This window comes from Diachasmimorpha longicaudata, chromosome 19 (genome assembly GCF_034640455.1).
Source record: "Diachasmimorpha longicaudata isolate KC_UGA_2023 chromosome 19, iyDiaLong2, whole genome shotgun sequence".
Lineage (NCBI taxonomy): Eukaryota > Metazoa > Arthropoda > Insecta > Hymenoptera > Braconidae > Diachasmimorpha > Diachasmimorpha longicaudata.
In genome coordinates this window covers 220,506-292,594 of record NC_087243.1, presented here as the reverse complement: position 1 = coordinate 292,594, position 72,089 = coordinate 220,506, and the positions used below count along the sequence as shown (strand labels likewise).

General features: G+C 42.9%; 3 protein-coding genes across 4 annotated transcripts; 2 read left to right on the top strand and 1 right to left on the bottom strand.

The window, feature by feature from the left end:
- Positions 1-12,604: 12,604 nt before the first annotated feature.
- LOC135171415 (uncharacterized) lies at positions 12,605-36,137 on the bottom strand. Its single transcript, XM_064137946.1, has 3 exons — positions 32,559-36,137; positions 13,085-13,252; positions 12,605-12,906 (listed from the first exon to the last, which is right to left on the bottom strand). Exons 2-3 carry the CDS (start codon positions 13,250-13,252, stop codon positions 12,688-12,690), a joined length of 387 nt encoding a protein of 128 aa, XP_063994016.1. The 5' UTR covers positions 32,559-36,137; the 3' UTR covers positions 12,605-12,687.
- On the top strand, positions 31,159-64,945 carry LOC135171413 (chymotrypsin-C-like). 2 transcript variants are annotated; one of them, XM_064137944.1, is made up of 4 exons: positions 31,159-31,311; positions 56,339-56,703; positions 57,274-57,492; positions 64,576-64,945. In XM_064137944.1, exons 1-4 carry the CDS (start codon positions 31,236-31,238, stop codon positions 64,741-64,743), a joined length of 828 nt encoding a protein of 275 aa, XP_063994014.1. In that variant the 5' UTR covers positions 31,159-31,235; the 3' UTR covers positions 64,744-64,945. The 2 variants fall into 2 exon arrangements, with proteins under 2 accessions (XP_063994014.1, XP_063994015.1); XM_064137945.1 differs by lacking the exon at positions 64,576-64,945 and adding an exon at positions 63,382-64,564.
- LOC135171192 (uncharacterized) lies at positions 49,314-52,439 on the top strand. Its single transcript, XM_064137575.1, has 2 exons — positions 49,314-52,042; positions 52,151-52,439. Exon 1 carries the CDS (start codon positions 49,326-49,328, stop codon positions 50,541-50,543), a length of 1,218 nt encoding a protein of 405 aa, XP_063993645.1. The 5' UTR covers positions 49,314-49,325; the 3' UTR covers positions 50,544-52,042; positions 52,151-52,439.
- Positions 64,946-72,089: the final 7,144 nt, after the last annotated feature.

Genomic DNA, 72,089 nt, shown 5'->3' with positions numbered 1-72,089 from the left:
ACGTGAAAAATCGTTATAATTGCTTCACAATCACTGTTTTTCGCGATTCCCTTGTCAGTGGATTTCGCGTTGAAAGGGTGCATTGATCATATTTAAATTAGGTTCCAGGTACTCCTTCGCATAAATGTCCTCCATTTCGGTAATGGACTATTCCTATTAAATCTGCAATTGATTGCAGGTTATGCACGTATCAGTTATCGGTTCCTTTAATGGTAACGTAAGCAGCTTGGTCTCTTGTTCTTATGACCATCTCAAAATGGGTTGATCAGGCTAAGTTTCCTCATGCATTTTAAACATCTGAGACCAAGCCAAGTTGGAAGGGAGAAATTTCTTGGAAGTTATGTGACTTCCAATAGTGTCACGCTTTGTATCAGATAATTTCCGAGTTGATGGATGATGTCCTTTTTTAATTTCTGCAAGAATTCTGAGTAGTAAGTGGGCACGATTGGCGAATTTATTCCAGGAATCGTCCCCCTTCACCCCTTTTTCCAGACGTGTCCGAACACGTTTTCCCCATTGTCCTTTGAGGAGGACGTCGCCGCTCTGGGGCCCCCTGGGATGAGGGTCCCCCAAAAATGTCTTTGTTCCACAGGAAGTGGGTGGCGTGGGTAATGTGGGTATATATGTGGAAATGAAATAAATATATAATATATAATTTATTGAGTATATAAATCATTTATTCAGAAATTATACTTGTATGAGGGGTGGTACATAATATTAGGTATTTAAAAATAGTAGTAATCGAAATTATTATTATTATTATTATTATTAAATTAATGCAAACTACCTTTACCAGACAAGTTCTGAAAAGGCTTACTGAAATTTCTACGATTACAATTGTGTTTTTGAATAATTTTATTGAACATTTTCATAACAATGCGATCGTTACGTTTTGTGTCTGAAGTAAATAGTTTACGAAAGGACTATAAAGAACGATCATTGAACAACCAGTGAAGCACAACAATGCAGTACTGCCCACAAACATCAGACGATATATCTTGGAGTCTTCTCTGGCTCCATTCATAAACATTGCAATTTCGCTTAAGGCGCTGAGAGATTCTTGTATCGAAATAGATTCCTCGCCTATTTGAACCGAGGTAAACGGCAACCCAGTGGCTTCCTGCCTGATTGTGGTTGTCGGTGTTGATGATGATAGCACAGGGTCGGGGCCATGTCCAGGGGACACGGTCGGCAGGGTACACACCTCCAATACATGCATCTGTATGCGGTAATACTTCCAGGAGCTCAAACGTATTCATAGAACGACGGGAAGCCGGGAAATTAGCGGGGATCTCGTTCAGCAGGCTGGATGCAACTAATGCAATCTTATGCTGCGCGTCCATTAAGTAGGCTTCCATCTTCATCCACTGTGGTCGACAATAACCTGTCTTGTGGAATCAATTTCTAGCAAATTGTCATATTCGGCGTACAACAAACAATTTACATTCTGCTCTGTTGCTTTATTGAAGCGAACTACAATGCGAATACTTCCACTTTTCACCAGATTCCAATGGCCAGCGGAACTTGCAGATAAATCAGGGGTCAGATCGAACGCGAACAAGCAAAATCCATCGGAATAGGACGCACGAGATATGCTATTTCCATGGTCACTGAAATGTGTTCCAGTACCAGCAAATAGTGTGTTGAATGCTTCCACATCTAGGCAGACGCCAGAGGTGAAACTTGGCTGCAGAGGTTTTGTAGGTACTTGACGTCCATCGACATTCAGACATAAAAAGTTTATCCCAAAATTTTGGAAGTTGAAGGGATTCTTCTTCCTCGAGCCGTTGAAACTGGCATTTTCAACAAATCCCGGTATGATTCTTTTAGGCAGCTGTCCCAAAATCGCATTGTCTATTGTCTCTTCCATAATCCCATTATGGAGAACAAAAGATTTGACCTCAACCCGTGTCAAAGGATATTTCGCAGTTGTCTTTGCAAGCGCTTTAGCATGAGCTATCAAAATTCCAGGGCTGAGTTTGACACGACGAACAATCAAGGAGGCTTCTACTATACGCAGCTTATAATTCAGAGCACTATCGTCCATAAGGGAAAAGTCGTCCTTTGCACGGATAAGACGAACGCGAAGCTCTACACCATTCATCAAAAACTTATCTTGATTGACCACGTCACAATGTAAATGTCCCAGTAGATCAAATACTTTTCCACCTTTAGTAAAGGCCTGACGTGAGACTAGGCCATTGTTGTTTCTCGCATCACCCGCCGCTACAGCAGTAGAATCCATTGCACCATAACTATCCGTAGCCCAAAGAGACATTCCAAGATGGGAGGACTTGGCATCTGTTCCATAGTTTAGCAATGTTTCAATGTATGCTGTATATGCGTACAGATTATTTGGAGGCGTAACAACCTTTTGGTTGAAATACACATCCACTTGGTTAAACATTGAATGTAAAAAATTATTCACAGGACCAACAGAGTCCTCGAGTACAGCAGAGCCATCGGGTTTCAGGATTCTGGCGCGAACTTTGATCATGGTATGTGCCAAATCAATATATTCTTCTCCATGGCCTGGTACGATGAATTCAATTGAGGCATCGTCCGACAGCGTAGATACAGGATTGTTATAAAGAAATTGAGAATTTTCAATACTTGTTTGGGTAGGTGGTATGGTAAATAGGTCCAGCTCCGACTTCACACACTCAGAAGAGTGCGAATGTAGAAACGACATGATAATTAGTTGAAAATATCGTACAAATCACGAGTCTTCCGCTTTGATTTATGTCTCGTTACTTTTTTCACTTTCTTGCTTTTTTTGTTTGCAAAGGGTCTCTTCTTTTTATTCTTCCGAGTTTTGGATGTGTTGGCAGATCCGCGGCCAGTGAGCTTATGAAAGGCGAGGCGTTTACGCTTCCTCTTATATCCTGAACCACGCATCATGGTCCCCATTTTGTCCTGGGCCCTCCTTTTCAATTTCAATCCAGACTCGGCTAATCGGTCTTCCAGCGCCACCTTTAAAGGCTTGCTATTTGTCACTACATCCCCAACAACGTTAATACCCGCATTGAGAGCTTCTTTACCGACAGCTCTGGCTGCGCTTCCCAGATAGGGCAGAATGCGCCGAAAAAGACCCCCAAGGAAAGCACCAATTCCATGACCTCTTTGATAAGGACATCCAACGAATACCCTTCCAAAATCACTATATCGATCCACTGTTCCTCCACCAGCTTGGTTTGCGTAAAATGTAATGTAGGAACTCATTTTTTAGTCAATCAATCCTCTTGAAATGAAGTGTCACGTTCAAAGGACCCTACTCGAATGGAATCATATCACACTAATTGCATCTTATATCTATTTCAATTGTGCGAAATGAATACCTCATCAATGGAATATAATGAGGAGTGGAAAACGTAGTACAGTGTATGGACCCATAGGTATACGTAGAAACGCTGAATGGTACCACTCGTAACAGAGAGGACTGCACGTCACCTATTACGGAGGGTACACAAATATCGCTGTAGATGAACAAATTCGCAGGCAAGCCTCTGGCCAAACTTGCTGGTAAAGATCCTTCACAATGGGGCCTGGCGCTTGTGAGGTTGTGTACACGTCTCTCAAACCCCAACATATCGGCTACTTTATCGGAAAAGTCTATTGCATGAACTGTACTAGTGCAGTTTCTGGTGTTGCAGTGTTTGACAATTTTCGCAAAACCTTGTTGAGTCAAATATTCAAATCGAATATGAGCACTCAAAGGCGGAAAAGTATTCATGAACCCCACTAAATCTGTTATATCTTTGAAAACTGCAGTAGGTAGAAAAAATGTTTGTAGTGCGTTTACCTTACTCTTATTGGAGATAGCATTACTAACGAAATTGATTGAACCATCTTTTCGATCACGTATATGTAAAAAATTGCAAGGAAATTGTATTTCACTCAGACCCACTACCCATTCTCCTTCCAGTTCAACTTGTTTTGGAAGCAAGGTTGTGAATTTCGAGGCTGTATTATCAGGATGATAGCTCATGCTGCTGTTGCTGGGGAGCACCATATAAAATTCGTTTCTCTTCATTTTTTCCCAATTGCGTGCAGTTCTGCAGCAGGTATCTAAGAATCAAACTTATCAGGATATCCCTCCCAATGAACAAGAATCTGCTTATTTTTTCCTTTTCCCTTAGAGCGTATGACACGTTCGACGATGAACTCGTCCTTGTCCGTTGGTTTATTGACAAGCACCAATTCTGGTTCGTAGAAAAATCCCTCAATTGGTTCGTCAGCGAAAGCCATCAACTCGTATATCGGCAATGATTGCTTGAAAACAGCTTTCGTTATTTTGAATATTTCTTTACTCCAATTAGTTTCATATCCTTTCTCAAAGATGCCTTTCGTTCGACTGATGCGTACATAGTCGCCGACTTTATATTTAAAGGATTCTTTACGTGGTTTCTCCGTCTTGAATCGACTTGGTATATTACGCCATACGTATGGTGCATTATCCATCGTCACAGCCGCAGGCGCCATCTTTATTGAAGAATGTCGCGCGTTGTTGTAAGACTCGACAATTTGTTTCAAAACATCTGTATACTTATATGTTCGGCTATGTGTAAAGTAGCGCCACATACGTTCCTGCAATGTCCGATTGAAGCGCTCCACAAGTGCAGCTTTTATGTCGGAATTACGTGCAACACGAAATTTTATTTTCTTATCAGACGGAAATTTTTGGACACTGCTGGCCATCAATTCTTTTCCCTTGTCCGTTTGTATAGAAACAGGAACGCGACCTCCATTCGTATCCATTATACGCTTGAAAGCCTCAAGAACCTGTGATGCTGATTTGTCTTTCAATGGTTCTACCCAGGCAAACTTACTCAAGACATCAATAACTACAAGCAAATATGAAATCCCATCATTATATGTTTTTAATGATCTCAATTCAACTAGGTCTGCCTCCCACACATCATCAATGTTGGTTACTGTATAATGAAGACGTGGAAATTTACGCTTAATGGGTTTATGAAGAGTATAAGTGTTCTGAGCGATAAACCAACTATTTATTTCACTTTCAGGTATTTCTTTCTTATGTTTTGACAAAATATTTCGAGCCCCTGTGTATGCCTCAGGCTCTGGAAGGTTAAAATATGTCCTCGAGAGTTTTTGATTGTTCAAAACGGAAGCCATGATGTAACTTTGTCGGTTTTCGCAGTGTAGGGAGAACTAAGCCGTGGTTTTTTCGAGTTTTTACGGGGGCGATGCACAGGAGGAGTGCGTGATCGATAGCTTTTCCTTCTTCTACCTTCGTCTATAGAACTCTCGTCCTCTGAAATTTCAGGTTCTCTTCGGTTCCTAATGTCTGGCAATGCTGGTGGAGGCTGATGCAACTTGGGATTACCCAGAAACTCCCGAGGGGTGTTCAGGCTTTGGAGATAAACGGCAAAATGTTCCCATCCTTTAGCTGAATATGTTTTCCGTGCTCTGACAATAGCTTGTATGAGATCCACAATATTAACACCAGGAAATGTCTGTCCATCCAAAGTCACTTGTCCTTGTGAATTCCATTTGAGTCTGTTAGCAGTATCAATGGCGTTAATGTATTCTAGTATACCAGCGGCTTTTCGCTGATATACTTTAGGTACAGTAGCAACAATAACTTTTAGATCATATCGTTCAGTGGTTTCAGTTTCGACGGGGGTCTCCGTTTCTAACACCGGCGTTTTACTCTGTTATGTATAAAACAAATATCGCCTCAGAACGTCGTTATACAGCTTCCATTTTTCATGATCGTCTCTAGGGCTTTTCGAATTTACAATTTCCAATAGCTGGGTATCTAATCTACTTGTAACAGTGCCTGGAGTTTGGGCTGATGGCTGAATTTCTTTAGCCAATTGAGTTAAAACATGGTGAGCATCAACATGTGAGGAATTTTTTTTTTAGACGCTCCTCACTGTCCTCTGGTACAAGAATCATTTTACGTGCATGTTCCATCCTTATACAATGGCTGAGATAAGTGCGCTTATCAGAGGACCGAATAGCATCGGTAAAATTGAACCACCTTTCTGATTAATGATTTTTTTCTTGCTACATAAACTTTGTTTTTTATCGGCGAGTTTTCTCAGTAGTTTTTTATGTTTGCACAGTTTTGATTTCTCGCAATTTTTCAAAGGAATATTTCCGTGTAACAAATTTAGAGCACACTCGCAAATGCAGCGAATTAAATCTTTATTAGCGTGTTGTATTATTACTCGTCGTAGCCTGGGTGGTGCGTAGATGAGAGCGTGTAATAAGGCTGTATTCCTTTCTCCCAGCGACTTCCGAACAGAGCCGCTTTCAGAACGAGTTCTCGTTGCCATCACACATGAACGACTGGTACACTCCGTGATGCCCCTCCTCCTTTTATATTGCGATCCTTCTGCGGAATATAAACATAATGATGGGGATCACTGGGGAATACATTGGTACCAAACCTACAGTTTTCAGGAGTCGATTGTTTCAAATCTAACAACAAGTAGCCATGAGCTGCCGAAGATGCATCAAAATAAGCTTCTTGCAGAAAGTTTGGATCTTCTGGATATATTTGGCGAGCCAAATGGGCAATTTGTGCACGATTTCTGGGATTTTTAAATACGACGATGTAATTTGTATTCAATGAAATATCTCTCTGTCCTTTTCCTTGGTGGAAGAAATTTTGAGATATAAACATTACACTGAGATTTTTATGATGACTTCCTTTTGTAAATAAATCAACTATTGCACCATTCGAGGATTCCCTCATCAAATCGTCCACGACAACCAATTTTGGCTTATTATCATCAAAATCTCCAGATCTTGGTAGGCCTTCACGAAATTCGGCAAAAGTATTATCATAATCCGAATATCCGTTCTGCCACTCAGCGTAATAAACGATCACTTTTTCAATTTGTGTATCGCACATTTGCTTAATTTCCTTCAAAAACCTTTTAACAAAAAATGTTTTTCCACAACCCGTGAGACCACAAATCATTGCAGTAAAGGGATGTTTCCACCTCGTGTCCATATTGCCTTCTGATTAATTATGCCTAAAATCTCATCATTTTATACAATTTTACGATATCTGAAAATAGGGATTTGAAAAAGCTAGAGGGGGCGTGACGTAATGCACCTGTATTGGGGTCAAGTGGGCTGGCCTATGGCTAGGGCAAGGACAAGGCGCGTAGGCGGGGGCAGGTAAAAAAGGTGAAGAAGTGCAGTAGCCCCCCTGTGGCGCCAATAGTAAAATCCCTGACTTTTCCCAATATAGACCGAATTTTCTCGCACTAGCTGCAGTCGTCTAATGGACATTCACGGTGTCGGACCCAAACGATTTAGCGGGGCCCAGTGATCCTTCCGAAGAAAATACTGCACCTCCACAGGGAGATTTTGATTGGATAAATAATTTTGATCTTGAGTTATTCGGTGATTTTGAGATTGAAAATAATTTTGATGGAGATTTATTCGAAAATTTTAATTCTCAGCTCTTTGATATTCAATGTGGTGGTGGTGAAAATGTAGTGAGTGACCCTAAGGCTTTGGAAGCTGTTGAAGAGTTTAATCTAGATTTACTAGATCAACAGAATGGTAAGTATCTGGCTTCATACCGTTTATAATACCGAGAAACAATTTTAGGCATATTTTTTTATTGAAAAATACTAAACTCAATTTCAGATGAACAAAATGACCGCGAAGAAGAGAGTGAAAATCTATTACCGGCCTTAAGGACAATACGACGATCGCGCCAGAGACTTCCACGTTTCAAACTCGACACACATGTGATGGAGTTTGCAATCAACCCTTTACCTGAAAGTCGTGACCCTGCCGACTGGGTTGAAGAAGCTTTTCGTGATGTCTATAATAAAATTATTGAGGCTGGAGGACGTGGTATGAATCGAATGTGCCTTACATTCAATTTTGCAAATATGCAAAGAGACAATGCCTGGATAAGTCCACGTGCGATCAAAGGATATGAGTTTCAAGATCTATGGAATCGTGTCAGCTCTATCGCGCAGAGCGCAAACGGTTTCAGATGTGCCGATACGTTTTGGATCAAACTTCACGTGGCTGAAGCCCCGGTAGGTCAAGGTCTTCTGGAAAACGACATGAAAAGAGGGCTTAGTAGAAAATGTATCCTTCATATTTCGAATGAAGATGGCTTGTGTCTAGCCTGATCCCTTGTTGTGGCCAAAGCACATGCAGAAAAATTGAAAACCAGAGCGGATAAGGGCAAGATCCATGAGGTATGGCAGGCCATCCGGCAATGCAAGGGAAGAATGCAACGTGAGGAGGCCAAAAGACTAACTCAAAGGGCAGGAGTCATTGCTCCTGACGAGGGCTGTGGTCTACAGGAATTTGCTCAATATCAGCGATACTTGGCTGAAGAAGGATGCCTTATCAAGGTTTATTCCCTCATGAGAAACGGAAAAGATCGCCCAGTACTCTACGATGGTACACCTGAATTGATTAGCAGAAAAATGGCCGTCCGATATACCTTACCGATTGTGTATTATCCAGAGAACCACTATGAGCCAATCCAAAATTTACCTTCATTCTTTGGCGTGAAGTATTATTGCGAACATTGTAACAAACCTTACACTACGCAAGGGCATGTTTGTGATAAGACTTGTGATAGGTGTTTGAAGAATCCTCCGTGTGACTCTACGATTGTTGATAAAATAGTGTGTGACGATTGTAATCGAGAATTTCACGGCCAATTGTGCTTCGATCAACATAAGAAGCCAGGATCTTTCAGCGGAAATAACCCCACCGTCTGTGGCGACATAAAATTGTGTGGACAATGTAATACGAAAATTGATCATCGCAAAACTCAGAATCATGTGTGTCATAAATATTATTGCAACGTATGTCAAAAGGACGAAGATATTTCCCATCTCTGCTATATGCCCACCTTAAAGAGCAAGAAAAAATTGACTTTGAAACGCGTGGCGTTTGTTTTCTACGGCTTTGAAACCAGACAGGATGAGCTTCTACAAGGAACTACTGACGTCAACGTACACGTTCCTAATCTTTGTGTTGCACAAACTGTGTGTGATCGTTGTGCAGATATGAACGACGATGACATTGTGAACGCCAACGATAATCATGGAAATCCATGTGGCGTTTGTAAACATCGGGAAAATGTTTTCGATGGTGCGGATCCTGTGCGAGGATTTGTTGATTACATCACGTCGATGGGTAAGACGTATAAAAAAGTAGTTTGTATTGCACATAACGCGAAAGGCTATGATTCACAATTAGTTTTGAGAGACGTCATGAAACGCATTAACAGCCAAATTAAAGCAATAATTAACGGAACAAACATTATCTTGATGGATTTTGGGGATAATAAATTTATCGATAGTTTAAACTATTTTCACCTGGCTCTTGCAAGTTTACCGAAAGCTTTTGGATTGGGGAATATAGCGAAAGGCTATTTTCCACATTTTTTCAATACAAAAGACAATCAAAACTACGTAGGGCCTATACCTGATAGAAAATATTGCGGTGCTGACACTATGGGTGTACAAGATCGTGAAAAATTCTTATCGTGGTATAATGACCGCGTCGAAGAAAATTATGAATTTGTTTTTCGTAAAGAAATTCTTCATTATTGCAGGCTTGATGTTACAATTTTGAGACGAGCTTGTGTTGAATTTCGAAAACTGATTATGAATGCTGGAAATGTCTGTCCTTTTACAGAGTGTGTAACGATTGCTTCTACATGTATGCGTATTTTTCAAACAAATTTGTTAAAAGACAAGCAGATAGGCATTATACCTCAGGGAGGATATCGGTTAGGGAAAGCGCAGTCGAAAATCGCAATTGAATGGCTCTTGTGGCGCGAACATTGCGAGAATCATCGAATAATACATGCCGGACGAACTCGTGAGCACAGAACAACTTCAGGCCTGCGTCTAGATGGTTTTTGGGAGGATACCGCGAATAATAATAAGAAATATGCATATCAGTTCCACGGATGTTATTGGCACGGATGCCCACGGTGTTTCAAATTCAATAGAGATAAAGAGTTAAGTCACAAGGATACACTAGAGAGTCGATATGAGAGAACAGGGGCGATTACACGGGAATTGCGACACTCGGGTTATGAAGTCGTTGAAATGTGGGAATGCGATTTTATTCGTCAAAAAAAGACAGATCGTGCGTTGGCGAATTTTGTAGAAAACGTTGATCAGCAGATGTTTATAGCCCTGGATCCACGCGATGCATTTTTCGGGGGATGAACAGGAAATACCGTAACACATTATGATGTAAAAGATAATGAAAAAATTCGCTATGTTGACGTTTGTTCGTTATACCCATACGTTTTAAAGACAGGGATTTTCCCGATTGGACATCCCACTGTCCATGTGGGGCGTGATTGCCAGCATATATGCCCTAATAACAATATTTCGCGGATAGAAGGTCTTGTAAAATGTCGCGTTTTACCCCCTCGTCAATTATTTCACCCTGTTTTACCAGTAAAAGCCCATGGAAAGTTACTGTTCCCTCTCTGTCGATCATGCTGCGATGATCTTGTACAAGACAATTGCCCCCATGATGTTCCCGCTGATCGCGAATTTTTGGGAACTTGGGTCGTTCCAGAACTTCGTAAAGCCGTAGAAATGGGGTATAAAATATTAGAAATCAGTGAGCTTTGGGAGTATAAGAGAACTACGCGTTATAATCCTGTGACGCGAACAGGCGGATTATTTGCCGAATACATTAACACTTTTTTGAAAATAAAACAAGAGGCTTCGGATTGGCCTGCTGAGTGTGTAGATGATGAATCAAAGAATAGATATATTGCTGAATATGAGGCGCGAGAAGGTATAAAACTTGACAAAAATAAAATTCAAAAGAATGCCGGATTGAGAGCAGTAGCAAAACTTTGTTTAAACTGTCTCTGGGGTAAATTTGGGGAGAGGGAGAACTTGACAAAAAAAGCTATTATTCGAACACATGAGGAATTTGCAAATATAATGTTTCATCCTGAAATTGAAGTAACAGGACTTGTTCCTGTCGATAACGACACTCTCTTCATGTCCTGGAAACATTTAAACGAAGCCGCGGAAATGTCCACTAAGGCTAATGTCGTTATTGCGGCTTATACAACCGCTCACGTGCGTCTAAAGTTATATTCTTATCTAGAAAAACAACAAGAACGTGTTTTATATTATGATACAGATTCGGTCATTTACGTTAGCGATGGATCAAATGAATTACCGCTAGGGAATTTTCTAGGGGATTTGACCGACGAAGTAGAGGGCTACGGAGAAGGAAGTTTCATTACTTCTTTTGTCTCTGGGGGGCCTAAATTTTACACTTATCGCGTAAAAAAACCGGACGGCAGTATCGCGGAAGTTAGTAAAATAAAAGGGGTTAGACTGAATTATGAATCGCGTAAACGAATTCATTACGACTCGATTCGCGCGCTCGTTGTCGATAAAGCAGATCCCTACCAGATCGACTATCATGGTATTCGGCGGACAGTGTATCATGACGTCATCACGAAACCTGAGAGTAAGATCGTACGTGCGACAGGCCCAAAACGGCGGCTTGATGGTTTTGCGACTCTGCCCTATGGTTTTAAAAAACCGCGATTTAACCGCTGCTAGTTGGCGCGCACTGTTTATTTGAAAATTAAGTATTTTATCAATTTAGATTGATTATAGTAGTTTTGTATAATATTGTTATGCACTAAAAACGTTTGTAGGCCTTCATTATTTAATAATTAATTAAACAATTTAATGAGTATGGGCTATCCCGCCACTCGATTAATATTTTATTGTAGCCTCGAATAATTATTATCATTGGATAGGGAATCGTTTGTTGATAATTAATATCCAACTTCCATATTTTTAAGTTTATTTGTTCACTAGATATTCATTATTTTTAAAATGGGCCCTACAGTGTTTACATTTGCGCAGAGCCTCCTGAGGCTCCTGAGCCTCCTGAGGCTGGTGTCAGGAGGCGGCCCTACGTTTTTACCGACACTGTGGAATTCTGGGAATCTCCGTTTCTGGGAGGGGTTACCGATTCTCAGGGGGCGCCACCGTCAGCGTTGGCTGGCGGGTTTTTAGCCGTTCGTATGTCGAATTGAACTACGAAGTTTCAAAAACCCGCGGCCCGCGAAAATGAAAATGAGCTGTAAGAAAAATGTATGTTATAGGAAGAAAAATAAATAAATAAATAAATAAAAACTAGAAAAAAAAAGTCTCCCGTTAAATTTTTCCCCATCCAATTCCTATTTAATTATAATTTAAAAATAAAAGAACTAAACATTAAAAAAAAGAAAGACAACAAATGTTTATTTAAAAAAAAAAATTTTTTATTAAAAAAAAACTTAAATCTAAACTACATTTTTTTGTTTTCGTCTTAATAATAATGATCTTAAGGCTAAAATACTTTTTTTTCTTAATATTTAAACTTAAAACTAAGGGAAATAAATTGAGGGGAATAAATAAAAATAGAAAAAAGAAAATATTTATTAAAAAAAAGTTTTATTTAAAAAAAAACTTAAAACTAAAATACAAATTTTTTTTTTTCTTTGTTTTCCTAAGCCTCTGTTGTAATTTAAAACTAAAGGAAATAAGTTAAGGGATTTGAATAAATAAATAGAAAAGAAAATATTTGTTTAAAAATTTTATTTTAAAAAACTTAAAATAAAAAATACAAAATTTATTTAAAAATTCAATTTGATTAAGGGGGTGGAGGGGGGTCTCAGTCCCACTGCTCCAGGGACCAGTCCTCCTTCGTCAGGTCGGACTGGGTGGGCTCCTCCCCGAAGAGGATCCTCAGGGCCCAGGCATCCTCGACGTCGTATAGGGCGAGCACCTGCTCGCCCTCGGCCGCAAACTGCCGCGCCTCGCGCCTCACAGCGCGGACCCACCGCAATCTCGGGGTGTCCGGCCTAACACCTCCCTCCCAACGGGCTCCGGCCTGAAACAAAAGGAAAATAAAAATACATTAATATGAAATAATTATAGGAAAATCAGGAGGGGAAGGGATGTATTTTAGGAGAGGACTGATGGGAATGGCAGGAAGGGGTTAAAGGGAATAAAGGGGGTTGAAGAGAGAGAGGGAGAGAGAGAGAGCGAGACAGAGAGACAAAACTCACCATGAAGGCCTCGTCCTCGGAATCCGCCAACCATTTGGCGGCCCTGTCATGGAGATCCTGGATGGCGAAAATGTTCTCGCCATCCAGGATTTCACCCTCCGCATCCTCCCACCGCAGCCACTCGTTGGCCTCCCGTAGGTAGGCCCTCTTCCTCCTGGTGGCCTGCATCTGAAAAATAAAAAACACAATGAATTGAAAATTAAAAAAAAGACAAATAAAATGAATTTAAAAACTAAAACAAAGGAAAATCAAAATAACTAAAACAAAAACACGAAAACGAAAAAAAAAATCAAAAAACTAAAATAAACAAAATGAATTTAAAAACTAAAAAACCTAATACGAACGAAAAATCAAAAACTAAAACAACAAAAATTGAAATGAAAAAAATACGCGAATTTGAAATTTTAAAACGCGAAACGTATACCCCCACGACGGGTCGACATTTAAACAATATAAAAATACGCGATATAAAAACATCAAGAACCCGTGGAAGTTAAATTTTAAAAAACCCCAAAATGAACCCGCGGACGCGAAAACACGGAAAATTGAAAACCGCGAAACACATATCAAAAACCGCGAGAAAAACGTCACACAACGAAAAACATGCAAAAAAATAAATATTTAAAAACTTACCTCGCGGGCGTATTCTTCCTGGCACGCTCCTTGAGTGGTGACTTTCACCATTTTACACAAGTTTTTAAAATAAACACAAAACACAAAAAAACTGAAGCTGGACACTACTCGTCGGGGATGGTGATGGTGAAAGAGGACGAATAGTAGGACCTCACGGTTTATATAACTTTCGCCCCACTATTCGCCCTCAACCCTCTAAACCGTAAGTTAGAGGGAGATGACAAAGGATAAATGGAGGAAAGACGAGGAAAAAGTCAAAATTGTTCTCTAAACCTTCTAAACAACTAGAAGGAAAGAGACAATAAACGAAAGGATTCAGGGGTCCGACGAAGAAGAAGAAGAAGCGAGGGAAATTTCCCCTAGCTTCTACGAGAAAAAAAAAGGGCTGGGGACAGGAGAGGGAATATTTGGTCTTGCCTAGCAATAAAAAAAGTCAAGACATCGCTCTTGCAATAAAATTTATGACTTTTATTTCAGCTATCCAAAAAAATACAAAAATGTTTAATGAATTTTTAGCCCGAACGGTTACTGGGTGATAACGGGGTGAAATCCAGACTCTGGATGGCCAATCCTTCATCATCATCATCACTGCTTTGATCCAATTGCATCGCAATTTGATCAAACTCTTTTTGACGCTGCGTTGGAGTGCATCGCACTTCGTGATCATCCTCGCGATTCCTTTGTTCTAGATTCGCGCCCAACGCGACTAGAACGGCCTCGATTTCCTCGATAGTTTTTTGCGGTTCTGAAACAAAAAAATAATACAAGATTAGCTTTAATCAATCTAATCTAAAAATTCCTATGAATGATTGATTCAATATTTACTTGTAGGGGTTGAGGCCGCGAAATTCAATGATCCATGCTGAAAATCTTCACCCTCGCGTTCCAGGATTAACTTGATGACTGATGGAGTGATGGGAATGATCTCGATCGATGAATCCAATTCCATCATGGTCTCAGGGATGATATCCTTCGATGTGTGGTCCATGGATCGATTTTTTTCTGATTCGCGAGGTCTAAATTGTCTTTGTTTTTCCTTAGCTAGTTCGCGACGTTTTTCGCGGGCGATAAAGTCGGCCTTCTTTTTTTCCGCGAGTTTTAAACGTTTTTCGTGAGCCTGTATTTTTTTCAGATCCTTTTTCTTATCAATATAGTTCACTTGATTCAACACGTCAAGATCTTTTTCTAGCATATTAATCCACAACTTTTTTTCCTCTGTACTCACTTGCACGATTTCACTTGTTTTTTTATTATTGTGTTATGCCCCAAAATGCCATAACATTTCAGTTTCGTAATCCGGAGAATACGAGGACACGAAAGTGGCACGTATTATTCGGAATGCAAAACATATGAAGAAAGGAAAATAAAAGGTAATGAATATATGTGGATAAATCCACGTATATTCAACTTATGTAGATAACTGGGGCGCAGCGTCAGCGCTTTACGCCTCGAACGGGCCTCTAGCGCGTCCCCGTGCGATGTAATACGAATCCACGAGACAATAAATACTCGAGGACTCGTATTCTCTGGGCCAGTTATCCGACTACCATTCATAAGGAGTTACTTCTTTTGTACTTATACTCGCCTGATACTCTGTGTCTCAGAGCGAGTCTTTAATTGTTAATAAATTTGGGAAACAACCAATAAAGATAGTTAATCAATTGAAGATATCTGCTCCTATCCTCTATCCGCGAGTGTGAACCCCGAAACCCGAACCCAACCGCTCGGGTCCATTACATTTTTGGTGGCAGCGTATCTTTTGGGGGAGACGGAGGCTTGATCAACCACTGTCTCATCACACAGTGATAGAAGAGGAACCGAATATTGGAGTTTGGACTACCTAGGGGTAGACTGGCCAGCAGCTGCAGCAGACCTTCACATCGAAGGAGGGAGAAGATTGCCGTTAAGGTAAATCAGACGAAGATTTTTTGGGAACCTGTTATCAGGAATCATAGTGGTTACCATTGGGGTGAACCAGGAAAACCTACCTTAGTACTTTATCGTACCAGAGACTAGTGGAATCAGGAAACTACCCTGTCAAGAAGGGCTAGTATCGTGATAAGTAGCTACGCAAGTGGAATTATTTCATTTTTGGCCAAGAAATAAATAATTAATTATGTCAACTACTGGAGCAAATGGTAGTCGACGATCGGAATCGGATTTCGAGTCTTACTCCATTTCAGGGCAAGGGGTAAGAAGACATCTGTTTAATTCTGATGGGAATATTAACGGGAATGTTAATGTGCAACGGAGATATAGCCGATCTTTGCATCAGAGCTTGTTGGCTAGTGGTAATGCACAACAGGTCAGGGTTGACGTCCATCGGGAAGAGGACGATCTACCCGAGGAATTACCCGGGGAGCAGCTGGCTAATAGCACACGAGGGGTTGGAGGAGGAAACCAGCGATCCTCTCTCCAAAATCCTCCGAATGTACCTGGAAATCCGTTTGAGGATTTGGATGAGATCCAGGAAGACGGGGCAAGGGATGTGACGCCCAGACACGAGTACTCCACACCCAGTAACGTGTTTTACCGTACAGGAACATTAGCGGCGGGGTGTTTCGTTCCTAGGGGCGAACGCCATGGGGCGGACCAACCTCCCGAGGGGGTACGACCACTTCGGCGAACTGACGAGCTACGGGACTCAGTAGCAGAGTTGCGCGAAAGAATGGCCGAAATGGAGATAGAGAGGGAAGCACAACAAGGGGAAATGCAATGCCTTCTGGATTCTGAGCGGCAGCGTCGAGAGGAAGCTGAAAAGGAGAAAAATGAAGTTAGAGATCTTTTGGCGGAGGCCTGGGCAGACCAAAACATGCAGAATAACCGAGCACCAGGGAGTGCATACCTTGATCTGAAGGGGGCACTTCAAATGGTACGTTGTTTTGCTGGGCAAGATTCGGATAAACTAGATGGGTTTCTGAAATCAGTGACTTCCGCTAGGGAATTGATATATCCGGAATATCAGGATTCGCTCCTAAAAGGTATTCTGGGAAGTAAACTTGAAGGTACTGCTTTGAAGCAATTGAAGTATCGAACGATCACCTCATTTCAACAACTGGAGGAAGAATTGCAATCACTTTTCGGAAAAGCGAAAAGTCTCGTCGGACTTCAAGCAGAGTTTAGCAGAATACAGCAAAAGGAGAATGAAAGTGTTTCTAAATATGTCGCACGCACGGAGGAAGCCACCCTTGATTTATTGAATGGCTTACTGAGTCTACACGTTGGTTTCACGGAGGTAGAAAAGGTAGCCGCTAAAACCATTCTAATGTCTCTGGCTAAACTTATGTTCGAACAGGCATTGCGAGGGCAGTTGCAGATTTTGGTGCGAGCCCATAATTTCAAGACACTCCACGAGTCCTGTGCAGGAGCCGTAGAATTGGAGAAAACCATCTCTGGCCCTCAGAAAGGGAGGCATTTTGAGATGCCTCAAAGGAACTCCAGTGGCGGGAATAGAGTTTCTATGGCCCGGCAATCCACTGGGAATTGCTTCAACTGCGGACAATCAGGTCATATTGCAAAAGATTGTCGCAATCCGCAGGCAGGTCAACGCAAATCGTTGCCGGTTGCGTCAGAGCGACGCAGCGTCAACGCATTCGGCGCTGTGTGTAAACATTGCCGGTATGCAGGTCATGAGGCCGCTGATTGCCGTAAGTTAAAGAAGAAATTGGGAATTTCTGACTCGCAGAGAATTCCTGCGGAGCTCGTGAAGTCTCATTTTGCAGGTAAGCAAAATAATAATTCGGGTACCGACAGCAGTAACCTAGATCCAAAAAGGAGGGTTGATAAGTCTGATGAGGGGAAAATTATGCCTGTCGGAGCCTATCAAGTTATGATGGTAAAACCTACACGGCAAGGGGGGAGTTTCCAGGGAAACAAAACAACGATGATAAAGCCAGCACTGCAGGGGGAAATAAAATCACAGATTTTACTCACTGCGCTGGAGCTGGAGCTGCCAACCATGTTCTTGGCAGATTCCGGAGCGAAGATTTCCTTAGTGAGGGTGGACAAGCTGACGGAAGGGGTTGAAATTTCCCCGAGAAGCCGAATCTTGAGGGGGATTTCAAATCGTGACGTCGCCACCCTGGGTGAGGTTATTCTTCGGTTGGAAATTGGTAATAGATGTCTGGGACATACGTTTCAGGTCGTTCCTGCGAATTTTCCTTGCCTTGGGGGGATTTTAGGCGAAGATTTTCTGTCTTCACCTACGTTGAAGGTGGAAACAGTCCATGGGAAGGCGTTGGTGATCAATGGACATCCGTTCGAGCTGTTCCAGGATCAAACACCCACGAAAATCGGGGCTAGAAGTGAGGTATTGCTAACGGTACCCACACGAAGCAGCGGAACTGGTATCGTCCGGAAAAACCAACTGGCGAAGGGCGTCTTCATGGGGGAGTGTCTCACGAAGGCAGTAAAGGTTCAAGTGCTCGTTTGTGTGGTAAATACGAACGACAACGATGTGTTCATCAATCCACCGACGGTTAAACTGGAATCGCTGCCGTCGGGGGAAATAATTATGATGCTGAGGGATGCCGAGAGGGCCGAGGTGAAAGACCGCATCAAATTATTGCGAGAGAATCTGAGGATTGAGCACCTAAATCAGGAGGAGAAATATTCCCTTCTGGAAATCTTGGAGGAATACAACTCCATCGTACAGCTACCAGGAGATCCTCCTGGAGCGACAGATCATCTGAAGCATGAGATCCCATTGAAACCGGGGACAGCGCCTATTAATGTCAGGCCTCATCGGTTACCAGAATCACAGATGGAGGAGGTGGATCACCAGGTCAAGGAGATGTTGCAGAATGGAATCGTGCGTCCAAGCAAAAGCCAGTGGAATGCGCCTTTGCTTGTGGTTCCTAAAAAAATGGATGCGTCAGGGAAGGTCAAATTCCGCGTTGTGGTAGATTTCCGACGCTTGAATGAAGTCACGGTTGGTAATTCATTTCCATTGCCCAATATATCCGACATACTGGATCGATTGGGAAATGCCAAATATTTCTCAACTCTGGATTTGGCCTCGGGATTTCATCAGATTCCTGTAAGGGAAGAGGACAGGTGTAAAACTGCCTTTTCCACACCATATGGGCACTACGAGTTCTGTAGATTGCCTTTCGGGGTTAAGGGCGGGCCTGCAACTTTCCAAAGGCTCATGAATTCTGTCCTGGCTGGAGTACAGGGAATTCGGTGTTTCGTCTATCTGGATGACATCGTGATTTTTGGACCGGATCTACAGGAGCATAATAAAAGGCTGAGGGAGGTACTGCAGTGCTTGAAGGAAGCGAACCTGAGACTTCAACCTGATAAGTGCAATTTCTTGAGGACGGAGGTTGTGTATCTAGGACACATCATTACCAAGAATGGAATCAAAGCGGATCCTAGTAAAATAGAGGCAGTAGTGAAATTTCCGGTACCACAGCACGAGAAGGAAATTATGTCCTTCCTAGGATTAGCGGGGTATTATCGGAAGTTCATCAGAGACTTCTCAAAAATTGCTAAACCCTTGTCTGAATTGTTGAAAAAGGACATAACTTGGACTTGGGGGGAGAGAGAGCAGAGCGCCTTTGACACCCTAAAAAGGGCTCTGACAACAGCTCCGGTGTTGCAGTATCCCGATTTCGGGAATCCGTTTCTGCTCATCACCGATGCGTCAAACAAGGCCATAGGTGCTGTGTTATCGCCAGGAGAAATTGGCAAGGATTTACCAATCGCCTATGCCAGCAGGACCTTAAATAAGGCAGAGCAGAACTACAGTACCATAGAGAAGGAACTCTTGGCTATTGTATGGGGAGCTCGTCACTTCCGTCCTTATCTATATGGGCGTAAGTTCACCATAGTGACCGACCATAGGCTCTTGAAGTGGATATTTAACGTAAAGGACCCGGGGTCAAGACTCGTACATTGGCGGATTAAATTAGAGGAGTATGAATACGAGGTGGTACACAAGCCTGGTAAATTAAATACCAACGCTGACGCGTTAAGTCGGATAAACGTGGTAACCCGAGCGCATATAAGAGCGAACACAGGTGCGATGGACTCGAACGCTGACGGCGGGGTCATTACACCTGCTGACGATGACATTCCGGAAATACTACGAGAGTATCATAATACGCCGATTGCTGGTCATCCGGGTGTAAAACGTATGTGCGCCAAATTCAAGCAAAAATATTACTGGAGGGGGATTAAGTCGGATGTTCAAAACCATGTGGGGAATTGTGAGGAATGCCAACTCAGCAAGTTGGGAAAAGCCACAGAGGTCCCCATGATTATCGGGGAGAGCCCTGAAACAGCATTCGAACAATGTGCAATGGACATAGTTGGTCCATTACCTATTACGGATGCTGGGAATAAGTATATCTTGACGTTTCAGGATGGACTAACTAAATTCAGCAAGGCCATACCCATCCCGGACCAAGAGGCCAATACGATCGGGCGTGCGTTCGCCGAAAAAATCATCTGTGAATATGGTACACCACAGAGATTGCTCACGGATCAAGGACCAAATTTTGTAGGGGAGATATTTAGGAATGTTTGTAAGCTTCTAAGAATTAAGAAGATCCAAACCACGGCGTATCATCCGCAGACTAATGGTATTGTCGAGAGGTCACACCGCACTCTGGCAGAATACCTGGGGAGCTTCATCCTAGAGGATCAAACGGATTGGGATACGTGGCTGCCATACGCAATGTTTGCGTATAACACCACTCCCCACACGGCTATGAAAATGACGCCATTTGAGCTGATTTTTGGGAGACGCGCCGAGTTACCGACGGCCGTCAAACAGCCACCCCGTTTGACGTATTGCTATGATGATTTTGCCCAGGAGCTTCGTGAACGATTGCGCGCGGCGCATCAGGAGGCAAGGGAGGCCCTCGATGAAGGGAAAATCAGGAGCAAAGTCCAATACGACAAGGACGCTGTACCTATAGATTTGAAAATCGGAGATAAGGTACTACTGGAAAATGATGTCCTACGACGTGGAAGGTCAAAGAAGTTAACTCAGCCCTGGATAGGCCCATACGAGATTATCGAGAGGAATGGTGAGGTAAACTACACCATCAGGTCGGGAACCAAACAAAAAACGCAGAGGGTCCACGTAAATCGGTTTCGACCCTTTATAGAAGCATGACTGTATGGACCCCTGCCTCGGATTAATCTACCCTGTGAATTTCTGGAATTTTCTTGCCCGGGTGATAAGGAGATTTTCAGGAAAGGACTAGAACTGCAGATACATATAGTTTGTTTAATTAAACCATTTATTGTTAAAAGCGGTTCCAGATACGTTGGAGGGACGCTCTATCACAGTATCATTAATATAATAGTAGCCTGGATAATCCCACAGATAGGAGGCACAGATGTCACACGTCCTTTCGCTATCGTCCAGGAACTGGGCACGTGGCACGGTTGTGGAGCTGGAGTTTCGCCGAAGAGTCTTCGGAGGTTGAAAACGTCCTCTACGCCAGCCTCGATGTCGGAACGTACGGAGAGATCCCAAAGGGCATTGACATCTTTCTTACTACGAACCCTCCAGTCCCTCATCTTCACCTTGAATTCCAAATTCAAGTACCCGGGATGGTAGGGGTATCGATGGCGCTAAAACATTCCAAAAATAGCAAGGAATTAGGGAAAGTAGAGACTTCGAATGGCAGTAAGAAACAGGGTGGTAAGAAAGTAAAGGAGGTATTCGTACTCACCAGATATTCGAATACGAAGTCGTCCATGGAGTGCCGCAGGTATGGATGGTTCCTCGAGGAACGATTCGCGCACCGACCCCGAGTACAGGATTGTGAAGATCTTATCCGGTCCACATGGATGGAGAGATGCTGGAAGCAGTCGGAGACAGTGTGTCCAAATCGACCGCACTTAAAACACTTTCCGGCGTTCATGTTGTTGGTTCTTGGAATGTTAACTTCTTCACTGTTAACTTTTTCACTCGTACTTGGAGGCATCAAATGCGCTTCTGGTCGTACATGGCGCAACACATCAGTACGTGCCAATGACCGAGGGGCAATTGAATTGCTGCAAGAGAGTTCGGGGACAATACTTATGCACCGACTCTTTGCCGATTCAAAAAATGAGAGTCACTAGCCCTTGTGAGGTGCGAATGTACCTGAGCCCAGATAAGATACCGGAAACGTGTAGCACGAGACATCTGCGGCTACAAGGTCTCACGCTCATCAAAATGCGGAAGACTAATGCATGGTTCTACGTGGCACCGGAACCTGAAGCAATTGCCATAGCTTGCGGAGGGCGGAAACTTCGAGACACCCTTCAAGGTTCTGGAATAATGCGGATAGAAGATTTCTGTCAGGTTATCGCTCCTGATTTCACTATCCGGGGCCGAAAGTCAAAGGAAACAACCTGGGAGAATCATATTCAGCCTAGACTGAACTTGACACTAAGTAATGACACCATTACGCAACTACAGCAGCAGGACCATAACGTGAGCGACATTCGACTCACAAACGTCATAGGGAACCTGAAGGAATTGGAGGACCTTCATGTGCAGCTAGAGACCGAAAAGGAAGATCTAGGGAAGCTTCAAAAGAAATTCGACTATCAGGAATTTCTACTCCACCCATCGTCAATATTTTCAGTGGTCATGGTGGTTCTTGCCCTTCTACTAGGAGTATCTCTGTACTGCTGGTGCCGGAAACCCTAGCCTGCGTGTGTTAGAGAAGCGAAGGAAGTTGAAAGATTTACTTGTAAATACGTATTGACATTAATTCTCAGGTTTAGCCATGTTTCCTTCTTTTTAAATGCGGTTTCACCTTCTTGAAGGGGCGGTGAAGTTTTGGACGAATTTTGATCGTCCCAGACTTTTGATTGGCTATAACTTCATTAATATTGATTTTATCGAGGAAAAATAAATATAGAATAGGTTTCTGGGCTCTTTTCCGCGAAATTGTTCATAGATAAGGCTGTACAGTCTTGTTCAACTGTCTAACCTTTCACTATTTCATGCCCCCAGAAGTGATGATCGTGGATATTCTTAGGATTTCTACTTTTCCAGAGAACATCTCTTTACCTCCACGGAGGAAAAAGGAATGTTTTTATAATTATTGATGAGATAGGGTTAGAGAAGAAAATTATCATCAGTAATAATTTTCTTCCCCGGCGGGGAGGGATGTTATGCCCCAAAATGCCATAACATTTCAGTTTCGTAATCCGGAGAATACGAGGACACGAAAGTGGCACGTATTATTCGGAATGCAAAACATATGAAGAAAGGAAAATAAAAGGTAATGAATATATGTGGATAAATCCACGTACATTCAACTTATGTAGATAAATGGGGCGCAGCGTCAGCGCTTTACGCCTCGAACGGGCCTCTAGCGCGTCCCCGTGCGATGTAATACGAATCCACGAGACAATAAATACTCGAGGACTCCTATTCTCTGGGCCAGTTATCCGAATACCATTCATAAGGAGTTACTTCTTTTGTACTTATACTCGCCTGATACTCTGTGTCTCAGAGCGAGTCTTTAATTGTTAATAAATTTGGGAAATAACCAATAAAGATAGTTAATCAATTGAAGATATCTGCTCCTATCCTCTAACCGCGAGTGTGAACCCCGAAACCCGAACCCAACCGCTCGGGTCCATTACAATTGACTTTCAGGATTTTAGAATCACTTTAAGTGCTACCGGGTGATTTATGGCCCAATCGTCTGGTTGAGTTTTTCGTCTTCTTTTCAACCATTTGAAGGTCAGAGTCAATATTTATGACAGGACCTGTCTGGGAAATCTAATGTCGTTGGAGTTTCACTTTTTTCACTATTTTTTCAATTGATTTCTTCTCATCACTGTTATATTTCACTACACGATCACCAATTATCTTAATTCCATTTTTATTCGCGTTGATTCCACAATATTTAGATTTTTTAGGCGTAAAAGTTCCAGGCTGATAACCTGATTGACAACTGGATTTTGGAGATGAGTTCATTTGACTTGATGTCATATTGACGTAAAAAACGCAAATGCAGTAAATGATCTCACTGGGTTCCTTGATGCATCCCTAGTTTAGAGGAGGGGCTAAGTTTTCCACACTTTTTTTGAAAATTTGGCCTTGGTGGGGGGGGGGGGGTGCTTTGAATTGCTGATGAGGAAGGATGCTCGAGTTTTCCTTTTTTTCGCCCCCCACTTGTTTTGCATTTGGTGGCTATTGAAAGGAAAGGTCAATGATTGGTCCATTTCCTTTCTTGTAGACCAATGTCTCCTCCCCCGCAGGGAGATAATATTCTTCCTCACACACCCTAAAAAAGTGGTACCAATAGAGTTTTTCCCCCACGCCTGCTTTGCATAATCTTGTGTGTTCTATGCAGTCGAAAAAACCATTTGACTTCGACATTTTATATAATAAAACATCACTATTATGCACAATTGCTTTAGTAACCACAGCCAAAGTTTTTGCATTTTTCGCATATTTCCTTTCATTTAATAAATTCGCGATTGCAATGCTTCTCAGTGATGGAGGATTATATCTTATTTGAAAATTTGATTCGATTTTTCTACTAGATTCTGCAGGTTCTTCATTGTAACATACTTTAAATGTCGTACACATGTCTATGCTCTCATCTTGAGAGTGTAATTTCTCCCTGCGATATCTGATATGGATTGTATTCCATGTCTCACCAAGGAATTTGTATTTACATACGCAAGGAGGATCCACAAGGAAATCTTCCACTTCGCATTCCAATCCTGACCCTATCGCGATTTTCCGCGCTTTTGCTGGAATACACATGTCATCACTATCTTCACTCTCTAGGTAATCATCATCTGTATAATTATCAACACATACGCGTACTCTTTTCTGGCGAAATTGAGGCTTTGGTCGTCCCTCATTCGATTTGCGATCCGCGAGATATTTTTTAAGGGACTCTAAAGCGTAAGTTTCAAAGTTTTTAGACATTTTTACTATTGCAATGCCTTCTAACGAATGACAACAAACGCATCACTCGATTTAACAAAAAAAAATCGGTATAGGAAGGTTCCATGGTAAGAGTGGGGGTACCGCGCAACATACCAAAACCGCGAAAGTGGGGCGCATGTGTGGCGCCGCCGCCGCAGAACTCCCTGCGGTGGGGGATAATGTTTGACGGTTATAGGTCTGTCATGTGCTTAGTGGGGATTCTGTCCCCTCCACTCTCATACGTAGCGCTATAAAACGCGGGTGCTCGCGGTGGATTTTATTCAGTCGTCCCGATTTCATCCATTCATTTTTTCAACATGGAAAGTACCAAACAAAAGGGATTCAGTGATGCTGAACAGCATGTGGTATTGTCTCAAGTTATATCTTTGAATAGATCAGAGACACAACAAATTCGTGTCGGCTTAAAAGTTACGTGTTTCGGTCAATTCGTCCCGGTCGTGCAATTTATGGGCGTACGCCTGAAACGCGCCATATTGTCAATTACACGAGAAGAATGGACCCTTTTTTTCAACGATTTGGATGCCGTAACCGACTACTTTGACCCTGAGAAGTTTCACCCAAATATCAACCACAATGTACCTGCAAAGGAATTTGGGGCCATAAACGTGAAATTCCACCGTAGTTTTGGAAATCCCTGCGTGACCTTTGTTCGCAATGATGATGTCAATCAGACTCCCATAATGATGATGGGACAGAGCATCATTACATTGAAAAACAAGGCTGCATGGATTAATCAGTGGCTGGATTTCTTGGAGACATTGCCTCTCAAGGAATATAAGGAATCGATAGTACGATCAATTGCAGGCGTTGCTATGAATTATATGGAATATAATCGAATGCCTGCCACGGAGGATCTTTATCATCGCATACGCAAAAATTTCGAGGAAATGTATCTCATGGCTCGCGATGATCTCCGACGTACAATACCCCACGAAAATCTCGGATATTTGTACCAATTATTTGGATTATTTTTCCCATCCAAATCTTGGCCAATAGGATTGCACCATTCGACGTTATTTTGTATAGCCAACACGGTATTTCAGCGGAAATTCTTGGAAATTTCACTGGAAATTTTGCATGTTGCCTATATAAAAAAAAACAAATGATGAAGTAACCCTCAATTGTATCTGACAGATTAAATGGCAATTCGTTGAAAATTATGTCTCATGGTGCAATTCTATCGGCCAAGATTTGGATGAAAAAAATAATCCCCCGAATACCACTCGAACTTCGAAATTATCTGATATTTCCCTCAAGGTTCCCTACAAACAAATAAGCTTGTCAAGTTTTCCAGAAAAATTTTTAGACTGGAAAACTTGACACGTTCATTTGTTTGCAACGAACCTATCGGGAAATATCCGATAATTTCGGAGCTCTTGTGGTATTATATGCGAGAATTATTCCATAATTGTTTTAATTATTTAGATAAATTCGCGGGAGGGGCTTACAGAATGCTCTCATATTGAAAAAACCATACACATATGATTTTATATAAATGATTTGTAAAATGTATCCTACAATTTTTATGAAATATAAAAAGAAAGATAAAATGTAAACCCTATGTTTAATTATTTATTACAAAAACCCTCAACATCTTTTCAGGTATAAAAAAAGACGGAAGGCAAAACACATTTTTGATCTTTAAATAAAATAAAAAAACTTTTGAAAGGAAAAACATGCAATAAAAGAAAGAGAGATGAACTTAGTCGAAAAAAAAGGGGACATCGTTGAGAATTTTCCCAACGGTCTTCCATAGAAAGGGAAAATTTATTGCCCTAAAAACCTGTAAAAAAAAAAGCATCCATTTACTGCGCCATTCCTGCCAGAGCATTGCGCAATCCTCCATTTAAAAAAAAATAATGGGCCAGTTTCCCTTAACACGTGAAGGACATTCCATTGCATAACAATGGGATGGTTTTAAGTGTTTTGGGACCTGCTCGCATTCCTTCGCCACCCGCCCACCACCCACTTTCTGTCGAACAATGACATTTTTTGGGGACCCTCACCCCAGGGGGCCCTAGAGCGGCGACGTCCTCCTCAAAGGACAATGGGGAAAACGTGTTCGGACACGTCTGGAAAAAGCGGGGAAGGGGGACGATTCCTGGAATAAATTCGCCAATCGTGCCCACTTACTACTATTCTGTTTTAAGTTTGCAGTTTCTTGGAGACGATCGTAGCAATGACTGTGTTTCCAATATGAAAATTTGTTTGGAAACAACCTTTACAAATTGAAACTATCCAACTTGTCCCTTCTCGAACACTCAATATTTCAAAGTGATATTCTGATTGCGTCTCTTTAATGAACTGCTCTTAGACTAACTTGCATGTTTCATCGGGTCATCCTTGAGCACACTTGTACATTCGTTGGGCGAAGTCGTTGAGCACTTCATTGTGTAATTCTCGAGTGGTCTACGCTTATATACTCTTATATGACATTACCATCGGCAGTTTCATAGGATTCGCCTGCAGTTTTAACAATGGCTTTGATGAAATCTGCTTTCCCACTAACTCAACCTCCCAGGATATATCAACTTATTTTCGTTTGTACTGTAATAATTTCACTTATCTTCCTCATATTGTTCGATACTGGCACCACATATTAATTTCCAGCTAAATCCCTTCGTGACGTAAATCATAAGAAAATTCTATAATTTATCTCGAAAAATTCTGGTCTGATCAATTTTATCTAAACACGGTGACAGTTGTGTAACGAGATTTTTCCTCGGGGTTGAGAAAAACCCGTTAACTGCCCTTTCCCCTGGATTCGCAAGCAACATTTGTTGGGCGCCAGCCGTCCTTTTTACCGGGGGACGACAAACCGGAGTCTCAATAAACCAATTCTTAACATAAACCAAAATTCACAAAACTAAAAACACATAGCTTTGCTTAGGAATCCATGAGAAGACCTTGAATACCCGCGCTGCTCAGGAGGTAGGTTGTGGAGAGAGGGCGTAGTCCGGATGGAGGTGGTTCGTCGGACTTTCATCCGCAAAAGAAAATAACAAAACCCCTAAAACTATGAATAAATAAATTTAATTATTACCTTTGATAGTATTTCAATTAGTTCTAATACATTATTTTAATAAATAACCACAACCAGAAACAAAAGAAACTATTATGTTGTAAAGAATCTTAAATAACCATAAGTGATACATCACAATCTCTTTTAGATACATATGAGTCCGCCGAGAGAGATAACGCAAAAGACGAGGCTCGAAATTTCTAATTTTTGGCTTAATTAACCCTTTGAATCGTTTTCTCTCTGAATCACTCAGAGCAAATCCCTACTTCGAATTAAATAATTATCGAATCCCTATAAACGAAACGGATCTCGCGGAAATCTCCTCCACCAATGGGGAGGCATCATAATTCCCTAAATCTCTCTAAATTATCTCAGAGGATTAAAAATTCTCGTGGTGGTGCCTTATGGGTACCACTCACGCATCGCGATCGCCCTTCCTGGCTAAACGCCCCGCACTCGATCAGCACCGATCACTCGCACCACGATAGGTACCCTTCGGTGGTCTAACCGACACTTCTCTATCAAAACCCTACCGCAAGTTTCGGAGTCCAAAATCGAACTGTTTCTTCCTCTCTATCAAAAACTCTACCGTGAGTTTCGGAGTCCAAAATCGAAGTGAAATTATTTCTAAAAACCTGTGTCGTCCGGCACCATTGTTTTTGGGCGATTCCCTCTCCGCCTCCCCTCGCCCAAGGGAGACGGCAAGATGTCTCTCTTCGCTACCCCTCGCCAGGGCAGTGGCATATTTCTATATACACAAGATCTTATCCTCTAAAAAAATAATATGAATTAATTTTAACGGCATCGAGATGAGGAGTTGATTAAAATAAAATCGCAAATACTGTCTTTACTTCTATCCTAGCTATTAATGATGCAATCTCACCTGTGGCTCGTTACCCACGTGTTCTATTGTCGACCGGCGACGACCGGCAAAAATCCAACGGATGACCTCCCTGACCTTATTTCTCGAACAAAACTCGTTGCTTTCGGCCTCCAGGGTGTCTCCTTAAATTGATGTCGCGTCGACGAGAAGTTTCACTATTTTATTGCACTCGAATTTTATTTATAATTGCACGTCAATATTTAGCGTCCGTCACACGTGTTTTCCGACAATGGAATAATCACAATAGGCGAGTTGTGGTCGTACTCGGTATTAATGGTGCTGGCGTGTCTGTGTCAACCAGAGGCACGCGCGCCAACCGCATTCAAAATTCAAATGAGGTTTCTCTACCCTCCTAGCATCTCTGGATCGGGAGATGATTTTTCATTGTTATTTTTCTTTTTATGCCTAAACGTCGTAGATCCTTCTGGTTGTTTTCTCGAGGATCAGAGGAAAGTGGGAACCCTAATCTTTATTCTAAATTCTAAATCCTTACGATTTATTTAAAATTCAGCCTTTTGGCTATCCTAGGGGTTACTAGGGCTGCTCTAGGCCCCTAGGTCTGCCACCCTAAACCCAAAACGTATCTCCCCCTCCCTCTTGATCCCTAAATCGAGCGGTATTTTTACGTACTCCTACACAGATCCAAAAAAATCTAAACGGGGGGAATGATCCTCAGGGAATTCCTCGGAGCTCGGTAAATTTGGCTCATAACCGGGAATTCCCTTCGGTCCCCGCATCCCTAACGTTTCCGATCCTACAAACTCCTAATACCCCTTTCTATATACTTCTTGGACTCCTATCCGCATGACCTGGGGAGTTGTCCCTCCCGCTCACCCTAATGCCCTATTTCTTAACCCTAATGCATCCCTAAGCCTCTCTCGCACTCTCTCTCTCTTGGTGCACTCACCCCTTTCTGGATATCCCCTTCGGATCCAGGACGTTTGAAGGAATTCTTGAGAATTCCTTACAGTTGTTACGTACCCCGTACGTCTTCATTCAAATGATGAGACAGGAGTTTTATAAACGACAGATGAATTCGTTATCATTGATGTCGTAAAACTTCTCACTGGCCTCTTGGAGTCCAGTCCGTATGGTTCCAGTAGGAAAACCCCTTTTCTAGTAATTAAGAACCACCCGAAAAACCTCAACGCGGTCAATTGGCGTCATCGCGGAGGGTGAGTGATCATTGGGACATTAGACAATTTATAGACACATATTGCTTAGATTGGCATCGGAAAAAGCGGGGGCTAACCCACCACCGTGACTGGCGGAAACGAAAGGGGTGGAAACTCGCCCATCGTCGTCAAATCGGACGCCAATATTTCCTAATCCGGAAATTATCCCTGACCAGCCTAAAAGGAAGAAAGGGGAAGATTCTAGACACTACATCATCAATTGGCGAGCTTTTCTCACTATAGAAAAGAGCTCGTGCCGCGGAAAAGACAGTTTGAGAATCATCACCGGAAGGAATAGTCCCAATCTACCTGCGGCTGGCGAAGATAATTGCCGTTAATAGAACCGCATTTATAAGTTAATTGCAGGTAGAAGGATTGCCGAACAGAGTATCTTCGGCAGCCCGTCGCAGGTAGAAAGAATAGAACCTAATAGAACCAGCCCCGCATCAGTCAGAGGACCCCTGGCATGCGCATCAATTTCCCATTTTCAACATTTTCCCCCGATCGCTGTAAGTTTTAATTACAATAATCCCTATTCTTCCATCTCTCTTATCCTCCTGTTTTCCCTCCGATGGTTTTCCCCTGAGTCTTTGCGAAATCGAGATATGTTTGAGCAATAATAAACTGTTTGGTCTATCCTACATTTTGGTCTCTGTTTTTACGTTCCTACGTCGTTCATTATCGGCGTATTTCAATACCTCATCCTGAACATCACGATCCCTAATAATAACAACCGAACAAATCATTTAAAACTGGTTTTCTATCCTTACGTGGTGGCACTCTGTCGCGGTTAGTGACGGGCAGGTAAGGGTTTGGAGATAGAGATCGGTTCCGCTCTCTTACTAGACACAGTGGTCCAAAACACTCTGCTCATGAAATCTTGGCTGTGGAGAATATATCGAAGTGCTCTTGGCATAAGATATTAAAGGAAAAAAATGATCAGAGTGAAAGACTTCGTTGTCATCTGACTGTCCCATACAAATTTTTAAAAATTAAAAAAAATATATATATATCTATATCCGTCGTTCGTTTCGGCCCCTTCTCCGTCAATAAAAGAATTGACAACGTAAATCTACTGCATTTCATATTCAATTCAATCCCATTGCCAATGATAAGTTTATCTCAAGCGTTGATCTCAAGCGTAATCATCGCACACAAAATTTGATCTGAAAGCGCTTTCGTGTCATGTCGTCCCACATTTCTCCCCCTGATAGTTTAATTTGTATCCAAATTTCGTTTCATGAAATGATGACTCATGACTATGAAAACTTAGTCGTTTACGCGCTCATAGAGAAATAAAACTCCAAATCTGTTACAAAAAATGTTAGTACCCATGGCCATCGGTCTAGTGATTTCCGCTTCTGTATATGACGCCGATGATTCACCCACCGATATAACTCGGCTCCTATTTTTTACAACATGAAACTGCGCAATATTGCGTACCCGTGTTGTGATTCATAAAACTGGATTTGAGTTAGTCACTCTTCAGTTTGCTGCCTATCACGACTATGAAAATGTGTGTCATACAATTCTATACGATTTCTGTTCTCTCCATGAGCTTTATATTTTACAATGCTGTTGAAGGTAAATCTACAAAATGATTAGTCTCATATTTGTTTTTTAAAAGTTCGAATGGGTTTCTCGCGGTCATTAATTAAAATAAGAAATATACAGTAGAATATAGCAGGTCAGGAAATGGGTTGAAGTTTATTAGCTTCTGCAATGAAAGTTGTTTGCATAAAACTGAGAAATGTTGAAAAAAATCATGAGATATATTTTGTAACGTGGTAGATTTTTACTTATATAAAAATGGACCAGTTAACCCGCTTTTGTCCATTGACAGTCCGAAAACGGAACGAATGCTCTGAAGGGCGCGAGGTTGGTCTTTGTCTCGACGGAGACAACCAACCGAAAAACGTAATCGAAGTGGATAACTGACGACAACGAACCAAAAATTCTAACTAAAACGTAAACGTAGGAAAGCTTAAACTAAAGGGTCAAGGAAAAGGTGGTAAATGCTCACGCTGCTCAAAATATAGGTTGTGGAGAGAGGGGTAGTTTGGGTGGTTGCTGGTCACTGGGCTATTAATTCAATAAATAAACTCAAATCAAACACATATTTGATCTTCCTTTACGGAACTAGATTAACTTGAACTCTTGATAATAACCCTTAATACAATAATTTCTCGAATATTCCAAATATTGTAATAAAGAACTACAATATAACCCCAATAATTTTCGTGAAAGCCAGATAGATCTCACACAATTATTCATCATTCCATTTATTTCAAGGAATGCGGCGTAGCGTACGCAGGGAGAGACCCAAACTGATTTTATCCGTCTAATCTAATCCATTAAATTCATCAAAACCACATAAAACAAAAGAAAATATGATGACCCTTGTGACCTTTGTCTTAAATATTTATTAATAATTAAGGGGCGGGTCAGAAATAATAGAAAAAGGGGGCAAATTCATTTATATTAAATTAGTTTATTAACAACGATAATTAATAGTATTTTACAATGATCGGTCAAAATTATGATTACGAGAAATAATGCCTGTTTTCCAGAATTCTCAGGGGTGAGGGACAGGCAGGTCACTTGTCGGACCACTTTTATATAATACAAAAAAGGGGGGTGGCTCTACATTTATTAGAAAAAAGGGGAAGAATTTAGGGAACCGATATTTGTGAATAGACTAATAGAAATACTAGTAATAATGATAATATAAATAAAAGAACTAAGTCTATAATCACCATTGGAGGGGTTCTGGGAAATATCGCTGGGAGAAATGATGCCGCTGGGTGAAGGGGGAAAGAAAGGGTACTCACTCGGCTGGCGATGATTTCCTGATTTTTCCGGGTTTTGTCTCCTCTCTGGGTTTTTTGGGGGTGTCCACCCTTTTTCTGGGGTCCAACAAGGTTGACTCTGGTCCGGATGAGCCTCTCTTCGAACTCTGGTGATCCTGGGCCACTTTATTGAACACTATCTTCCGATCGATTTTAATAGTAATTATTCAATGCCGCACTGATTCTCAATGCAGCTGAACGACGAGTGGCGATCGATAGGCCACTTGAGGATCTCCTCGATGTATTCGGGAGTCCTCGGCCTAGATTCATCCCTTTTCGGTGACGCAACATTCGCATCCCCCTGATCCACCGATCGATGCTTGTGGGTATCTTCGGGGGCCGAGGAGTAACAGGGAGACGCACTACGCAACGTGCGTGGGCGCCCATTGGCTGAATCCGATCGCCGAGTAGGGGACTGCGGCGGGGGGGATGACCTACGTCATCCACTCCTTCGTTGGTGGCTGAGCGCGGCGAGTAGCGGACTGCGGGAAGGAGGAGGATGACTACGTCATCTTATCCTCCAGTGGTGATTTCTCCGATGGTTGTCGCGCTATCCGAGCGCGGCGAGTAGGTAAAGGGGGGAAGGGGAAGGACTTATATATACGGGGTTTCTCCAACGGTGAGTGAGCGATAAATGAACGTGATGGAGATAGAGGGGGCGTGGGGGGGATGAAAATAACCTTAGAGGTTATGTGGCCTCGTCACACCCTACTGTCGGGCTAAATACGATTAATTTACCCGAAAATAACCTAACGATCTATGATTTCGACTCATTTCTGATCGGTACTCTAAATAAATCCGAACGACAAATTCCGAGGCGTTATAAACGCAATTAATGACAAATAATCCGAGCGCAACCTAATTTACAAAAACATACGGGCTCCGAGAGCATAATCGAATACATAGCAGCTAGAACGACGGACGCGGGAAATACAATATACGGACGCGCGACCTTGGCAAGAGAAAATATGCGGGAGATTCTCGGCGGAGGCGCGTAACGTAGACAGAACTTAAATTCACAAAACAACGAATCGGTTGACACTTTTCGGTAGCGAAGTGTAGTCGCAATGGCCTAAGGCACAAAAATGGAATAAATCCACAGGCGATAAACGCAGACACAATATTCCATAGGAATACCGGTAAAAGGTATTGAAAAGAGCAAAAACAATATGATTATATTAGAGGCATATATAAGTTTACACCAGTACTGTTAGGTCATTGTTTCCTGGAGAGACCGTCTGCATGGTCTTGCGCCGAAACCTCCAGTTTATATTTATAGAATGAAAGAAAGAAATCATTGTTCATTGGAAGAAAGAAACCATGATGACGATGCTTTGGTTTTTAAGATTTTCCAATTCGTTTGTTAGTTCGTCGACTGCTCTCGAAGTGTGAACATATATTCCTCTAGAAATAAAAACTGCTCTTACTTATATCGTGCATTTTTGTTAATTAACCTGGTTTCCAATTTATTAAAATCTAAAAAAGGCAAAGATTTGCAGATAGTTCCAATTAATTTGGAATACACGGATAATCCGCATCAAAACTCATTTTTGGATTATAAATTGTAACGTGGTAGATTTTTCTTGACTAAAAACTTACCAGTTAACCCGCCTTTTTCGCTTGATGCTCTGAAGGGCGCAAGTTGTTGTTTTGTCTCGACGGAAAACGACAAACCGAATACCTAACCGAAGCGGATACCTCACGACGACGGTCTAAAAACTCTAACTAAAACGTAAACGAACTAAACTTAAACTAAAGGGTCAAGGGAAAGGTGGTAATTGCTCACGCTGCACAGGATGTAGGTTGCGGAGAGAGGGGGGGTTCAGGGTATGCTGGTCACAGGGCATTTAATTGAATAAACTCCAATCAAACACATTTTCAATATTTTCGAATGTAACTATATTCTTTAGCTTCCGATAATAATAATCCAAAATATAAGACTTTATCGAATATTCCCGATTTTAATAAGAAACACAAAAATAATCCAACAATTTTGTTGAGAGAGAGATAGATCTTACAAATTATTCCTCATCCTAGTTATTTTAAAGTACGTTAGCGTATCGTACGCAGAGAGAGACCCAAACTGTTTTATCCGTCTAACTTAATCTACTAAATTCACCAAAAACCAAATAGAACAAAAGAAAATATAACGATCCTAATTTTGGGCTAAACACTATTAGTTGACCCGAAATAACCTAACATCTATAATTTCGAACTCATAACTAATACTCGATACAATAAATAAATTCGAATTACTAGTTTCAAGGCGTCATAACGCAATTAGTAACGAAAAATCCTAACGCCACATAATTTATAAAATGTACGGGCTCTGAGAGCATAACAACATCGAGTCGCTAGAACTACGGACGCGGGATATACACTATACGGAGGCGCGACCTTGGCAAGAAAAAATACGTGGGATGTCGACCATATGACAAATAGAATGAGTCTTCTACTCGTTACGTACACAAGGAAACACACCTAACCGCGTATCAAATGTATCATGAATACAGTTTAGTCGAAATATCAAAGCCAAGCTGAGCAGACGTGCTGTTTACGTATATAGCAGTCTTATTATTTCCCGGCATTCGATATAATTCAATCATATAGTTTAATTCAGCAACCTAACTAGTTCCACTAACTCTGTTCACGTAATAATTCTCAACACGGGAGATTCTCGCGGAGGCGCGTAACATAGACCAACTTAAATTCGTACACAAAACGACGAATCGGTAGACACTTTTTGTTAGCGAAGTGTAATCGCAATGGCCTAAGGCACAAAATAGAATTTATCGATAGGCGATGACGCCAACACAATATTCCAGAAGAATATCGGTAAAAGGCAATAATTTGCAGGTAATTCCAAATTAATTTGGAATATACGGATAATCCGTCATAAACGTATTTTTGGAATATAAATAGACCAAAAGGCACAAAGGTACAAATACTTGAGAATTCGAGAAGGCAGTAAACGCAAAACCAAATATATAGGCGACTAGCGCAAAATATTTCATCAATACGTGAATACTCAAACCAAATTCACAAAACATACGTAACATCCTCAAGGTCACGAGTATTACGTAACCCTGGCATGGCATGGGGGTTTAATAATTCCCAGGCAATAAGAAAAGCATAGAAACGCAAAAGGCGTAAATGCATGATCTTGGCGTTATTTAGGCTCTACCGCACACAACAAAATCTCAATAAATTAAACGAAACGCTAAATATTACCCTGAGATAAGAATCCAGGATGAATTATTCAAAATTACAATAATGATTATTAAACAATGGCGAAAACACAGTTGTGGCATACGCGCACTCGGAGACAGTATTAACTGTATTTCGACACGAGGGTAGATTCGGCCTTGATGGGTCCTCGATGGATTGTCCTGGTGATCGGATGTGCTCCTGATGATGGTTCGATTGCAACTCTTCGACTAATTATCACTAATTTTACACTCAACTTAATTTGCACAGAAGCAACACGTGGTTATCCTGTCGATGCCTGCGCAGAGACTTGCCAGGCGAGGGTTCGGCCCATGGCGACAGCCGGGAGCGTAGCGCTCCGTGCGCTATGATAACGCAGATTTGGCCTACGGCCGGTAATAACAGATTTCGGCGCGAACGTTTGAAGTTCCGCAAGACTCACTTTTCATCTCCGCGACCGTATTCTCGGGATCTCCGGGGTTAGGAGAAACGTAACTAAATAACCAGAAACAAAAATAATATTTTCGCGATTCATATAGTACTTCGATCGCCCTAATATTCACTACAACTTCAACGTAAACCGACCTTTGGCAATTCACGCGAGAGCAACGGTCGTAATTGTACGCGTGACCTTCCACCCTAAAACGTAAAAGACAAAAAAAACGATTTCGAATACAATAAATCACGTAGCTCGGTAATATTTTGGCCTAAAACGCAATAATTTTCCCCGAACACAATAACCTAATTAAGCCAAAATTGTAAAACCGCGAGGGGCGTCAAATATCCGCAAAACCTAATAAACATAAATTCCCATTCCATCGAATCTTCTAATTCTCGAAAAAACGCAAAACTTAATTCCAACGTAAACTAATCGAGATACACGGTAGCGTATCGGCCACGAACACGTTTCATACGCGAAACATTGCCGAACGCTACCAAGTATCTATACACCTCACAACTTCCCCATCCACTACCTCCAGTCCCTTTTTCTTACTTAATAAACTTAAGCGCTAATTTAGGGGAAAACTGCCTTTAGTTACGCGCCAAGTACGGTGGTCGCGGTGTTTTTTTTGTACATTTTTTTTTCGACCAAATATCAGGCGTTTTTGGCATATACGTTGGATTCAGAGTGGTGGCTTTGTAAATAAGGCAGTGTGTTTATACAAGCTTGGCTTTTTTTTTTATTTTTAGAATTTATTGAAACGAGTGAAATTAACAAAACTGTAAAAAACACAATGCATTGAAACGTGGATTTGGCCATTTTTTTCAAAAATTATTTTTGATTTTTATGAGATAATTCGATTAGTTTCGAAACTTAATAAACTCAAAGCGCGAAAACATCGATAACCTCTATTAAAATCGGATCCCCCAAAAATAATTAATCAGATCTTTTTCTCTAATTTTTCCTAACTCTGACTGGGTCGGTCTCTCTGCTTACTCCCCCAAATACAGGATTTCTCTGGATTTCAAAGGGATTCCTTCAGAATTCCTTACAAAATAAAAACAAAAGGCCAAAGGCTCAAAAATGGAATAAATCCATAGGCAATAAACGCAAAACCAAATAGGTAGGCGACTAGCGCAAAACATCTTTTTAATCTGTGAATTCTTAACCCAAATTCACAAAATATCCGTAATATCTCCAAGGTCACGAGTATTACGTAACCCGGGCAGGACATGGGAATGTTAATGATCCCCAGACCAAAAAAGGCGGAAAACAGCAGAAGGCAAAAATTGCCTAATTTTGGCATTATTTAGGCTCTACCGCACAGAGCATAATCTCAATAAATTATACAAAACAATAACTATTATCCTCAGATAACAGTTCAGGACTAGTTATTCTAATCTTTAATAACCATTATTAACAATGAGAAAACGCACGATTACGGGGTACACACACCCTCAAACAGTATCAACTGTAATCCGAGAACAGTCGGAATTCGTCCTCGGTGGGTCCTCAACGGAGTGTCCTGATGATCAGTTGTTCCCTCGGTGACTTCTCGATTTCGACTCCCTCGATAGACTACAACTATTCAATATTCCAACAATTAATCTAATTCACACTGAATCAACACGTGTTTGTCCTGTCCAAGCCTGCGCAGATACTATTGCTAAGTGACGGTTTGGCGCACGGCGACGGACGGGAATGTAGCGCCCCATGCGCTATGATAACGCGGTTTTAACCTACGGCCGATAATGTCGGATTTCGGCGCGAACAGTTCAAATCGTCGCATGACTCAATTTTTCATCTACGCGACCGTTCTCTCGGGACCCCCGGGGTTAGGAGAAACGGAAACGAATAGTTAAAAACAAAATAATATTCTCGCGATTATATATAATATGTTTATCGCCCTAATATTAAAGATACCTTACACGTAATTCGACCTTAGTGCAACTCTCTTTACCGTTAAACAATCGTGGTTAATTTCCACAAATATTGAGGTCAGTGACGGGTCAATTTGATTTTTTTGATTATGATTTGTGATTTGTTATGATTTTTTTCCCTTCATTTCTACTAATTCGATTGGTAGTATGCTGTCAATTGGATCAGCACCAATTCCCTTTTAGAAGTGAAATAGTATATTTCAATACAAGGGCGACGGTGTCGTAGCGAGTATGAAGTTACACCCGTTAAAACACCCCGTCGCATGTGTATGCGAACTATACTATTCGTTAGTGATGTTACATTCAGCGAGTGGCAAAGTCTGCTATTTTTCGTTTACAATTTTCGACTTTTCGTTAAGGACAGTAGTAAGTGGGCACGATTGGCGAATTTATTCCGAAAATTTCTCCCCTTCCCGCCTTTTTTCCAGAGGCGTCCTTACAAGTTTTCACTTTGTCCTTTGAAGCAGACGTCGCCGCCCTGGGGGGCCCCCTGGGATGAGGGTCCCCAAAAAATGTGTTTGTTCTACAGGAAGTGGGTGGTGGGCGGGTGATACTGGTAACGTGGTTCAAAAGGGGGTGGCGTGGGAAATGTGGGCACATGTGTGGAAAATGAAATAAATATGTGACACATAATTTATTGAGTATATAAATCATTTATTCCGAATTTATACTTGTATAGGGGGTCGTACATAATATTAGGAATGTAAAAAATAGTAGTAATCAAAATTATTATTATTATTATTATTATTATTATTATTATTATTATTATTATTATTATTATTATTATTATTATTATTATTATCAAATTAATGCAAACGGAATATATTTTTTGAAAACCGTTGGTTGCAATGCAAACTACCATTACCAGACAAGTTCTGGAAAGGTTTACTTAAATTTTTACGATTACAATTGTGTTTAAAATCTCGCTGTCAAAATACGAATGACCACAACCAATCACCTTTGACCATCGTAACGAGAGGTCACGATCGGTTTCGGGATCGCTACGGTGGTCAGCACATCATCGCAGATCAACAGGTTCAGACGCGTCACTCAACTTTACGGAAATTCAACCGGAAATTAATCGGAATCTCAACATATTGAATCAGGATAATTGTCGGGCAATGCAGGATACAGTCCTGTTATGCCCCAAAATGCCATAACATTTCAGTTTCATAATCCGGAGAATACGAGGACACGAAAGTGGCACGTATTATTCGGAATGCAAAACATATGAAGAAAGGAAAATAAAAGGTAATGAATATATGTGGATCAATCCACGTATATTCAACTTATGTAGATAACTGGGGCGCAGCGTCAGCGCTTTACGCCTCGAACTGGCCTCTAGCGCGTCACCGTGCGATGTAATACGAATCCACGAGACAATAAATACTCGGGGACTCGTATTCTCTGGGCCAGTTATCCAAATACCATTCATAAGGAGTTACTTCTTCTGTAATTATACTCGCCTGATACTCTGTGTCTCAGAGCGAGTCTTTAATTGTTAATAAACTTGTGGAATAACCAATAAAGATAGTGAATCAATTGAAGATATCTGCTCCTATCCTCTATCCGCGAGTGTGAACCCCGAAACCCGAACCCAACCGCTCGGGACCATTACATTTTTGGTGGCAGCGTATCTTTTGGGGAAGATGGAGGCCTGATCAACCACTGTCTTGTCACACAGTGATAGAAGAGGAACCGAACATTGGAGTTTGGACTACCTAGGGGTAGACTGGCCAGCAGCTGCAGCAGACCTTCACATCGAAGGACGGAGAAGATTGCCGTTAAGGTAAATCAGACGAAGATTTTTTGGGAACCTGTTATCAGGAATCATAGTGGTTACCATTGGGGTGAACCAGGAAAGCCTACCTTAGTACTTTATCGTACCAGAGGCTAGTGGAAACTACCCTGTCAAGAGGGGCTAGTATCGTGATAAGTAGCTACGCAAGTGGGATTATTTCATTTTTGGCCAAGAAATAAATAATCAATTATGTCAACTACTGGAGCAAATGGTAGTCGACGATCGGAATCGGATTTCGAGTCTTACTCCATTTCAGGGCAAGGGGTAAGAAGACATCTGTTTAATTCTGATGGGAATATTAACGGGAATGTTAATGTGCAACGGAGATATAGCCGATCTTTGCATCAGAGCTTGTTGGCTAGTGGTAATGCACAACAGGTCAGGGTTGACGTCCATCGGGAAGAAGACGATCTACCCGAGGAGTTACCCGGGGAGCAGCTGGCTAATAGCACACGAGGGGTTGGAGGAGGAAACCAGCGATCCTCTCTCCAAAATCCTCCGAATGTACCTGGAAATCCGTTTGAGGATTTGGATGAGATCCAGGAAGACGGGGCAAGGGATGTGACGCCCAGACACGAGTACTCCACACCCAGTAACGTGTTTTACCGTACAGGAACATTAGCGGCGGGGGGTTTCGTTCCTAGGGGCGAACGCCATGGGGCGGACCAACCTCCCGAGGGGGTACGACCACTTCGGCGAACTGACGAGCTACGGGACTCAGTAGCGGAGTTGCGCGAAAGAATGGCCGAAATGGAGATAGAGAGGCAAGCACAACAGGGGGAAATGCAACGCCTCCTGGATTCTGAGCGGCAGCGTCGAGAGGAAGCTGAAAAGGAGAAAAATGAAGTTAGAGATCTTTTGGCGGAGGCCTGGGCAGACCAAAACATGCAGAATAACCGAGCACCGGGGAGTGCATACCTTGATCTGAAGGGGGCACTTCAAATGGTACGTTGTTTTGCTGGGCAGGATTCGGATAAACTAGATGGGTTTCTGAAATCAGTGACTTCCGCTAGGGAATTGATATATCCGGAATATCAGGATTCGCTCCTAAAAGGCATTCTGGGAAGTAAACTTGAAGGTACTGCTTTGAAACAATTGAAGTATCGAACGATCACCTCATTTCAACAGCTGGAGGAGGAATTGCGATCACTTTTCGGAAAAGCGAAAAGTCTCGTCGGACTTCAAGCAGAATTTAGCAGAATACAGCAAAAGGAGAATGAAAGTGTTTCTAAATATGTCGCACGCACGGAGGAAGCCACCCTTGATTTATTGAATGGCTTACTGAGTCTACACGTTGGTTTCACGGAGGTAGAAAAGGTAGCCGCTAAAACCATTCTAATGTCTATGGCTAAACTTATGTTCGAACAGGGATTGCGAGGGCAGTTGCAGATTTTGGTGCGAGCCCATAATTTCAAAACACTCCACGAGTCCTGTGCAGGAGCCGTAGAATTGGAGAAAACCATCTCTGGCCCTCAGAAAGGGAGGCATTTTGAGGTGCCTCAAAGGAACTCCAGTGGCGGGAATAGAGTTTCTATGGCCCGGCAATCCACTGGGAATTGCTTCAACTGCGGACAATCAGGTCATATTGCAAAAGATTGTCGCAATCCGCAGGCAGGTCAACGCAAATCGTTGCCGGTTGCGTCAGAGCGACGTAGCGTCAACGCATTCGGCGCTGTATGTAAACATTGCCGGTATGCGGGTCATGAGGCCGCTGATTGCCGTAAGTTAAAGAAGAAATTGGGAATATCTGACTCGCAGAGAATTCCTGCGGAGCTCGTGAAGTCTCATTTTGCAGGTAAGCGAAATAATAATTCGGGTACCGACAGCAGTAACCTAGATCCAAGAAGGAGGGTTGATAAGTCTGATGAGGGGAAAATTATGCCTGTCGGAGCCTATCAAGTTATGATGGTAAAACCTACACGGCAAGGGGGGAGTTTCCAGGGAAACAAAACAACGATGATAAAGCCAGCACTGCAGGGGGAAATAAAATCACAGATTTTACTCACTGCGCTGGAGCTGGAGCTGCCAACCATGTTCTTGGCAGATTCCGGAGCGAAGATTTCCTTAGTGAGGGTGGACAAGCTGACGGAAGGGGTTGAAATTTCCCCGAGAAGCCGAATCTTGAGGGGGATTTCAAATCATGACGTCGCCACCCTGGGTGAGGTTATTCTTCGGTTGGAAGTTGGTAATAGATGTCTGGGACATACGTTTCAGGTCGTTCCTGCGAATTTTCCTTGCCTTGGGGGGATTTTAGGCGAAGATTTTCTGTCTTCACCTACGTTGAAGGTGGAAACAGTCCATGGGAAGGCGTTGGTGATCAATGGACATCCGTTCGAGCTGTTCCAGGATCAAACACCCACGAAAATCGGGGCTACAAGTGAGGTATTACTAACGGTACCCACACGAAGCAGCGGAACTGCAATCATCCGGAAAAACCAACTGGCGAAGGGCGTCTTCATGGGGGAGTGTCTCACGAAGGCAGTAAAGGGTCAAGTACTCGTTTGTGTGGTGAATACGAACGACAACGATGTGTTCATCAATCCACCGACGGTTAAACTGGAATCGCTGCCGTCGGGGGAAATAATTATGATGCTAAGGGATGCCGAGAGGGGCGAGGTGAAAGACCGCATCAAATTATTGCGAGAGAATCTGAGGATTGAGCACCTAAATCAGGAGGAGAAATATTCCCTTCTGGAAATCTTGGAGGAATACAACTCCATCGTACAGCTACCAGGAGATCCTCCTGGAGCTACAGATCATCTGAAGCATGAGATTCCATTGAAACCGGGGACAGCGCCTATTAATGTCAGGCCTCATCGGTTACCAGAATCACAGATGGAGGAGGTGGATCACCAGGTCAAGGAGATGTTGCAGAATGGAATCGTGCGTCCAAGCAAAAGCCAGTGGAATGGCCTTTGCTTGTGGTTCCTAAAAAAATGGATGCGTCAGGGAAGGTCAAATTCCGCGTTGTGGTAGATTTCCGACGCTTGAATGAGGTCACGGTTGGTGATTCATTTCCATTGCCCAATATATCCGATATACTGGATCGATTGGGAAATGCCAAATATTTCTCAACTCTGGATTTGGCCTCGGGATTTCATCAGATTCCTGTAAGGGAAGAGGATAGGTGTAAAACTGCCTTTTCCACACCGTATGGGCACTACGAGTTCTGTAGATTGCCTTTCGGGGTTAAGGGCGGGCCTGCAACTTTCCAAAGGCTCATGAATTCTGTCCTGGCTGGAGTACAGGGAATTCGGTGTTTCGTCTATCTGGATGACATCGTGATTTTTGGACCGGATCTACAGGAGCATAATAAAAGGTTGAGGGAGGTACTGCAGTGCTGGAAGGAAGCGAACCTGAGACTTCAACCTGATAAGTGCAATTTCTTGAGGAAGGAGGTTGTGTATCTAGGACACATCATTACCAAGAATGGAATCAAAGCGGATCCTAGTAAAATAGAGGCAGTAGTGAAATTTCCGGTACCACAGCACGAGAAGGAAATTATGTCCTTCCTAGGATTAGCGGGGTATTATCGGAAGTTCATCAGAGACTTCTCAAAAATTGCTAAGCCCTTGTCTGAATTGTTGAAAAGGGACATAACTTGGACTTGGGGGGAGAGAGAGCAGAGCGCCTTTGACACCCTAAAAAGGGCTCTGACAACAGCTCCGGTGTTGCAGTATCCCGATTTCGGGAATCCGTTTCTGCTCACCACCGATGCGTCAAACAAGGCCATAGGTGCTGTGTTATCGCAAGGGGAAATTGGCAAGGATTTACCAATCGCCTATGCGAGCAGGACCTTGAATAAAGCAGAGCAGAACTACAGTACCATAGAGAAGGAACTCTTGGCTATTGTATGGGGAGCTCGTCACTTCCGTCCTTATCTATATGGGCGTAAGTTCACCATAGTGACCGACCATAGGCCCTTGAAGTGGATATTTAACGTAAAGGACCCGGGGTCAAGACTCGTACATTGGCGGATTAAATTAGAGGAGTATGAATACGAGGTGGTACACAAGCCTGGTAAATTAAATACCAACGCTGACGCGTTAAGTCGGATAAACGTGGTAACCCGAGCGCAGATAAGAGCGAACACAGGTGCGATGGACTCGAACGCTGACGGCGGGGTCATTACACCTGCTGACGACGACATTCCGGAAATACTACGAGAGTATCATAATACGCCGATTGCTGGTCATCCGGGTGTAAAACGTATGTACGCCAAATTAAAGCAAAAATATTACTGGAGGGGGATTAAGTCGGATGTTTAAAACCATGTGGGGAATTGTGAGGAATGCCAACTCAGCAAGTTGGGAAAAGCCACAAAGGTCCCCATGATTATCGGGGAGAGCCCTGAAACAGCATTCGAACAATGTGCAATGGACATAGTTGGTCCATTACCTATTACGGATGCTGGGAATAAGTATATCTTGACGTTTCAGGATGGGCTAACTAAATTCAGCAAGGCCATACCCATCCCGGACCAAGAGGCCAATACGATCGGGCGTGCGTTCGCTGAAAAAATCATCTGTGAATATGGAACACCACAGAGATTGCTCACGGATCAAGGACCGAATTTTGTAGGGGAGATATTTAGGAATGTTTGTAAGCTTCTAAAAATTAAGAAGATCCAAACCACGGCGTACCATCCGCAGACTAATGGTATTGTCGAGAGGTCGCACCGCACTCTGGCAGAATACCTGAGGAGCTTCATCCTGGAGGATCAAACGGATTGGGATACGTGGCTGCCATACGCAATGTTTGCGTATAACACCACTCCCCACACGGCTACGAAAATGACGCCATTTGAGCTGATTTTTGGGAGACGCGCCGAGTTACCGACGGCCGTCAAACAGCCACCCCGTTTGACGTATTGCTATGATGATTTTGCCCAGGAGCTTCGTGAACGATTGCGCGCGGCGCACCAGGAGGCAAGGGAGGCCCTCGATGAAGGGAAAGTCAGGAGCAAGGTCCAATACGACAAGGACGCCGTACCTATAGATTTAAAAATCGGAGATAAGGTACTACTGAGAAATGATGTCCTACGACGTGGAAGGTCAAAGAAGTTAACTCAGCCCTGGATAGGCCCATACGAGATTATCGAGAGGAATGGTGAGGTTAACTACACCATCAGGTCGGGAACCAAACAAAAAACGCAGAGAGTCCACGTAAATCGGCTTCGACCCTTTATAGAAGCATGACTATATGGACCCCTGCCTCGGATTAATCTACCCTGTGAATTTCTGGAATTTTCTTGCCCGGGTGATAAGGAAATTTTCAGGAAAGGACTAGAACTGCAGATACATATAGTTTGTTTAATTAAACCATTTATTGTTAAAAGCGGTTACAGATACGTTGGAGGGACGCTCTATCACAGTATCATTAATATAATAATAGCCTGGATAATCCCACAGATAGGAGGCACAGGTGTCGCACGTCCTTTCGCTATCGTCCAGGAACTGGGGCACGTGGCACGGTTGTGGAGCTGGAGTTTCGCCGAAGAGTCTTCGGAGGTTGAAAACGTCCTCTACGCCAGCCTCGATGTCGGAGCGTACGGGGAGATCCCAAAGGGCATTGAGATCTTTCCTACTACGAACCCTCCAGTCCCTCATCTTCACCTTGAATTCCAAGTTCAAGTACCCGGGATGATAGGGGTATCGATGGCGCTGAAATATTCCAAAAAAAGCAAGGAATTAGCGAAAATAGAGACTTCGAATGGCAGTAAGAAACAGGGTAGTAAGAAAGTGAAGGAGGTATTCGTACTCACCAGATATTCGAATACGAAGTCGTCCATGGAGTGCCGCAGGTATGGATGGTTCCTCGAGGAACGATTCGAGCACAGCCGACCCCGAGTACAGGATGGTGAAGATCTTATCCGGTCCACATGGATGGAGAGATGCTGGAAGCAGTCGGAGACAGTGTGTCCAAATCGACCGCACTTAAAACACTTTCCGGCGTTCATGTTGTTGGTTCTTGGAATGTTAACTTCTTCACTGTTAACTTTTTGGAAGACTGTGGCCCAAACGGGGCGGCAGTCACTTTTATATTCAAGGGTGCTTCGTCATCAAGCATGGCGGCCATCGGGTTGGCGACATCGTCCACGTCAGGTAAAATTGAAAAGTTCAACGCACTTCCTGATGGACAAATCAAGCGACGCGCTAATTGTTATTGTCATGTGGCTAATGCTGGCGAGCATCGCGGAAGTTCGGGGGGAGGGACACGTGATTGAGAGATTCGTCCACACCCCGGGAATTTATTTTGAGCCAATTGGGAGATTGCATTTGAGCAACTACGTTTGGACGGTTGCTGCAAGCACGGATGGTGCATCATGGCTGGCGAGAGCTGATCAACTGCAGGAACATCTGAATTATACGAAGCAACTGTGCTTCAGGGCTGGACCATGGGGTTCCAACTTCCATCACCTCGTGGATCAATGGATTGTCGATTTCGAGGAAACGAGAAGCGTCATCACGGCGTTGTTTGGGTTAAATGGGAGGAGGAAGGGCCGTCGAGGTCTTATAAATGGTCTGGGCACGGTAGCCAAGTCACTTTTCGGGACTATGGATGCTGAAGATGAACGGGAAATACGCGAGAGGATTTCACGTCTGGAGGCTGGAGTTCAAGGGACACTGGATAGTTCTGGGAAGCAGTTGCAGATTGTTAACTCTACGCTTCTTCATCTCGCCCAAACGGAACAGATGATCCAGAAGAACGAAAACATCTTGTTGAGGTCTATCAAACAGATAAGGGATGAGGATACGCAGATGGCACACCGGCAACTCGTAGATGAGCATTTTTTGGTGGTCGAGGTCATCTACACTGGGGTGATGCGGGATGCTGCGAGATTAAAAAAACCGCTGACCGACTCCAAGGGGCTAATATTTGACACAGGAGTGTTCACGGAAGAGGGATTGGTCGACCTTCTCAGGAAAGCCAAATTACCGAAGGGTTTAAGTTTCCCCTTTGAGTTGGAGGTAGCAGGGGTACATGAACTGCAGGAGGTATCAACTGTTAGTGTATCCGCAGTTGGCATGAAAATCATCACGGTAATAGGAATACCCCTGGTGGATTTCCAAGCATTTGACGTTATGCTGATGCATAGCATTCCTGTGCGGACAACGAACGGGTATCACTCGTACTTGGAGGCATCAAATGCGCTTCTGGTCGTACATGGCGCAACACATCAGTACGTGCCAATGACCGAGGGGCAATTGAATTGCTGCAAGAGAGTTCGGGGACAATACTTATGCACCGACTCTTTGCCGATTCAAAAAATGAGAGTCACTAGCCCTTGTGAGGTGCGAATGTACCTGAGCCCAGATAAGATACCGGAAACGTGTAGCCCGAGACATCTGCGGCTACAAGGTCTCACGCTTATCAAAATGCGGAAGACTAACGCATGGTTCTACGTGGCACCGGAACCTGAAGCAATTGCCATAGCTTGCGGAGAGGGGGAAATTCGAGACACCCTTCAAGGTTCTGGAATAATGCGGATAGAAGATTTCTGTGAGGTTATCGCTCCTGATTTCACTATCCGTGGCCGAAAGTCAAAGGAAACAACCTGGGAGAATCATATTCAGCCTAGGCTGAACTTGACACTAAGTAATGACACCATTACGCAACTACAGCAGCAGGACCATAACGTGAGCGACATTCGACTCACAAACGTCATAGGGAACCTGAAGGAATTGGAGGACCTTCATGTGCAGCTAGAGACCGGAAAGGAAGATCTAGGGAAGCTTCAAAAGAAATTCGACTATCAGGAATTTCTACTCCACCCATCATCAATATTTTCAGTGGTCATGGTGGTTCTTGCCCTTGTACTAGGAGTATCTCTGTACTGCTGGTGCCGGAAACCCTAGCCTGCGTGTGTTAGAGAAGAAAATTATCATCCGTAATAATTTTCTTCCCCGGCGGGGAGGGATGTTATGCCCCAAAATGCCATAACATTTCAGTTTCATAATCCGGAGAATACGAGGACACGAAAGTGGCACGTATTATTCGGAATGCAAAACATATGAAGAAAGGAAAATAAAAGGTAATGAATATATGTGGATCAATCCACGTATATTTGTAGTGGGGAAAAATCGATATCCCTAATAATAAGTGTATACTCTCCCGAGAGAGTATCCTAAAATCGCCTCCCCCCCCTCTACAGGTTCGAATTGACGAGTATCGGTTGATACTAACTGTGGAACAGTCCGGCGTGAGCCATCAAATTGTACTGACCAAAATAGATCAGATAAAAGACATCTTAAAGACACTAGAGTGATAATTAAATCCTGACAAAACCCTCACACTCTTACAAAATCAGAAGTGGGATACTGGATCTATAAGTCTCAAGAAATTTGGCCGGACTCACAGTAAATTGAACTTTTGGAATTTGGTTTTGGTTTTTCGACAAACGTAGAGTCGAAGCGTCTGTACGATCACGATCGTTCTATAATTTTGATTCGTAACCGAACACTACAAAATCAGTTAACGATCCTCATTTTGTTAGTGTTTCGTTCGAATGGTTGTTAGTGAATCGTGGAGACAATTTTGAGCCCTGTACCAATGTACTGAGGGATTTGGGTACTGATCACGAGTTTTTTTGAGACGACGCGTCCTCCACTGGGAACTTTGGCTACGATTATTTGAAGTGGAAGACCATCGTCGGGATTTGTGAATTTTGAGTGGTCAGTACGAAGAATTTGAGTATTGAGTGGATAATTTCCACGTTTTAACTGGATTTGGGTACCGATCACGAGTTTTTGAGACGACGCATCCTCCACTGGGAACTTTGGCTACGATTATTTGAAGTGGAAGACCATCGTCGGGATTTGTGAATTTTGAGTGGTCAGTACGAAGAATTTGAATATTGAGTGGATAATTTCCACGTTTTAACTGGATTTGGGTACCGATCACGAGTTTTTTTGAGACGACGCATCCTCCACTGGGAACTTTGGCTACAGTTATTTGGAGTGGGAGACCATCGTCGGGATTTGTGGATTTTGAGTGGTCAGTACAAAGAATTTGAATATTGGGTGGATAATTTCCACGTTATACGTAGATTTGACCTTGAAGAAATTGTCTTCTAAAGGAAATAGTTGACGAATTGGTGTGATACCTCACGGCATTCCAGGTTCCACGTGATCCATAGAATCCAGAATATTCTACGGTAGCGCTGTTTACGTGTGCCAATTGTCGTGTTGTGAGGCACCTGTGATAAATAACGAGAGCGGAAAGTAGGTCATCCTATTTAGAATTGGGCTCTGAATTAGGTGGTATCACGGGAAATAAAATTTGAACGTCAACTGGTAAACACTGGCCTTCGTCGGATTAAAATTTTGGTCGAGACTTTCGTGTCAACAATAGTCACAATGGTGTATCAAGAGGCTCACGTGTTTACGATCAACGAACTTAAATGTAAATTGCAAAAGGCTGGCTTACCACAGAGCGGGAATAAAAACGAATTGATTACTCGTTTGATGACGCATGATCCGAAAGGAGAATGGAGACGGGTCGACGATGATCAGGAGCAGATTGACGCCTTAGAAGAAAATGAGGAACAACAACGCAGGCAGGAATTTATGCAGCAAGAGCTTGACCTTGCACGCAGGGAACGTGACCTAATGAGGAGAGAACTGGAAATCGCGCGACGCGAGTTAGAACTGCTGCGAGTCAACGTGCATAGGGAACCCCCACGAGACAGAGACGAAGGTGCACCAGCCGGAGCATCGTCATCTCGGAATATTAAGGTAATTTCGGAAATGTTACCTGAATTCACCGGGGCTCAGGATGCTTTTTGGAAGTGGGAGCAGCAGTTAGAGTTCCTCAAGGCCAATTATAACCTAGAAGAGTTCTCAATGCGTCTAATTGTCGGTCAGCGGCTGAAGGGTGGGGCTCTTGAGTGGTTTCACTCGAAGCCGGAACACTTGGGCATGAATCTGCAGGAGTTATTGGACGAGATGAAGTCGGTATTCGACGACCGACCAACGAAACTTGATCTGAGGCGAAAATTTGAGGCCCGACAGTGGAAGGCTTTTGAAACTTTTGGCGAATATTATTTGGACAAGCTGGCGCTTGCTAACCGCATCGCCGTTGCAGAGGACGAGCTGGTTGACTACCTGATTGATGGAATACCGGATCCAGCACTCCGTAGTCAGGCCAGGATTCAGAATTTCTCTTCGAAAACTGAGATGCTCAAGGCCTTCAAGAAGGTATCGATGAGGCGTGAGCACAGGGAAGAAGACCAGAAAGGGCGCACCTTTCTCCAGAAAAGAGAAACATCTAGGCTAGCTGCCTCAGCTGGAAATAAAGGCGAGCAGTCGACACGCAGAGAACTTACGGATGGATCCAGTGGCCCATCGATGGTGGAAGATATTCGGATGTGCAATTATTGCAAAAAACAGGGTCATACGAAATTCCACTGCCCAGTTCTGTCGACGAGAGGGAAGCCCTGTTACAAGTGCGGCGAGCTAGGCCACATGATGAAAGATTGTCCAGGAAAAAAATCGCACGTTAACAACGTAGACACGCAGCGAGAAGTCCTAGCAGCATCGACATCGGACGATGAGTATTTTGAAAAAATTACCTAGGTTATTGTTTGGGGTAGATCAGTGTGGTAAAATTCGACAACGAACCCAAAGAAAACTAACAATCGATGTATGTAAATTATAATTAATTACAACTGTAAACTAGAATAATTTAGTGAGAATGACTTAAGATTATTTATTTTGATAGCGACTTGTGGTCTCCGAGTTGAGATAATACCTATTGGATTTGTTGATATGAAAGTTTGAAAATTTTGACGAAACTTGTTATTGTGGAAATTTGTAGATGTGTTTCACGAAATTTTATCCAGACACTGTATGAGAATGTATAGGATGTGAACTTGAAATGTATATATATATATGTGTAGTTCGGGGCGAACTATTGTCAGGATAGCCGAACTGTAGTGGGGAAAAATCGATATCCCTAATAATAAGTGTATACTCTCTCGAGAGAGTATCCTAAAATCGCCTCCCCCCCCTCTACAGGTTCGAATTGACGAGTATCGGTTGATACTAACTGTGGAACAGTCCGGCGTGAGCCATCAAATTGTACTGACCAAAATAGATCAGATAAAAGACATCTTAAAACACTAGAGTGATAATTAAATCCTGACAAAACCCTCACACTCTTACATATTCAACTTATGTAGATAACTGGGGCGCAGCGTCAGCGCTTTACGCCTCGAACTGGCCTCTAGCGCGTCACCGTGCGATGTAATACGAATCCACGAGACAATAAATACTCGGGGACTCGTATTCTCTGGGCCAGTTATCCAAATACCATTCATAAGGAGTTACTTCTTCTGTAATTATACTCGCCTGATACTCTGTGTCTCAGAGCGAGTCTTTAATTGTTAATAAACTTGTGGAATAACCAATAAAGATAGTGAATCAATTGAAGATATCTGCTCCTATCCTCTATCCGCGAGTGTGAACCCCGAAACCCGAACCCAACCGCTCGGGTCCATTACAGTCCGCTAAATAATTCAACATCAAAGTGTTTTGACATTCGCAGTGCACTACAATGTATTTGTTTTAAAATAAATCCGGCCAATTACCGAAACCTCCTGTGCACCATAATTTATCTCCCCGAACTTCCGCACCCACCATCCCATCCGGCCCAACCATCAAACGGAAGATCATTAATTAAACATTGGTCCTTCGAGCCGGATTTGGGAGTGAAGTGTAGTGAAGTGATAAGTGGAACATTCAACGTGGGAAAAGGACGCCGAGCGCACGCTTGATTTACAAGGGGCCCACATCACGGAAACAACGCACACTCACCAAGGAACAAATGGCCAAATTCCATCGCCTGAGTAAATTTGGAAATTTAACGGCCAAATTCCGCAAGGGATTAACGCGTGAACACAACACGGGCTTTGTTTACGTCGCGGGAGATCAACGTGGGAACAAAGCCACAAGGTCAGGATCAAATCGGGGCACTCAACTTAAATTCATCGAGCGCGTTATCGATCGACGCGGCGGTCGGTAACACATCGGCGGCACATCATCAACGGTCGGCAAATACTTACCAACACTGATCAGTAAGTCGGTCACACCATCCATATCCCCGTGTCAACGCATTCCCAACGTATTAAAGAGGGAAACTCAACAGTTTAAACATAAATTTAATAAATTTAAATAAATTAAAGGAAAACCACCAAATTAAAATGCAGCGGGAAGAATCGTCATCGTGGGCCAACATCATGGAGGAACACGACAAAACGAACCCTTCGGAATTTTTCTAGTTAAAAATGCTTTTTGACAAATATCTTGTAAAGAAATAGGTTGACAGCATTTTGTCAAAAAAATTTTTTTGGGGACAATTCAATTTACACATTAAATGTCTGATCAGGCAATTACATCAATTATTTTGTTTATTTAATAATCGAGGATTATTGTTTAAATTTTTGATCTCATCAGATTATTCTTGTATTCCAATAAATCATCCTAATGTTAGTAGTAATAGGTTTTTATTCACCCCCTGCCCACCCCTTAAAGGACTGTTTTGAAATTGCCAATGAGCGAAAGAGAAATACCGTTCCCCCTTTCTCTCTCACTCACTATCTATCATTCACGTGAGGTGACGTAATTTTTCTTTTAAAGAAATGGTGAATCATCAATCGAATTACCGTTTGATATGATTATCATGAGGATTTCGATTAATGATTAACCATTTATAGAAAAAAATTGATATAATATAGATAAAAAAGAAAAAAAAACGATGGAGGCTGGGATCGAACCCGACTCCACACCATGCGAATTGACTACGCTGGCTCTGGGCCAACATAGCAATTGATAAATTTTATCTAGCTCTTGGTGCATGCTTAACTCATCCGCCAAAAAACAAAAACAAAACATGTTTTTGTAAAAAAATGCGCCAAGCATATCTTTCGATGTTGTTCATTTGAAAAACAAAATTGAAAAAAAACTTAAAACAACAATTACTTAAAAAGTGAAGCCACAATTATGGAAATTTGAAAAAACTACAGCAATAACAAAAGACGCCAAGCTCATTGATTGAATTTACCATTGGAGAAAGCTGGTGATAATAGGAGACCATAAACCGTTTTGAGTTCTCTATGAATATTTTGACTAAGACGAGTCCCATAGAATCCTACAAAGGACATCGCAGTCAAATCAAATACTCGACTCAAATCGAAAGGGGTAAAAAGTCCTTTGTGTATTAAAAATTATTCAGCCATATGGTCAGGATCAACGTACTTGGCGCGGTTTTTCCTGATGACCTAGCCTATTTGGATATGCGATCTTTTCTTTTTTCGTTAAAAACCGCCCGTGAGACTTGACCTGAGCAGTGCTGACCCGTATAGCACTGCTGACTGAGATGTTTGTCATAAGAATCCTTCATCCCTATGCATCAACTGAGGAACTACGATAGTTTGTGTCTCGAACATAGTTGAATTGTAGAAAATTCCCTAGTCCGATGGTCTGCTCGTCAAGATTATCAAACTCATAGACCTTTTCACGATAACCAGATGGAACTATCGGTTCAATTTTTCGCTTTGTTGATTCCCCTAGAATTCCCAGACTAAACGACAGTTCGTGTAATAAAGGAAAGTACTCTGTTATCGCTAGTTCTAAAGAGAAAGTGGTGAGTTTCGAAAAAACCGCGCCAAGTACCTTGATCCTGACCATATGGCTGAATAATTTTTTGATTCACAAAGGACTTTTTACCCCTTTCGATTTGAGTCGAGTATTTGATTTGACTGGGATGTCCTTTGTAGAATATTATGGGACTCGTCTTTGTCAAAATATTCATATATAATACCACAAGTGGTTCAAAATTATCGAATATTTCCCGATAGATTCGTTGCAAACAAATGAAGGAGTCAAGTTTTTCAGGCTAAAAAATCACGAGTGCGAAGCACGAGTATATGCTTGGCGCATTTTGTTACAAAAACATGTTTTGTTTTTGTGTTTTGGCAGATTTCAAGCATTTTTTCAAAATGGGCAAGAGATTTTATACCTCCACTACCCAAGCTACTATCGAATGAGAGTCTTACTATTACTTAGATTTGCTCCGTTCTAAAAATAAAAGATATACATCCTTAGAATTTCTCGGCCATCGCATTTTGGCAATGTTTGTATCGTCTGTTTTTATCCATTCGGTTTTCTAATCCCTAAGCAGACTAATATAGTGGTCATTTTTTCCAATTTTGCCATGTAACACGGCACTATGGACGGAATATGAATCACCACAGTTATTAACTATAGTTGTTGGAATTGCTTTAAGTTTCCAACTGCTGATTTTTTGTTTAACATCCTTTTTATTGAACGAAAAAATGTTCAATTTTACAAGTACCGCGCAGCTACTACTTAAGCATGTTTTTCCTGAAACATCAGTGACATGTCCACAATTATCACAATGTTGTGAAACGTCGTACCAACATGACAGTGATCTTTTGATCAAATCATCTAAGGACACTGGTTCTTTGATGTTATTAAATGATAAAGTCAAAACAATATTATTCTCTTTTGAAGTTTTCATATAATTACATACTTTACATCGATCAAGATGAGTAAATTCATGTTTTAAATTTTGTTGTAAATAACGCACTTTGTCACATAAACGCTCCAGAAAGATTACGGGATCCTGCTCGTTATCAAGAGAAAATTCATCATCGACGAATTGTATGACTGCACTTGCATTCAAAACTTCAGAGCCTTCTATGTATTTTTTCAATAATTCATTTATTACTGTGTGCTCATCTTCGGGGCTGAGCAACAGTACTTGGCGTATTACGAGGGACCGAATTATGCATTGAATTACTGCGTTAGCATAACTGGCACCACCGGCAGAATTGCATAGCCCACAGATAGACGAACTTATATCGACTTGTTAATTTTCTACATTCGTCTCATCATTTGAACCAATTTCAAAAGCCCACTAAGTGTCCCATACCTTCGGCCAATATTTATCGGGTAGAGGTATTTGTTTCATATCAGGTCTGTATTTTGCCCTGAGTCTATGGTATTCGTCAATGGCCGTAATGGAAGCTTTTGCCGAAGATGGATCGAAATTGATCAAATAGACACCTCGCAATGTAGTTACTCTTGAAAGAGCGACGTACGTTTGGCAAGAAGAAAATATGGCTTGTCCTACATTCATAACAGCATTGTGTAAACTCAAGCCTTGACTCTTATGTATTGTAATTCCATAGCTCAAACAGATGGTAAACTGTCGTCTCGTACTGAATTACCAGAAGAAACAAATAAAAGTTATTGATAATTTGCATAATTTGAGGGTAACAATTAAGTCGTGGAGTGATAAATTTGATTTGAATTATTGAAGAGTTCATTTTAGACGATCTCTAGGTCCACGACACTTTTGCCAACCCCTCATTTCTCGCGCGCGTCGCTGATTGCGAAGCGACCACACAGCGCCCGTAGGAAACAAATGCTGTCAACTGTTGAACAAAAATCTGACCGTTTCATTCTGAGATAATCGCACCGTGGAAAATATGTAAAAAATTCCGTAGCTATGCGCGGATCTTTTTACTTAGGCGTTTAATTCGGAAAAACTTGACATAAATGAATATAGCATAGGCGGTTTAGGTAATGTAACTAAGTGCATTTTTGCTGAAAATTGCCGCGTTTTGACTCAGTTACGGAAATTACTTTTGGAGGTAGTGGAAGGGGTAGTTGTGTCGTGTATAGATACTTAGGGGCACTCGGCCTATTTATTCGAGGTTTCGAAATATATACTTGGCCGATACGCTCCCGCGTATCTCGCTTGGGCAGGTGAAAATATTTCTCTCCTTACCGGAAAGAATAGATCTTTTGAATTAATTTTTCTAAGCCTAAAAAGACATATTGTGGCTGAAAAATCATAAAAAAACTTTTCAAAGACGCAAAAAACTACATCTCCAATCTCGACTTGTCCCCGTGGCAGCGGGACTGCTACCGGCTTGGCCGATATGTAGACATTCCAGTAGTACTCGTAGCACCCCCTTTCCCGTGGGGTGAAACTACGTCGGTAACGTGGAGTGCCTGGCGTCACTCAAACCCCCAGAACTGAACCTCTAGTCTATCCTCTTTGGTGACGGTTATCGATGGCTATCATAAGTTGAAAATACAGATTTTTATTCACAAATTTTACTGTAGTTTTTCACAATTTTGTCAAAAAAAAATTGCAACATTGCCAGTTTTCCAGTCTAGATATACAGACATAACATAAAACACATCGTTTTTAGCGTTTTATAATATCCGAGACAACTTGCAATTGGAATTTGACAATCGACAAATCGATCAAATACAAGGTTTTCATTCGAAAGCAAAAACATTTTGAAACCAAGCTTATGCATAAATTATAATTACAGAAGTGATTGGTGAGCGACTACAAAGGATGGTCAATGCCGATGATGCCGCAGATGCAGAGTTTCCGTCATATGCCTTCATTAATTCTCTGTACATCGAAAATGGCGTCCCATATCTTGGACAATGTGGTGGATCACTTGTTACCCGTTCCCACATTCTTACTGCTGCGCACTGTACCACATATCACAATAATTCTGCGCTCTTTGTTTATTACATGCATCCTGCCGAAGTGTTCGTTATACTAGGGACTACTAGTATACAGGAAGATTCCCATCGCCACAATGTAAAGCGAATATATAGACATGAACAACATCACAGCCTTTTCTATCGCAATCTTTGGTCAAGTTACGATGTCGCCATTCTCGAGGTAAATGAATCACTCGCAGATCGGATACTGATACCTCGGCAAAATAGATCCGCTGACTGTGAAAACTCTACTATTTTTGGTTCCATATGAAAGCTTTGCAAACGTCCGATTTGCTAAATTTGCTTGGAAACGTAGAAATAAAAGATTCGACTGCCGTGGGTGTGTGCACATGGTCAACTTCGTCCACTATTTCAGAAAACTCCGGGAATAAGTGGGTGAAGTTAGTCCTAGAAAATCAAATGTCGTCAAATCATACGTATTGCTAAGATGTAAATTTCAGAAATTCAGCTCGATTGCGCCAACAGTTTTCCGTAAATTTTCATTTAATTCTGAACCGGCTTTCGCAAATATCTCGAAAACTATGGAACCGATTTCAATTTTGCCTTTCGCAGAATATTTGTCACGATGTATCCTACCGTAAGCAATCGAAATATGTAGACCTATTTTCAGGAAGTTTTAGAGTTATTCCATTGTTTCTGTTTTGTCGAGAAAAAGTTTCATGACACGATAACCTTGCGAAACATTCCTTCATCAAAGTGAAATTTGTCATAAAATTTGAGATTATTTCAGTTACAGCAACCAGTAGATCTAGGCCCTACGCAACAAATTATTAATTTACCATGTTACCGGCCAAACGTGGGTGAGCAAGGTATACTGGTGGGAAGCGGATCTCCCCACTCCCCATTAGCGCGGAAATTGACAAAAGCTGTATTTAAAGTAGTCGAGTGCGATGATTGGGTGGCAATAGGTATACTTTGCCTCCGGAGCGATAACACTATAGTGATAGCAGTAAGTACACACTTGCAGAATTTCTAAAGAATATAATTAGCGAATTCTGGTACCACGCCAATAATGGTTTGAGTGAATGACATTTCGTTGGATATTTTCCTCGTAAAAAATGCTGCCAAGGGAATCATGGTAGAGGACTGTTATTTTCACAATTAACATAAAATTTAACAGATCATTTTTGAGAATGCGGTTACGTTCTTTGGTTCAAATCTGGAATAAAAAACCTGTACCAAAGGTAAACTTGACAATATCCAAGTATCCCAAAAAATTTTTGGTTCTCAAAATTCGTTTCAACAATTAGGGGAGGGAGTGAAATTGTTATTTAGAGCCTCCTCGTCGGAATCTGGATATCGGCTAACATACGAGCAAACAAGGGGCTAAAATCCCAACAGTGCACTCGTAATCCCCGGCGCAACCTAACTCCGTAAAACAAGGTGGAAGTTATTGTGCCGAAAGTTGAATGGCACTGGGGTACAGTGCTTTGAAAGATACCCCTGGGGCACCAGTACCCCATTGTACGCATGCATGAGGTATTGCGGAAATTGCACTCTCCGGAAGCCATGGTCTAGACCTTGAAGGGGGTGAAAGGCGGGACCGGTACAAAGACATCCAGATCTATAGGCACCACTCCTCCAGAGGCCGCCATCCCCAAAAAGAAGTTGAGGATGAAGGAGGACCTTCAAGCTACCGCGTTCAGTGAGGTGATGAAGGGAGGTGGCGGAGTGGCCTTAGTGCCACCCACCTACTTGAAATTGATCCTGACGGAGGCACAGAACGAACTCATCGGATGGACGGTCCCGTCGTGAGCTTAGAAGAAGATCGATACCACCAGGGGATGCTGGCAACTAACGTGCATAGATTCCCAGTCGAAAGATTGGCTCAAGACTGCGGTGGTCACCATCATTCCGTGGGAAGGAGCATTCCTTGTCGTTACAGACACGGAAGCTGCCCCAAAGTTGATCAAGGCGATTTTAGGTGTCTCCGTCCCAGAAAAACGGTGGGTGTGGCCGTAGCTTTGGAATGACCGACAAGGCAGAACGCGGGCCTGGTCACTGAAAAGTGTTGGGTCTAGGACTGCAGGGAGGAGAAGGGAGGGACCAACCTAGTGCATCCAAAATCCCTGGAACGGCTGAAGGAGACGGAAAGAGCTTCTTTATACTGACTGACTCGGGTTCGTTTCGACCAAGCACGGCGGAGAGTCGCGGTGGGCCCACCCATTTCAACTGACAGCTCGAATGGGATAATACCTGGCAATGGCGGGGGCGAACCAACGAATACGAAAGTCTCGAAAAGGGCTGCGGCCGCGGCTGACGGTACTGGTCCGGGGAGTGAACGGATGGAATACCTAGCGGGCGTGGAGCTAGAGATCTTAACAGGGACTCCAGCCTTACATTTGTCACCGTGCGATACTAGTGGGTCATTCACATCACAGTGCGCTATCGCAGGTTGGCAAAACGATGCGTTGGGTTAAGGGTCCCCCGTGAGGACACACGCTCTGACCGTCGATAGATTGAGTTTGATGTAAGACGCAGGGGAACGGTGGAACAGGGGTCTGAGAGGAGACACTCCCAGGCCACGGCCTGGAATACCTTTAGAAGGCAGGTACAAGGAAGGCTTGGAGGCACCCGAATCAGGTACGGTAGCATCAGCCGGTTAAAGGAGTTGGTGGAGAAAATCCAGGGACCCCCATCGATGTGTTTTCGGAGACACGATTAACTCATGCTGGTAGGGGGGGGGGGGAAGGTATCGTGGTGGACTCACAACCTGTGGAGGCGAAGAGGCCTATCCAGGCGATTTTGGGACTGAGCCGATCGCTCCAAAAAAGATGAAAACTGGATTCAATACAAGTATGTACAGAGAGAGTACAAGAGCCTCACTAAGAAATCGAAGGAAATCGCCTGCAGAACCTTCAGCGAGGATCTGGAAATGCTGCCACAGGTGGCCGGACGCCCCAGGGTTTTCTCCAGCGGTCCCACATATGGGCTGCGCAGCATAGTTCTGCTGGATGGGGAGACCATCACACAGCCGAACGATATCCTGGAACACCTGATTCCGGTGCAACAGCTCCTCTTCGGAAACGAAATTTTCGAGGGGCTCGAGAGAATGGGAGTGGATACTGCTGGGTACGCGGACGACGTAGCAAAGCTGGTAACTAGCAGGGACAGCAGCCTGCTCCGTCGTGAAACGCAAAAGGCGTTAGACTAACTTCGACATCGTGCATCTCTCTTGTGCTCAGGGTAAAATCGGGCAAAACTGAGAGGCCGCGATGTACTGTGACCTACCCTTCAGAAATTATATCATTAATATTTCCCAGTCAAGACACCAATGTTAAAGAATTTTTCCTTCCAGTATAACTGTATTGCAAGGGAGGGCCTGGAAAAGAGAAGTGCGAGAACAGGGGCAATCATAATAGCTCGGCGGCGGGAGGGGGGGGGATTTTTCAATGAATAACAGATTTATCTTGAATCATGACTCGCACATAATAATTCTCTACATATTAATATTACAGACCTCCTAAAAAATCCGAACGAAGGGGTAAGGCCAAGCACCCTGGGACAAATGACAGAATTTATATAATAAAAAAAGGAAGCGTCTAATATTGTTCCGGCGAGAGCGTAAAAAAAAACCCGATGGAGAGTGGTATGCGGGTTAACGGGGGACAATAACGTTGACACTCGAGACGCACTATTTAGTCACTAGGAAAATTATTTATTTCACGTCACTTTCGATTCACAATTATAAAAATATACAACTATACAATTGTGCCTTGCACATAAGCTGCGAACAAACACTTGGATATTGAACGCGGTAGAGGAAAATCTGGTGATAGAGAATGGTCGAGGACTAACGGTCACCACGAGAGCACAGTATTGAGTGTCTCTCGGAACGTCCGAGAGAAAATTCTCCGGAAATATCGAACGTTCCAGATTCAATTCGAACGTTCCCGTAGAGTCACCGGAAACGGTGATAAGGACAGCGCCTCGGGCGCGCAGTTGGGCACCTGGAGGCCAACGCGGCCGGTAAAGGGGATGGTGCCCAGGAGGTGCTGCCACCCTTAGGCCGTATGAGGCTATCGCCTCAACAAGTATTGACAAACATATGCGGGGAGAAGTTAGGGGGCACAATAAATTATATATTCAATGCAAAATGCAGAGAGGAAAAAGAACAAGAGTGGAGATAAAAATAATCTGGGGAAAATCAATGACAACATAAGGGCTTATCGTTGAGGGAAGGGTTATTCTAAGAGAGAGGGAACATATAGATAATTTGGGGCAGGAAAAATATTAGGGGGCACTCACGACTCCCTAGGATCTTTCAAGATCTGCACCAACTCCATGGGGGACAAGACTTTCGACGTCCAACTTCACCCCTCCTCGCAGCCACGCAACCCTCTTCTCCAACGGTTATCTTCCCTTCAAGACGAATCTCCTTTACCATTATCCTCCTTCGTCACCAGATTGTTCTCATCAAGTCTCTTCCTTAGTTCTTGGTGATATTTCTCCGCACAGAATTAATCTTCTTCAAATATTCTCCGCAACACACGTTTCCAATCATAACAACACGTCTTTATTATGCAGCAGGTTTCGGGGTAGTTCCAAACGGAAATGGTCATCGTGGCACGCGTCTCATTTTTCTCATTGTTCTTCTCGGGGGGGGGGGGGGCTCGCACGACGAATGGTCAATGACGTCTCGTCATGTGGTGTCCTTCTTGATGTAGTCGTGAGTGTCGGGGTGAAGGGATAGGATTTTGCTGAGGGACGACGTTACCCAACGGGGGTGAACAAAAATCCTACCCTAAGAAGCTAAATATTCATTTGGTGGTGGAGGAAGGGCGAAAAAAAGTCTGCTTCGTCATAGTACACACAAGTTAAGGGTGATCCTTAGACCTCTCTCCATACATGGCATGAAGCTGAGCTTCTTTTGGGAGGTTAAATATCTAGGCCTATAGCTTGACAAGAGGTTCAGCTGGAAAAAGCATATCACCATGCAGCCCAACAAGGTCATCACATCATATTCGGCATGCAGGAGAATGTTTGGCAGGATATCGGGACTAAGGCCGAGGATAGGGATATCGATTCACACTGCCATAATGACTCCACAGCTGACCCACGCCACTGTAGTCTAGTCACCGGCCATGAACAAGGCCTGTTACGGAAGGGTGCTGCGGGGTACAACAGGGACCCTGAGAACGACCACCACAGTGGCGCTGAAAACTATGCTTTTCGTGCAGCGACCACATCTTGACATTAAAGAGGTGGCCGATTTTACGGCTGCGAGGATGCGGCGTCATGGGACATGGAGAGGAATCAAGAATGGTCATACGGCCAGCCTTGCTGCAGACTTTGGTCTGAATAAAATACTGTCCAGGGGTGAAGACGCATGCTGACCGCGGTGGTATTTTCATAGATCGTTGAAGGTCGACCTTCATCACCAGGAAACGCTAACGGAAAGCGATGACGAGTGATCGCCGCCGAAGGAGTTCGTCTGGTACACAGATGGCTCCAGGATTGGTGATTGTTAGATGAGCGTGTGAGAGACTCACGTGTTTGTAATATTAATAACACGAATCGACGTCCCTCTTCATCATAGGATACAACGACGAGAGTCACGTAGAAAAATTGATCAATATAATTTGCAATAGGTCGTCGAAATTCTTGTGAGAATCGTTCTTGTTCATTATACAATAATCAGCATCAATATATAATGGTGACTACACGGTTGATTAAAGATACGCACCAACGGCAAAGATAGCTCGTTGACGTCACTACTTGGATATCCTTAAATAGATTGACTCATCTCTCAGTGGGGTTTACGCGTAATATCTCTGAGTCTAATATAGAGGAAATTAATAACGTTTCGCTAGAATCGATTTAAAAAAATCTGGGGGATTCGGGTGCTTGAAATGTATTATACCTCGGTGTCGTATTTAAGGATTATTTATTGGCTAGATGTGTTTACATCGAGGGAATATATTAGACTAATCGTGTGCCGGGTAGCGTGTCAGTTTATATACCTTCGTTTATCGAAGGTTCGAGAATTGTCCTAACATTCCGTGAGCGACAAGGACAAGTGATATTTGTCTCGAATTCCGGCTTTGGAATATTCCAGACGCTATGCAATTTAACTGACGAGATTACTTTATTGTGGCCCGCGCCACAAAAAATGTTACAATGATATATTTTGCATCGCATCAATGCAGCATAGAAATACTAAGTTCTTTGGATATTGTTATATGAGAAAAAAAAATGAGCCGTCATGGGACGCCTGGCAGATGTGAAACATCGTGTGTGTACAAGTAATATGCATAAAAGATCATATTATTACAGGAAGTAAATATAGCCTTATGAACAAATGAAGTATTACAAATTTCTTACAGAAAATGATAACTTTATTTAATAAACATTTATTTACATGGGATATAAAAATTCAATATTAATATCAAGTGGCTACAATTTAACTATTTGCATCTGTAACTTCAGTAATAGTTATATTCGATTTTTCCTCTGCCGGTATTACCGTGACGATTGGTCGATGATAACTCAAGTACGTTACAAAAGTATTGGATGAAACACCATCAAGATATCTCACAAATACAGCGTCTATTGTTGTTCCATATTTGGTAGTAGATTCTCTTGGATTATTATTGATTTGCAATTGAAATTCTTTTTGACGAAATGTCATTAATGGCATTGATTCAGCTCTTGCAAAATTTACATTAAAGTCTCCAGCTAAAATTAATGGCAGTTTAGGTTTATTTGTTTTAAAAATTATTGAACCTGTTTGGCTATAAGGAAATAACCTTTCATGTAAAAATGAAATTATATGATCCATTTTGTTATTAGGTGAAATGTATACTACAATCATAATTAATTCACTTCCGTCTTCTAGTTTAACATGTGAAGCACACATATCACCAATAGATGTTTGGGAAACATGAACTTCTGTAGCATTTTGAACTGCTAGATCCATGTTGAGTGTAGTAACATGTGAAGTGTTATTGTTTTTGTAAATGGCCACTCCAGCGGCTCTAACATTTTGTCGTTTAAATTATGCAATACAATGAAAGTTACATAAGTCAACTGCTTCATCTGCAGGACACCATGTTTCAGTTAGCAACAAAAAGTTACTATTTCTACAAATAGGATCTTGTAAATCAGCAGCATGTTTCCTGAGACTTTGACAGTTTAAAGTGTATATGGTTAATTTATGTCTGGAGTTGATAAAATCAGTGATCAATCGATTAGTAAAGTCTTACACAACATTGATAGTATGCCTTGTGTTCAACTGATCAGGATGGCGTCCAGTTTCAATAATAATATTTTGTGATGCCTGTAAAGATTGTTGAGAACTGAAATATTTTAAAAAATATGATATTAAAATATACAAAAAAAAAAAATGTTGAGTATGGCTTCAATATACTCATGAACTTAAATTTTAGTTACTTATTGCAATATATGACTAAAGATTTGAGAATATAAATTTAATTAATAAATTTGTCCATATTCATTCCTTCATGAATAATAAAAAAATAATTAATTAAAGATAATATTAATATAATTTATATAATTATTAATCCCAACATAATTTATAAATTACTGATATGATTAATATCAATATAATTAATTAAATATGGAGCTATAATAATTACAGTTATGGAGACATGAAAAATACGATCTACTTACTGATGACTTGGTAGTATGCCATAGGCTAGTTTCCCTTTCCTTGCACACGGTTGATCACTTTGACCTTCTAAGTTATCACTATCACACATATTTTATTTTCAAAAATTGAAATAAAAAATTAAATATAACACAGGTTATGTGTACCGTATAAAGAACCACGTGGAACTGTGTGAGAAGCCACACCGTACACTCTACAAAACATAATATATATAGGTATACCTCAGTATAGCGTGGCGGCCCATCCCCACACCATCCACTCTACTACACAGAATATAGATAGGCATACCTTAGTATAGCGTGGCGGTTGCTCGCCACGGCAAGTATCGCCACGCCAACGATTCGGTTTAGGAGTGCGCCTATAGATGTTTCACATCAAAAAGCAATCAACTTTTTGAAACAGGGTGACAGCGGGTCAGCTTTCATCATCAGCAATAGAATTTTCGGGATAGTCTCAGCAACACCAACACACGGCAGGTTTTACATTCTAACGAATGTCTTTGACTATTTCGACTGGATTGTGAACATCATTGGCTTGCCGGATGAATTTGCTTTCCTGGCTGGTCACTGACGAATGGGAATGCATACAATGAAAGGAAAGTCTGTCAAAATGTGTCAATGACAATTTTGAATGTTTGAATATTGAATGTCAAAGGAAAGTTTTGTATGATGAAAAAAAAATAGTTGAATTATAACACTTACAATTCAAAATCAATTCGATTGGAATTATGTAAAAAATTCAGTGATAAAATGTTAACAATGAATATTTTGTATGTCCACTGATTTTACCTCTACGCCATCCATCTCCCACGATTTTTACTCGATTCAGAAAAATTTCCAGACGATCTGACTTAACGAAAGAAACGCGTAGCACGACTGTCGTTCACTCAAATCCAAAATATTTTCTTGACCTTTGCTCTGTGTGAGACCATTCATAAAGGAATTTTCCCTTCCGATAGACAGCGTTGCCGTCTTTCTATTTTTCTTTCACAATGATAGCGTATGCTCTGTAACGCAAAAATACGAGCTTCAACCACATCATGCGCGCACGAATGTCCCTTTGGATAGTGAATTTTTGAAATTGGAGAATTGAACTTCTAAAATCATTCTGAAAAATCCAAAATTTTATCAGCTTTGAGTTGTTACCGTTCCAGTACTTTTTTTCATGGACAAAAATATCCTGATAATAAAATTACATCAAAAACATAACAAAGAAAAATATCATAACAAAGATATGACCAATAAGAATGTCACGGTCACCGTTAGAGGAAGTTAAAGGGTCAGAAAGTTTTGAGGGTGTGACGAGGCAGATCTTTTGCGGCAGAACCATTTGGAACAGCCCCGGAAGCAGTCAGAGAACTATAAAGTAAAGTCAAGTATTGGATAAGATTATTGAAGAGACAAGTTGAAGGAGGGACGGTGACGGAAAATAGTTGTGGTGAAGATCATAGAATAATTGTAGAGGAAGGCGAAGGTGGATTTGTAAGCAAAGCTATGTGTTTTTAGTTTTGTGAATTTTGGTTTATGTTAAGAATCAGTTTATTGAAACTCCGGTTTGTCGTCCCCCGGTAAAAAGGACGGCTGGCGCCCAACAAATGTTGCTTGGGAATCCAGGGGAAAGGGCAGTTAACGGGTTTTTCTCAACCCCGAGGAAAAATCTCGTTACAGTGGCGCCCAACGTGGGGCAACGTTCGTTGGACTTTTCTTTTTTTTGATTACGGGGTAATAATTTTCGATTTTATGTTCTCTATTTTTACAATGATAGAGAAAGATATTAGGGACATAAGTGACGACGATGGCGCACATGCGCAGATTATCATAAAGGTTATCGGTAATATTGTGAGAGAGAAACTTTGAATTTAGAAAATTACGAAATATCGTAGAAAAATTTATGGAATTTGGAAACTTGGATAATCCCTAGTTAATCCCGATGAAATTCCGGAGGATTATCGTGCGATTTTGGACATTGTAAACATCTCGTGTTTTCGCATTCCTCAGGTGATTACGATTTCGATGCCGAATTCCGTTGGTATTTGGAGAATAGATTATTTTGAAATATAATTGAGGACAATTTTGGAGAAAGAAAACTCTAGAATTTATCGCTTGATAAATGAGGTCGCAGAGTAGAGGGAGTACTACCCCTTCTTACCTTGCGCAACTAGCTCTATGCCTGGATGGGTAGTAAGTCCAGGAGATTGGAAAGGGAGAGACCCCTCGATAGGTACGGATAACGGTTAAATAGGCTCACGGAACCATCTCGAGGATAATTACGACTCGAACTGCGAATCAGAAAGGTTCATTCGTTTCGATCGATAGATAGGAGAGTAGTCTAGCGTACCCTTCGCATACGTGCTCAATTCTGAGAGATCTTAGCTCAGGTCATAGTAAAAACAATATTTAATTATGGCGGATAATGGTGATAGTGAATATAACCCGGAAATCAGAGTGATCCCCGGGGATAGAATTCGATTGCCCTCAGGGGAGCTTACGGACCTCCCAGGTCCAAGTGATAACGATGCTCGAGGCAATGGATCTCGAGAGAAAATGGAAATTCAGGCCCGATCGGATTGTCCTGATGAACTCCCAGGACCAGATCCACCCCGAAGAGGCCGGGGTCGCCCTAAGAAGATTACGAGGGCGGAAGATTCGGACTTCAGCAGCGTAGTTTCTGATGCAGTCCCAATGAAGGAGCGTGTTGGTGTAAATCACACAATAAAGACTTGAACGGGGCCTTTATATAGCCGCCCCGAGACTGGATCGTCACCTCCAACATACCTGGCGGAACCCTTCCAAGAAGGTACGCGGGGTAATTATAGGACGCAATATCGAGTCCGTGGTCCAGCCGCACCTGGCAATCTTGCCGAAGATCTACCTCGGATATTCGGAGAAGCTTCACGAGTACATGCTCCAGATGGACAACCACCTCGAGAGGACAATGCCCTTCGTCGACGTATAATCGTCGACCCGAATTTTGGAATTTCGGACGAGGAGGCCCAGGAGGATTACCAGGACCACGGTCGCCCAATTACAGCTTGCGGCCTATTGAACGCCATGCGTCGATGGAACCTAAAATTCTCAGGGTTTCCCCACGAGGACGTAGAATTATTCCTAGTCCGCATCGACGAGGGACTGGCCTTCCTGAAAATTAGGGAGGCAGACTTATTGAGGGCCATCCCCTTTGTGCTTGATGGACCAGCCCTCATTTGGTATCGGGGACATGCCCATGAATTCACATCCTGGCGTAATGCTCGTGACTCATTCAGGAGTCATTTCGCAGACCCCGATTATCAAAGGGCATTGAGAGACGAGGTCAGTCGTCGGACTCAGGCAGATACTGAAGCGGCGCGAAATTACTTCGCCTGTATGCGAGGATATTTCGCTCGTTTAGTGCCCAGGATGAATGACTGGGAGCAGGTGAAACTAACTTACCGAAATTTATTGCCAACTTATCGCATTAATTTCCAATTAAGGGAAGGACTCACGATGGATGAGTTGGAGCTAGGGGTCCAACAGATAGAGAAGATCTATCTAAGTAGCGCAGACCGACGCCCACCACCACGACCAACGGAATCAGTCTGTCCGAGTCTTGCCTACAAACCGCAACGGCCAGAGACCCGAGGTCCCTTTCGCGGGAATCGGTTATCGAACAAGGCAGTGCGATTTGAGGAGGAACTAGAGGCAACCCCTCTACCGGAGTACGACGAGTGGGACCAGGATTTCGGAGAACTGCACCTAGACGTCATCGCTAACGAGCCGAGAAGATCATATCGGCCGCCTCAACCACCGAGGGCTCCACGTATCACTACCCGGAGTCCAGTGAGACAGGTCGCCTGGAAGGGAGCTATCCCACCTAAATCTGGAGCACCACCGGGACGACGTGGAAATACTCTCCCAGTAGCAGGTACGTCCCACCCTGTACCATTACTAACCCCATCTGCTCATCTTGCAGCCAATGTACCAGTCCCCGTAGAACCATCCACCCCACCTCCCGTTGGAGGTTATGGATTCGAATGCTGGAACTGTAGTAAGACTGGACACCGTCACCGAGACTGCCCCGAGAAGAGGAGACTATTTTGTTATCGTTGTAGGAACTCGGGCTACACTGTCGCTACATGCCCAAACTGTAGTCCGGGAAACCAGAACTGAGGCGTGCTACCCCGGAAAGCTCGTCTCCCAAGGACCCGACGGATAAACCGGGAACTCTTCCATGTCAGTACGAGGCAACAACACCGATAGACATCTACAAGGTGGTGAGAGAACCCCTCTTATTGACCATGCCGGAGCCTTTTCCGGAGGAAATGGTGACTGTCCACAGTATGGAGAATGATCGACCTCTCGCATTTCATGTCGAGATTATTATCAGCGCATTCCGAGTACGAGCCCTTATCGATTCGGGAGCTACATGCAGTTTTGCGGGAGCCGCTGGACTGAGACTGTTTGAGAAGGCTCACATAACATCATATGAGGTGCCCGAAAAACGAGTGATCTTGGCTGGAAGCCAGATAGAACGCATTCGACACAGGTCGACATGTCAGGTGGAACTCGGAGGTCGAGCAACCCGCCTAGACGTGCTAATCCTGCCCACCTTATCGGAGGACTTCATCCTAGGGATGGACTTTCTGGTGGGAGCAAAACTGGTGATCGATTTCTTCGATAGATCATGGCATTATCGCGAGAGCCCCGAAGAACGTTTCAAATTCATTCCTTCGGAATCAGTGATAAGAGTCGTCGTTTGCAATGGCCTGCGACTTCTGGATAAATCGCAGGAAGAACAACTGGAGGAGTTTTTGGGGAAATACCTCCCAAAATCCTCAGACCAACCTGGTGTCACGTCCCTGACGTCTCACAGCATTGATGTAGGAGATGCTACTCCCTTGAAACAAAGACCGTATCCCGTGAGTCCAGCGATTCGCGAGATAATCTGGAAGGAAGTAGATACCATGCTGGAGAACGGTATTATCGTTCCATCCAAGAGTGACTGGTCAAGCCCAGTAGTGATCATTCGGAAACCCAATGGCAAGTATCGATTCTGTATCGATTTCCGCAAGGTCAACGCGGTTACCAAAAAGGATGCGTATCCGATACCCAACATGGTCGGTATCCTGGACGAGCTGGGTCACGCCCATTATATTACGACGCTGGACTTGAGCCAAGCGTATTTTCAAGTACCCCTGGATCCGGAATCCCAGGAAATTACGGCTTTTGTCGCATCTGGAAGAGGACTATACCACTTCACGCGCATGCCGTATGGGCTTACGAACGCGCCAGCCACCTTCCAGCGGATGTTGGACCGATTAGTTGGCCAAGGACTTTACCCGAATGTATTCGTCTATTTAGACGACATTATTATTGTATCCCGTACCTTCGACGACCATCTACGATACTTGGGGGAAGTACTGGGTAAGATTAAATCTGCAGGATTGACAATTAATAGAGAGAAAAGTCACTTCTGCTGTTCGCAGGTAAAGTACTTAGGATTCCTAGTGAACAGTGCAGGACTCCAAGTGGATCCTGAGAAAATTGAGCCAGTGCTCAATTATCCCATCCCCAAGAACCTGAAGCAACTGAGACGCTTCCTGGGAATGGCATCGTGGTATCGACGATTTATTCCTCGATTCGCTACGATTGCAGAACCTCTGACTCGCCTTACTCGTAAACAACAACCTTGAGAGTGGGCAGAGGAGCAGACCCATGCCTTCATGAAGTTGAAGGAGCATCTAACAACCTCACCAACGCTAGCCTGTCCAAATTTTGAACTACCTTTTACGTTACAGACAGACGCTAGTACAGTAGGTCTTGGTGCCGTACTCACGCAGGTGATTGACGGAGAAGAAAGAGTGATCGCCTACGCCAGCCGCGCTCTATCAGCTGCTGAAAAGAAGTATACGGTAACAGAGCTAGAATGTCTGGCCGTGCTGTGGTCGATCATGAAGTTCCGGTGTTACCTAGAAGGTTATACCTTCACGGTCATCACCGACCACAGTAGCCTTCGATGGCTACACAACCTGAAGAACCCCTCGGGACGATTAGCTCGTTGGGCTCTTAGCATGATGGAATACGATTTTTCAATCATCCATAGGAAAGGGGCCCTTCATCACGTGCCCGATGCTCTGTCCCGAGCTCCAGAAGGAGAAAGTGCGGACAGTGAGACGATCCAACGCCTTGGGGAAAGCAAGGATGAGTGGTACAACAAGAAGTACAGACAAGCACAACGGCTACCAGAACATTTCCCCGACTGGAAGCTAGAGTATGGACACCTATACACACATCGGCCCACAGACTTCGTCTCAGTGGAGATGGAGGATCTGAATGCCTGGAAATTAGTTATTCCACGAGAACTTCGACGTCAAGCGATTGGTCAATGCCACGAATTGCCCCAGGCCGGTCACCTAGGGGTTGACAAGACCTATAGACGTCTTATGCAGCAATACTACTGGCCTTATATGTTGCGCGATGTGGTTAATTACGTTAGCCATTGCGACACCTGCCAGAGATGTAAAGCTCAGAATGCCACCCCGGGTGGACACATGGGACATCGGATTGTCCAGGAACCATGGACTACTGTCGCAGTGGATGTAATGGGTCCATTGACGGCCAGCCGAGCCGGTTATCGCTACGTGTTGGTTCTCCAAGTTCTATTTACGAAATGGATCGAGGTAATACCGATGCGGAAAGCCCCCGGGAAAGCTACTCGGGGACACATCGAGGATGTCATCATTTCTCGTTGGGGTACTCCCCGTGTGTTATTCACAGACAATGGTACGGAGTTTGTGAATAAAGAAATACGAGCATTGGCTAAACTGACGGGGATGGAACACCAGACATCTCCCCATTATCACCCACAAGCCAATCCAGTAGAACGGGTGAACCGAGTGCTGAAGATGATGCTACGAGCATTTGTCGACAGCGATCAACGTACCTGGGACTCACATCTCCATGAGTTCAGATTTGCGTACAACACTGCGTTCCACGAGTCCCTACAAGTGACTCCAGCGTTCGCCAATTTTGCACGAGAACCCCTGGCCGCCATATCACTACGACGGCAGACGGAGCAAGGCTTGGTTATTGAACCAAGAGAAACAGCTGAGTGGGTGGATCGCATGAGACGGTTGAAGACACTCCGCAAAACTTTAATCCATGCCATCAACGAAGCCCATGCGCGGCAAACCCACTACTACAATCTGAGGCGACGGAACCGCGAGTTCGAGGAAGGGGAATTAGTGGTACGACGTTCCCACCCTCTGTCAAATGCGGCCAAGCATTTTTCAGCTGCGCTTGTGCCCCCATTTGAAGGCCCATACGTCATCTCCCGGAAAATTTCGATGACCCGCTGTCAACTAGTGGACCTAACAGGGAAGCAAAACGGGGAAGTATCGGTGCAAGATCTTAAACCTTACCTACCTTGTGACGTATATCGATGGAGGGAAAACACGAGCGAAAGAGAGACGCGAAAAATGATCACGAGACCAGCAATCTCGCGAATTTCCCGGATCGGCCGGAGGTCAAACACACGTAGAGAAGCATGGATAAATTCAGGGTTAGGGAAAAATTAGGGGTATTTAGAAATATTAGATGAAATCGTGTCGGTCCTGCGCTCACGTCGCGAAGAGGGGTAGTCAAAATTACCATCCGACGTGGGCGGAGGGGGAACCCGTTCGCGACATCTTCTCGGGATGAACGGCCTGGTTGCGAGTGCCAGCACCCCAGAGGGAGGGATCCGCGAGGTAGGTTAAGGTTGGGTTAAGTATGGAAGGTCAGTAGGGGGTGCCACGGCCAACCCCCCACTGAATCGCCACCTTAAAATAAAATATTAGGACAATTTGAATATCCGCGGATCCCAGGGGAACCACCCGGGAAGACTAGCCGCGATAATCGTATGAGAGATGAGTATCGGGGAGTTGTGGTTCCCCCATTCAA

Excerpts from the sequence above, each read along its gene's own strand:
- LOC135171415 (XM_064137946.1), bottom strand. The coding sequence starts at position 13,252 with ATGCAGGCCACCAGGAGGAAGAGGGCCTACCTACGGGAGGCCAACGAG. Across the intron at positions 12,907-13,084 it reads CCGAGGACGAGGCCTTCATG|GCCGGAGCCCGTTGGGAGGG; the intron begins GTGAGTTTTGTC and ends CTTTTGTTTCAG.
- LOC135171413 (XM_064137944.1), top strand. The coding sequence starts at position 31,236 with ATGAAAATGTGTGTCATACAATTCTATACGATTTCTGTTCTCTCCATG. Across the intron at positions 31,312-56,338 it reads ATTTTACAATGCTGTTGAAG|AAGTGATTGGTGAGCGACTA; the intron begins GTAAATCTACAA and ends TTATAATTACAG. Across the intron at positions 56,704-57,273 it reads ACGATGTCGCCATTCTCGAG|TTACAGCAACCAGTAGATCT; the intron begins GTAAATGAATCA and ends AGATTATTTCAG.
- LOC135171192 (XM_064137575.1), top strand. The coding sequence starts at position 49,326 with ATGGTGTATCAAGAGGCTCACGTGTTTACGATCAACGAACTTAAATGT.